The sequence below is a fragment of the Malus domestica genome, chromosome 15, assembly GCF_042453785.1.
Source record: "Malus domestica chromosome 15, GDT2T_hap1".
Classification (NCBI taxonomy): domain Eukaryota; kingdom Viridiplantae; phylum Streptophyta; class Magnoliopsida; order Rosales; family Rosaceae; genus Malus; species Malus domestica.
In genome coordinates this window covers 47,473,252-47,543,282 of record NC_091675.1, presented here as the reverse complement: position 1 = coordinate 47,543,282, position 70,031 = coordinate 47,473,252, and the positions used below count along the sequence as shown (strand labels likewise).

The following is a 70,031-nucleotide window of genomic DNA, read 5'->3' as shown; positions in this document are numbered from 1 at the left end:
CAACTTTTTGTCTAAAGCAAGCCCTACCCATCCAGAACCCTGCAAAACAGTGCCTTCTGTGTTGATTTCTCGCAACTTCACAGAATCACAGCAAAGCAAAACGTCGCAACCCGAGACCCTGGATCCGATTTGACCTTGATCTGATCCCGTCTATAGGGGATGTAAGCACCGGCGGTATGGTCACAGAGGCCATTGTTGTTCAGCAACTTGTGTGCTAAACCACTATGAAAAAGCTTCCTAGTTGCATGAAGCTTCCAAGGTATCATTCCACCAGTACCGATGCAAGGCTGTTTATCTGCCATGTCAATCCAAAACAAAGGACCATCCCTTAGCTTACTGACTAGCCCATCGTTCATGAGCGCATCCATACCAACTCCTGAAATGGAAGAATTCTCTTCATTTGCTATAAAGATTGCGACCACAGTTGATTTTTATTTTGGCTTTGTCTCAGCCAGCCTTCTCATGAGCTTAGTTAGAAGTGTAACATGACCCAAGCAATCAGTGGTTCCACAGCCACGAAGTATATCTCATTCGATGCTCAATGAGAATGGATCAAATTCCCAGTCTTTTGGGATTAGCAGTGACAAGCGTCCATGTGACAGCCAACAAAGGACAAGATCTTCCCTGGAACAGTTTCTAGGTACTCCACAATGACGTTGCCTCTGCTGGGGAAATAGGCTCGTGGTTGATCACCACGGGACCACCTCCTATGGTGGTGCTAAAGGGCAGCAGGGAATCGAGCACGTGCTTGACGGCTCGGTCCTCTTGAGGGATGATGTCAGGTGGGTCATTCTGGAGGTACTTGGACTCACTCCCATCAGAATTGTAAATCCTCATTGTATAATCAGTGTCGTTGATGCCCAATCCCAAAGTTACGGGTTGTTAAAGTTGCGGCTGAAGTTAGGGCGCCACTCGATGTCAAGGCCGACGATGCGGTGGTTGGGGTTGGCGAGGATGACGGTGGAGAGCCAGATCTGTAGTGAATAGGACCTCTATACCGCCTCTTTCCTCTCACAGCGCTCAAATCCTTCTCAAACACCACCACATCAAACCTTTTTTTCTTTGCCGCGAGAGTAAACACCAACGTGGTTCCTGTCAAGGAATGCTACAAGTATCTGCAGAACGTCCTGTTCGTTGGGTACAAATTTCCCATCATTATTCCCTTGTTGCTTATTGTTTTCGATCGACAAATCAAATCTAATAACGAGCAGAGCAACTTTAGAGGGTTGTGTGGGATCTGGGATTTGGTGTTGTTGCAAGTGATCATATCTTTCTCTCGTGTGGGATCTGGGAAAGCTTTGGTTTGCAGATTCACGGCGGAGGTGAAAAAAATGAAAGAGAACCGACATAGTTTTTCTTGTCGATTCCCACAGACGGCGTCAAATGTTGATGCACAAAATCAGTGAGGACTTTGGTACAACAGAAAATGTCAAGTTTGTGACCTTCGCTACATTGCTTCAGTCACTAGTGTGGATAAGTATATAAATGGATGGAGACAGGGAAGCAAACACAAGATGTACGTGGTTCACCCAGATTGGCTACGTCCACGGAGTAGAGGAGTTCTTATTAATTGTGAAGGGTTTACACAAGTACATAGGTTCAAGCTCTCCTTTAGTGAGTACAAGTGAATGATTTAGTACAAATGACATTCAGAAATATTGTAAGAGAATGATCTCTATTTATAGAAGAGAGTTTCTAGTTTCATTCTGACATTGACACGTGTCGTGTTGTGATTGGCTTTTGATGTTGACACGTGTCACGCTATGATTGGCTTCTGATGTCGACACGTGTCGCGCTGTGATTGGCCTCCTGGTTAGAGGGAAACTCTTCTGGGTCCTTGACAGTATAACGTTGACCAGTGCTCAGTAGTTTCGGGATTGGTCAAGTATGGTACAAACAGTGCTCCCCTAAGTTCCCAAGTGAGAGAAGCTCCTTAGTTGGAGACTTGCAAGATCCAAGCTATTGAGTAATCACGAAACTTCTAAGTACCGAAGTGTGGTATCATTTTCACTTGCCTTATCTGTCTCATACGTAGATGTGGCATCTTCTCTAGAAGTACTTTTCCTCCATCCAGGGGTGGTATTTTTAACCGATAAAGATGCACAAGGTAATGTTTCAATTTCACTTGAAGCTTACTTGGAGTTTCGGGCTTGGTCAAGTGCGATACAAAACCCTATAGTAGGAGTCCCCCAAGTCGTCGAGCTAGGAGATTTATCGAAAGAGGTAACAGACAAGGTAAGCAATCAGACTTCTAAGCAAGCAACCTGGATCGGAGGTTTGACTTCGGCTGCCGGTTGATTGTTCTCATTCTCCTTGTGTCATAAACAGCAACAAGGATAAGGAGAAGCAAATGGAGAATAGATGATATGAGATACTTTTTCTTTTGAATAAGTAACTTTCCATAGGCTTATTCTTGAACTGGGCTGGAGGGTTTTCTGGTTTCCTCCAGAGTATAAGGCTGACTCAAGAATTTGATGGTCAAAACAAGTCCATCAAATCTAGGGTACGTTCGACCCTGATGATATGGGATACTTTTGCTGTTGACAAAGTAGTGGATGTATCGGCACGTGTTCTATTACGCTTGTCTCCACATGCTTCCTTGTATCCTTCTCACTTGCCCTATCTGTTCCTTAGGCAGATGTAGTATCTTTTTTGGAAGGATAAGATGTTGAAGATGAGTACTCGAGAGCAATGTCAGGTAAGTAATCAGGCAAGGGGTTCTAAGCAGTCAGTTCCTGACTGGAAACTTGATTCCAAGTGATGACTGATTACTCTCTTTCTTCTTGTCTTGCAGGTAAGAACAATGCCAAAGGAAAATACAGGGAAAAAGCATGATATGGGATCCTTTTGCTTTTAACCCTGATGATATGAGATACTCTTGCTCTGGTGTGGCTTATTTGCAGAGGTATTATCGGGAGGAAAAGAAGATGAGTATTTCGAGAGACTCTGCTGAGAGTGCCCTCTCGGATGTGAACAAAAGTTAAGCATTTTTTTTATATTTGCAGGTCTGCCTGACTGTGAAGGATGGAGGTTGACATATATAGGAGCCTTCCTAACAACAAGTAGTAGTGTTATTCCTTTACCCTTCTTGGTCATAGTAATGTAGTAGGAGCTACAAGCTTCACATGTTTTAACTTTGTCAGAGAACTTTGAAAAAATGGTCTGTGGTATCTAGAAAGCTGATGTTGCATGTGAAGATTGCAGGCAAGCTTTATCCAAGGAAATCTTGCTCTTGAAGTTCGGAGAGCGGTGCCTCTTCGATTTTTGAACAAGCAATTATGTCGAGGATCTGGCTCTCGAGATTCAGAGAACGATGCCTCTTCGATTTTTTAGAAAGCAATCTTGTTGGGAGTCTGACTCTTGAGATTCGGAGACCAGTGCCTCTTCAATTTTTGAGAAAGTAATCTTGTTGGGAGTCTAACTCTCGAGATTCGGAGGGCGGTGCCTCTTCGATTTTTGAGCACGTAATCTTGTTGGGAGTCTGCCTCTCGAGATTCGGAGAGCGATGCCTCTTCGATTTTTGAGAAAGTAATCCTGTTGGGAGTCTGGCTCTCAAGATTCGGAGAGGGGTGCCTCTTCGATTTTTGAGAAAGCAATCTTGTTGGGAGTCTGACTCTTGAGATTCGGAGAGCAGTGTCTCTTCGATTTTTTAGAAAGTAATCTTGTTGGGAGTCTGGCTCTCGAGATTCGGAAGGCGATGCCTCTTCGATTTTTGAGAAAGCAATCATGTTTGGAGTCTGACTCTTGAAATTCGGAGAGCAATGTCTCTTCGATTTTTGAGAAAGTAATCCTATTGGGAGTTTGGCTCTCGAAATTCGGAGGGTGGTGCCTCTTCGATTTTTGAGCAAGCAATCTTGTTGGGAGTGTTTTCTCGAATGTGAGTAAAGGTTATGCATTTTTGCCAGTCTACCTTGCCACGGAGCATGGAGGTTGACACACATTAGGACTTTTTAGTTATCAAGCAGTGGTGATGTTCCTTTACCCTTGTGGGTAATAGTAGGGTAGCTGGACCTTCAAAATTTATGTGTCTAAACTTTGTCAGATATCTTTGGCAAAGTTATCTATGGTACCCGATGAGCTGATGTTGCATGTGGAAAGTGGTGCCTCTTCGGAATCCGGATAGTGGTGCCTCTTCGATTTTTGAACCAACGGCCCTGTTGCCCTTTCTTTTATAAGGGCAACAATTGTGTGCAAAAAGTACATTCAGAGAGTTATTGCTTGTAGGAATTTTCCCCTTACTTCAGAGATTTATTGCACCTCATTTCTCCTTCATCATTTCTGAAAATGTCTGGCCCATCCGACCGTCGTTTTGACTTGAACTTTGGTGAAGAGACAACCATGCCTTCTTAAGACAACATATGGCACTCATCCTTCTTATCCCCTACTGGTCCTGTTATCGTTGGGGACTCTGTAATGAAGAATGATATGACTGCTGCGATGGTGGCCAGGAACCTTCTCACTCCTAAAGATAACAGACTACTTTCCAAACGGTCTGATAAGTTGGCTGTTAAGGATTCTCTGGCTCTCAGTGTTCAGTGTGCAGGTTCTATGTCTAATATGGCCAAACGCCTATTTGCTCGAACCCGCCAAGTTGAATCATTGGCGGCTGAAGTGATAAGTCTCAAACAGGATATCAGAGGGCTCAAGCATGAGAATAAACAGTTGCACAAGCTCGCACATGACTATGCTACAAACATGAATAGGAAGCTTGACCAGCTGCAGGAATCTGATGGTCAGATTTTACTTGATCATCAGAGGTTTGTGGGTTTATTCCAAAGCCATTTATTGCCTTCGTCTTCTGGGGCTGTACCGCGTAATGAAGCTCCAAATGATCAACATTTGGTGCCTCCTCCTTCTGGGGTTCTGCCCAGTACTGAGGCTTCGAATGATCACCCTTCGATGCCTACTCTTTATGGGGCTCTGCCGACTGCTGAGACTTCTCATGAGCAACCTTTGTGAAGGCTCCCTCTTGTTTGTTTATTTTGATTCATGTATATGTACATATTTGTAACTTATCGGAGATATCAATAAACAAACTTTGCTTTATTTCAACGTATTGTGTTAAATACACCAAGGCCTTCTTCACTAAGTTCTTTGAATTTTTCCTTTTGTTGAAGCTTGTATGTTGAAGCTTTGTGAGTGAAGCATGTAGGTTGAGGTAGTGCTCCCTTAATTTTCCAAGTGAGGAAAACTTCTCGTTTGGAGACTTGAAAAATCCAAGTCACTGAGTGGTCGTGAGACTTCCGAGTATCAAGGTGTAGTATCATATGGTAGGAGTCCCCCAAATCTCCGGTCGAGGGAGTTGACGAATGAGGCATTTCCTTTCTAAGTGGTAGCCCAAAACTCCTTCTTCATATATATTTGTTATGAAAGTTGTTAGACCCAAAGAAGAGGAGGCCTAGGCAATTTTTTTTTTTTTCGAATTTTCTAATTTTTGAATTTCCGAATTTTTGAATTTTCAAATTTCTGAATTTTTGAATTTTTGAATTTCCGAAAAAAAAAAATATATATATATATATATATTTTAAAGCTTTGTAGGTGAAGCTTTGGTGTTGAAGCTTTGTAGGTGAAGCTTTGAGGTTGAAGCTTTGTTGGGCACCATGAATTGATTTTGCTTCACACTATCTTGATCAAGATAATGTGAAGCTTTTGTAGGTGAAACTTTGGTGTTGAAGCTTTGTAGGTGAAGCTTTTGTGGGTCAAGCTTTGGAGTTGAAGTTTTTTTGTTAAAGCTTTTGTGTTGAAGCTTTTGTAGGTGAAGCTTTGGAGTTGAAGCTTTGTAGGTGAAGCTTTGGAGTTAAAGCTTTTGTTGGGTACCATAAATTGATTTGCTTCACACTATCTTGATCAAGATAGTGTGAAGTTTTTAAGAATTTGTAGTTGTCCTCCATTGATGAAGCTTTTGTTGGTGAAGCTTTGGAGTTAAAGCTTTTGTTGGTGAAGCTTTTATGGGTGAGCTTTTGTAGGTGAAGTTTTGGAGTTGAAGCTTTGTAGGTGAAGCTTTGGAATTGAAGCTTTTGTTGGGTACCATGAATTGATTTTGCTTCACACTATCTTGATCAAGATAGTGTGAAACTTTTGAGAATTTGTAGTTGTCCTCCATTGATGAAGCTTTTGTTGGTGAAGCTTTGGAGTTGAAGCTTTTGTTGGTGAAGCTTTTGTTGGGTACCATGAATTGATTTTGCTTCACACTAGCTTTTCAGAATTTGTAGTTGTCCTCCATTGATGAAGCTTTGTTGAATTTCCCTTCTTTTTTTTTTTTTTGGAAACTAGAAATTTGAAAATGTGGGAGAGACAACATATACAAATTTTGCTTCCACACTGTTGACCAAGAGATTGTGATGCAAGCCACACCTTGTAGTAGTCGAAGGTTTGGATGAACGATATAAATTGAATTTGCTTCGAACAGTCTTGAATTTGCTTCGAAGGTTTGAGAATTGTAGTTGCCCTCCATTGATGAAGCTTTTGTTGGCACCATAAATTGGTTTTGCTTCACACTGTCTTGATCAAGTGTGTGTGAAGCTTTTGAGAATCCTCCATTGATAAAGCTTTTGTTGGCACCATAAATTGGTTTTGCTTCATACTGTCTTGATCAAGAGTGTGTGAAGCTTTTGAGAATTGTGGTTGCCCTCCATTGATGAAGCTCTTGTTGGCACCATAAATTGATTTTGCTTCACACTGTCTTGATCAAGAGTGTGCGAAGCTTTTGAGAATTGTGGTTGAACTCCTTTGATGAAGGTCTTGTTGGAACCATAAATTGGTTTTGCTTCACACTGTCTTGATCAAGAGTGTGAAGCTTTTGAGAATTATGGTTGTCCTTCATTGATGAAGCTCTTATTGGCACCATAAATTGGTTTTGCTTCACACTGTCTTGATCAAGAGTGTGTGAAGCTTTTGAGAATTGTGGTTGCCCTCCATTGATGAAGCTCTTATTGGCACTATAAATTGGTTTTGCTTCACACTGTCTTGATCAAGAATGTGTAAAGCTTTTGAGAATTGTGATTAAACTCCTTTGATGAAGCTCTTGTTGGCACCATAAATTGGTTTTGCTTCACTGTCTTGATCAAGAGTGTGAAGCTTTCTACGAGTTGTAGTGTTTGCATTGTTACAGAGGGGAAATGTCTGAAGCAGATGCAAGAGGACTGAATAGCTTGATCTTTGTATGCCATGCACTGAAGTTGTTGTTGGCTTGCAATAAGACTTTGTTGGTGACTGTAACTCTTGTTGGGCATAAGTGTTCCCCTAGATGAGTTGTCAAGCTTAAGGGTTTTTGATTATTTGTGAATGCTAGGAGTTCACATGTACAAGTTGTACCACTCGTCTTCTGGTAGGTGGAATGAATGGTGAGTTGCTTTCATCGCCTGGTTGGTGGCACGAAGGTGAGTTTCTTCATCACCTTTCATCACATTTCATTGCCTGGTTGGTGGCACGAAGATGAGTTCCTTCTTCACCTGGTTGGTGGCATGAATGGCAAGTTGCCAAATGATATTAGATTACGGGTTGTACATTTCATCACCTGGTTGGTGGCATGAAGGAGAGTACGGGTTGTACATTTCATCACCTAGTTGGTGGCATGGGTGGCAAGTTACCAAATGATATTAGAGTACTGGTTGTACATTTCATCACCTGGTTGGTGGCATGAAGGAGAGTACGGGTTGTACATTTCATCATCCGGTTGGTGGCATAAAGATGAGTTCCTTCTTCACATTTCATCACCTGGTTGGTGAGAATAAGGGCAAGGTGTCGAGCCACATTGTAGCAAGTGTCGAAGACACAAAGTATGTTGAACCCTTTCGAAGCACAGTTGGCTTATGTATGGATGTGTTGAAATGTATGATGTTTATGTATGAATGTGTTGGAATGTATGATGTTTATGTATGAATGTGTTGGAATGTATAATGTTTATGTTGATTGATATGAGTGATGCTTATGAATGTTTTGTTATGCATGAAGGGATCCATGCTTTTGATATGTGAGCCATGTTGGTTGTAACACTTAGTATCACATACTTTGTGTCAAAGTACGCATGTTGAAGCTCTGAGTTGGAGAATAAGGGTATGTCAACGTAGACCAAGTGTTCCAGTGCTAGGAACGCAAAAAACTCAGAAGAAGTTGTCTAAATTCTCTCTTCTTTAAATATTTACCGAATGGCTTGTGTGACAAAAGATCTCAAGCGGTTGAGAGTCAAAATATTTGTAATGTGTAATGCCTTCTTATAATAGCATTTCCTTCAGTACCTAGTCCTCCACTTTGAAAGAGTGAGGCTTGGCCCCATAGTCATAATAGTCGATGGTATGTTCACCCCTGATTGTCTTGATACGAACTTTTATCCCTCTTGTTGTAATGGGCTTGCTGAGAGTAAAAATCTTTCCTCTTACCAAGAGACAGATACGTTTGGTGACTTAGCGAGTAGCTAAATGAGGCAGAAGATGATGCAATGGGTGTGTGAATGGCCAAGATCTCCTCACTTGGTAGAACTTGACTTCCACTTCCCACTTGTTGATAGGGTTTAACCATATGGGGGTTCCCTTGGTATGTCCTTGCTTCGGCGGAGGCATGATTGTAAGCATGTGCCATCACCTCAGAGTAAGTCTTCCAAATGTTGGCATTGATCATGTACTTGAAGAAACAATCACGTAGGCCTGCCGTGAAGGCCTTGAAGGCGATCTTGTCACCTGCCTTAGCTTAGCGAGAATACTCATGGCTGAAGCGACCGACATACTCTCGTAGTGACTCATCCGGCTTTTGGCGAATAGTGTACAAGTCATCTATAGAATGCAAGCGATCGGTTTGGAAGATGTGTTGAAAAACAAACAGTTTCATCAGTTCCTCAAATGAGTCTACTGTCTCAGGTGGAAGACGGCAATACCAGTTCAGAGCTCCGCCAGAGAGGGTGGAGGGGAAGAGAAGACATCGCTCTTCGTCGGTGTGCATCCGATATGCCATGGTGGACTCAAAGAGGTTAAGGTGTTTGATTGGGTCCTCCCTTCCAATATATAGTTGTAAACCAAGCTTTTGTTTTGTCTTCGCTTGAAGGGGGTGTCGAGGATCCTCCTTGTGAAAAGGCCAGGCCTGGGTTGGTTCCAGTCAGGTATCTCGGCCTGACGTTCGGCCTTCAACTTGTTTACTTCTTCAAAAAGCTATAGGACAAGGGGGTCTTGAGTGGAGCCATGTACCACTGGAATTTTCTTTCGTAAGTCTCTATCGCCCCTTGGGTCATTGATCTTCGAGCATATATGGAGGGGATTCTCTCGACGTTGCTTTAGGAAGTCTCGGTAGTCATGATAAACGGCTTTTGATCCTTCTAACCCTTCTGCAAGATGGTGTCTTCCTCCACTTCTCCTGTTGATTGAGAGAAGTCTCATGTTGATTAATGTTTTAATGATTAGCTCGCTCTTCATCAGGGATACCCATGTCAAAAGGAGGTGACCCTCCGTGTTGAGGGGTACCCAGATGATGGTTGATGTCCACAGGGGCAACGAGCTCGCGTGTTTGAGTACGCCTAGTTTCGTGGAGCGTCTCAAAGAGCTTCTCATACTGCTCCTGGAGGACCTCATTCTTTATTGCTATCTTGTTGTTCTTAGCTTCTAGCTTATCGACTTTAGCTTGAAGAGCAACCCTTTTTCCTTCCTTCTTTCGTTGCTTCACACTAGGTGCAAGAGGGGTGTCATTCTGTGTGATGTGGCTTCCTTCGCTCCCCATGTTGGAGAGGGATGCCTGGTTAAAAGAGAGTGTACGAATGGTGGAAACCAGCTTAGCAAAGCTGAAGAGAGTAGGAATAAGTGTCGTTCCCACAGACGGTGCCAAATGTTGATGCACAAAACCAGAGGTCTTGGAACAACGTAAATCCGACCGTGAATCTACAAGAAATGTAAATAACACAAGATGTATCGTGGTTCACCCCAAGGTTTGAGCTACGTCCACACTGATTGTATTTATCTGAGAGTATTTATAAGGGAGAGAGTGTGAGAGCTTCTCAGGGTGAGAGAGCCTAGGAATTGGCCTTAGAAATGGCCTCCCCTAATTGTGAGGGTGAAGGGTCCTTTTATAGAATAAGGACTCCTCACTTATTACATATTTGCCCCTTTCTTTATTATATAATTACATTTAAATCCCCCGAGTATTTATACAAGGTCTAAATACGAGGCCCTAAATATGGTATAAACAGTGGAGAAGGCCTTCATTTTTACCGCCGAATTAGAAATGAAACGGCAGAGGAAATTGATTTTGCCGAGTAAGGATTGTAATTGCTTATTAGTTATCGGGGCTGGAGCATCAATGGTTACGCGAGCTTTATTCTCATCCACCTCGATGCCATGATGATGTACAAGAAACCCAAGAAGTTACCTGCCGACACGCCAAAGACGTATTTGGCAGGGTTCATTTTAAGGTTATGTTGGCGCATTCGAAGGAAAGCTTGCTGAATATCATCTAAATATGTTCGGCGGTGTTTCGATTTGACCACAACATCATCGATATATACTTCAATGATTGTGCCAATCAGGTCATGAAAAATAGTATTCATATATGTGGCACCAACGTTCTTAAGTCCAAAAGACAGGACGACCCATTCGTAGGTCCCGAGTGCCCCGGGGCAACGAAATGTAGTTTTATAGACATCAACATCAGCAATGAAAATCTGGTTGTAACCAGCATAGCCATCCATGAAAGATAACATCTCATGGTTTGCTGCAGCGTCGATTAACAAGTCTGAAATTGGCATTGTATATTCGTCTTTAGGGATTGCCAAGTTCAAATTCCAAAAATCAACGCACATCCGTAGAGCACCACTTTTCTTTAAAACTAGGACAATATTCGCCAACCATTCGACATATCAATCTGTACGAATAAAACTGACTTTTAAAAGTTGTCGAACGAGTTCATCTTTTATGCTGAGTTGAACTTTGGTCAAGAATCGTCGGGGGGGTTGGCGGAAAGGTTTACAACCAACCTTGATGCGTAATTCGTGCTCAACGAGCATTCGGTCTAAGCCAGGTATCTCATGGTAAATCCAAGCAAAACAATCTTCAAATTCTTTGAGTAATTTAGAAAGCTCGGGTTTCATAGGTTGGGGCAATAAAGAACCAATAAATAAAGGTTGAGGGTCATCGGCCGTTCCAACATTTATTTTATCTAATGGATCTTTGACTTGGGGCCGACTGTCTTCGAGCTTGGTTGGGGCAGCTTGGACTTTATCAAGTGACAGAACTGGACTGTTGTCTCATTCGGCGAAGAACTCTACTAAGTTCACACCAGAATTTGATTGTTTGGAAAGAGTATACCAATGGGCCAGCAAACATTTCATGATAGATGAAATCGCTTCCTGACGTCTATCTTGTTTGGTATCAGAACATCGGGATCATCAATTAGGTTAGCCAACCCAAGTCTCGCTGAATCCTGCTGCACAGTCTTAACGCCAACCTTGATGGCCTTCTGAACTAAAATCCGAGTCGGTCGTCCTTCTTCGTTAAAACCTTGCAGGGTGATGTAGCCGACGTGGTCATCGTAATAGCAAGCTTGAATCATATTAACTTCGAACGCCTGATTGTCGGCCATATGAACTACGACCAATTTACCATCCCAGAAGATGAGGACTTGATATAATGATGAAGGGATACAGCTAGTTTGGTGAATCTAGTCATAACCGAGCAATGCATTATAATCGGTCTTTGAATCAACTATAAAAAAACGTGATCATGTGATTTCGACTTGCTATATTCACCTCTAAAAGAATCACTCCCTTAGTCTGAGATTTGTCGCCAACAAAGCTACTTATGGTTACCCTTGATGGAATGAGTTCGTCGTTAGAGCGACATAGTGTTTTCATGATAAAAACAAGCATGATGTTAACTGTTGCTCCACAGTCGACAAAAATCTTGGAAATCGAGTATCCTTTAATATGGGTTGTGACATACAACTACTTCAAATGATGAAGATTAACGGATGAAGAATGGGTAAACAATTCGACGAAAGCTTCTCTAAGTTTATCCTCCTTGCTTACTTGTTCAATCTCTTCGGTGGCCACAAAATCAACTTGCGTGGCCTCCTCGACAACCACGTCGCCGTCTAGGAAATTTGGTTGGGATGTGGTTGGCCGGAACTCGTTAGGTAAGACATGGACCATGCTGATTTCCATGTTGACCGAATGGCCCATCGGGTCGTGATCTTCGTCCTCTGGATTTTCGGGCAAGGTATCTTGCTCATAGGCATTACTCGTTTGATCTTTTTGGCTATCGTGAGAATACGTTCTTGCGGCATGTTTGTTGAAGTCATTTCATTCTCAATGTCGATCTCAGGCTTGCTCAGCTTTAGGACTTGGTCTTGCTCTTGTGAAACCTTACGAGTCTGCTACTGATATGCGATGCGGACGTCTCTCATGTCCAGGTAAACGTCTAATCGTGCCACGCGTTCTTTTTCATCAGCCGTAAGAGAGAAAGGGAGATCGGCAGCATCAATATCAGTATATGGGTCTACCTCAAAGATGAGACCTCAGGCCTCGCGTATATGTTAGAACCTAGCCTTCATCCCTAGATCCGTGGTCTTTTAGATGATCTGCTTAGCATCAGGGCAAGCTAGCGCTAGATCAAGAGCCTTTTGTCATGCTTTTGGCGAGTTGTACAAGTCATTCACCGAATGCTTCTTGTGAAATTCCAGCATGTATTACAAAGCTTCACCAAGAAACAGCGAGTGGAGATTCCGTTGGACTTTAATTAATAGCTCTTATGGGGGTAATGAAGGGAGTTTGCTCTCGGTTTCCTTCCGGAAGTGCTCAAGGCGAGCTTATATCTCCCTAGGTCGAAGAATGAGTTTGATTCGCTTCTCGGATTCTTCAAGAGTTGCGCGTATAACACTCTTCATTGTAAAATGGCATGTCGAAATCAAGTCACAGTCTGGCCAAATACGGCTTACTATTCTATGTTTGAGGGCGAACCTGTCGAAAACTTTCTGGTGTTGGCCTGCACCTAGCACTTTTTGAGATGTTACAGTTGCAAACGTTGGTTGCGATGTTTGAACCAGACATGGCTTTTCTTTTGGCTCCGTTAAGATGACGTTTGATTTTCACCGACTACATAAAACCATCGGCCCGTTAGTTTCCTCTGCACTGGAGTCCGACATTGACTTGACATAAGCTAGGTTGGAAAAGTATTTAGGTGGCCCGTTGGCAGATAGATCAATTTTCAATCGTGGCCAAAAGTTTCGCTTAAGGACGAACTGCATTGGGATGAACTCGGCTTTTCCTTTTCCCTTGTCCCTGGGTAGTAGAGTATCTACCAAGCTTACCATCGCCGAAGGGAAATGATCGACTTCTACGATCATTTGTTTTTTGGGAAACTTAAGTTTACCATTGTTGATCCAGCTCTGGATGGCTTCACGAAATACGACACAATTGTTTATCGTATGTTTGTTTGAGTTATGGTACTACAATACATTTTTCCTTTCAAATATTCGGCCTTAGGAATATTATGCCTTAGCCAAAGCTTGACAATTTTTGCAAGTAACAACTGGTCGAAGATAGCGTTGGCCTTGGTGATGTCGAAAGTATAGACCTTTGATGTCTTGACAGCGGCTTCCACAAAGGTCGAGTGGGTTTTGACATCTTTAGAGCTAGCGTGAGCCAACGCTTTGCACACATACGGTTTGTCAATGACTATCTCGGCTGCATCTATACTGGCATATTGAGACTCCTCACCTTCGACCTATGCATAACTTACCGTTGGGTTCTTGTAGATTGTCCCTCGGGTTGGGGACTTTGAGATCTTCTCTGTAATCATATTGCTCAACATGTTAAGCCAATTTGTACATATCTCGGAAGTTTGCCCCCAAGAATTTCGTTTTGTACTCTACTGCCCTAACAAACTCAACTTTAGTTCGAGAAAAAAAATTAAAAAAAAACTCGACTTCAGGGAGGGGTACTCGGCACTAGTTTCGTGCCGACTTAAATCTCGTAAGATAGTCCGTTGGTGACTCGTCGGATGATTGAATTATCTTAGCCAAATAAGAGACTGACATTTCCATCCCTGGCCGATAAAATTGCTCATGAAATTTCTCGACTAATTCCTCCCAGCTTTGGATAGAGTTAGGTGGGAGGTTCATGTACCATGCGAATGTTGAGTCGGTCAACGAGAAATTGAATAGTCGTAGTTTATTAAAGTCATTGTTGACATCTCCACATTGAGCAGTGAATCGAGTCACGTGTTCTAATAAGGATAAGGATAATTCTCCAGTGAAAAGGTTGAAGTCTGGAATCTTGAACACCTTAGGATACTCAAACATTTCTATAAAGGCTAGGTATAGGTGAATGAACTTTGGAAACTTCGGCCCCTTTTTTAAGGTCGAATCAATCATCATCTGGGCTTCGACCATGTCAACATATGTTGTTTCTACTAATTGGTCAAATTTGTTCGATATGCTACTTGATTCACCATTTTTCTCTAAGGCAATCATTTTGAGCCGAGCAAATCCTGTCTCAGCCTGTTATCGCTGGCAGGGGGTTATTCTTTAGAAGAGGCTGCCTGGATCGATCAGTGGGTCCAATGTCATGGACTTTACTAACTAGAACTTCGAGCAATCTATTATGCACAACGTTATTATCACACATTTCTTCAAGTATGCTATTTACTTCTCGGCTGAAAATTTGCTCAAATTACCAGGATTGTTCTTCAAATCGTCGCTGGAGAAAAGATCTAGATTGTGGATCGGAGGCCTCATCACCGTCCTCGTCACAATCCTCCACTAATCCTTCGACAAAAATGCCTTTTATCATTTTGGTAGGGATTTCTACATCACGGGTCTGACCGCCGAGATTAACTTCTTTTTCTCAGCGTGTTGCACTTATGGCTTCAAGTGTCACAACAGCGGAAGGATTTTGTGCCTGTGGCAAACCATCATGTCCTGGGTTTTGGATTGTTAGTGGAAGATTAGTTGTTGACTTACCCATTACTGCTTTCTTTTTTACTGATCGTGTTTCAATGGTCATGAACTTCGTAGTTTTAGCAATGGGTCTCACTGGGCGTGCCAAAATGTTGATCTTAAAAACTACCAAGCCTACATGGTGTGCATGCCGAGTAACTAATAAGCTAACTATGTCATTTGATTGTGTGTGGGGCGTGCCAACTCATTGGCCGAGCTCGGTCGAGGGGTAAAATATGTTGATGTCACGTAGAGTGCTTTGCTAATTTCTCAATATTGCGACTACAGCCGAGGAAGGAATGGGTCTACAGCCTGACGACAAAGCTGCTAGTTCTGCGAAGTTCACAAATAGTTGGCACTGGGTTCGGTCTCGATCATTATATTCATGAGAGTATAAGTATGATGAATCAATATCGAACTATACAGACATAAATTCTTGAAAGAGATAAATGTCTTGAGAGTAAATGTGGTTCGACCGTCGGAATGCCGAACTTTAAAATGTACTTGTGAATATCCAATCATAAAATAAAACTAGGCATTTAATGTACCGAGCCTAGTAACTCGTAACACCTCACTTCACCGAGAAGGCTAATAAGATGACCTCCACCAACAAGGACTCAAAAACCTTTATTGGCCGAGACTTTGATAAATAACCAATCGGCCTCAAAGCAGTGTTGTCTATCCAAATTGAAAGTGCTCCTCGGTAGGCTGATTATGCGGCTCCAGTGCTGTCTATCTAAACTGAAGATGTTGTTGGTTGCCTTCACAGTGTTGTTTATCAAACTGAATATATGTTGGCGGGAAGAAAATGGAAGAAGAAAAATCTCAAGGTTGTTAAGAAGCTTTGCGCAAGGCAATTTGTGTGTTGATTTTAAAGGGGCCTTGAATGATGCTCTCCCTTATCTATTTATACCGAAATAGAGATGTACTTGAATTAGAACTCCTCATCACAATCTGATCAGGTTTCGACCAATCCTAACTCCTATAGGACTTTGAACCACGCTCTTTAACAAACCAGATTCATTCCTAATTCTAAGCACCTTTAGCTTTAAGACTCATTGTTGTACTAGGGTTCGACTACCTCTCCTTTATCTAAACCAATCCTTCTAGCAATAGGATTCGACCGACCTTGACTGGACAGCCCATGACAAAATTCTAGATGAATGTTAATGGGCCTAGAATGACTCTCAGCTCGGCCTAAAATATTACTTTGGGCCCAAACAGCTGAAAACTTGGAGGAAAAAAAATTAAAATAGTACACCCTTGGTGGGCTTGGAATATGAGCTAAAATGAAATGGACACAAAGATTTAGGGCATTCACCCTCAACATTAGGCTACATCCCTTTATGGTACTCTAATTATATTGATTGCAAGGTTAAGAAAATAGTGCTCGGCTAATGCATTAACTCTCTCTCTCTTCGATCCCCATTCCATAAGTCTTTAGCCCCTTTATATAGGTCCTCAATGAACCCCCAGCCTTGGATCTTCCCCATGTGGCATTTAATTAGCTAATGTAGACTAGCGTCCTGACACATTTTTACCTATCCATCCAATATTTGGTAGTGAAATGACATGTGTTCAGTCAAAGATGGCGCGCCTTTTCAAGGCCAAGAGGGTTAGATACTGCCACTAATAGAGGATCGCCACATGTTTTGATTGACGTTTGAGTAGACCTATCCTTGGAGACACACATCATAAAGTTGTCAGCGTGACCCACATGCCCTTGGCGCTCGCCAAGATCTTCGCACATTCTGGTTGGGCTGAGCTTATAGGATGTCGGATCTAGCTCTCGGAAGTATCTTCCTCTAAGCCCATCCCATGGTCTTTGAGCTTCTCAAACTCTTTTGGGCATTTCATGACCCCTTTATGGCATGCACCACTACTTGGGCCTAAAAGTGCCCAGCATTAACACCTATATGCTACAAACCCATAGAAATGACCATAGATAGAAGGTGAAATAATAACCTGCGCTCAAGGGATGCCACCGTGGCCTTCCGAACCAATAACATGCCGTGCATTTTAATTTTCATGCGTGGCATTTTAATAACAATAACACAAAATAATGGTGCAGGAATAAAAATGAGATCATTTACCTACACTGCTATACTAAGATCACAATGTGTGAACAACTCACAGGTGGAAGGCCTTCGCTCAAGAAAACACACCTTTTCAAACACCAAGAATAACTAGCATATTCTTACCTATTATACAAGTGATGAGAAAACATATCAAAATACAATGCAGCATCCTATTTACACATTCATTCTGTACATGGATTCTCTCACTTCATCAGGTTAGAATCATTATTAGGTTGAAGGAAAGAAATATGAAAGAGAAAGAAGAGTTGCGGAGAGATTTCACAGGCATATTGTAAACGACACCCAAACTACTACCTCGATCCAGTCGACATATGTCAAGTTGTTATCTTTGCTCACTGAAAATTACCCGGGAGGTTACTTTCAATTCCCCAGCTTAAAAACAGTGGAGATAATGATTGAAGGTGTCAGGTTGTCAGCAGGGTCAAAACGCTTTACAGAGGTTGTTAGCTTTCATGTTAGATGAACACTGCTGCTCGATTGGACGACCTGTCGGACCGCATACCCTGCTCCGTTTTGGCTCAGAAATTCTCACATGTGAAACTGCAGTGGCAAGTGCGTCCACCAAACCAGAATCGTCCTCATCTTCTGACTTGCAGCTATCAGAAGACGAAAGGAGACCTGAAGTTTCACTGAGAGAGCCATCTTCTGACTGGTTTAGACATGCCTTGAGTCTGGGTGGAATGACAAGCTGGCGAGAAGGTTCTCCTGCTTGGTTCTTCAATCTTGATTTAATGGGTAGTGCCTTTAGTGTTCGCTCAGTATAAAACAATATCCATGGATGCCCTGAGAAAACCCAAATATGTGTCATTCGTTTGGACCACTAAAACTTGCAAAAGAAATACATAACATAAAGATCAACAGAAAACACAATACACTTTGTTGCAATGTCAAGAGAGAGATGTAACAAGGACAAAGTATTATAAATGTTGAGTAATCAGGGTTGGCTTAACACTTGACTCAGTACTGATAATAATTTCTCTCCACGAGAAATTGAGCAAAAAGCTGCCAAATTGGCCAATTTCATGCGTGTACCAATTGAAGTATTTAAGAAAAATGAAGAATAAATACTCTGTAAGAGAAAAGAAAGATTTTGGTAAACCAAAATAAAAATAACAAGTAACATAATTTATTTCTAACTATATTTATAATAAAAAATTGTCATACAGTATTTCATTTCAGTCTGCTAGGTGGTCATTCCTTAAAAAGTCCCAAAAGTACTACCGTAACTAGTCAACCAGCATGTGCATAATTGTAAAGAATGGAGGAGGGAAAGAAAGGCATCTTAATATATTTCAAAAACACTATAGATGACACATATCTGAGAACAAGCATCATATAGAAGGCAATGGTTGACAAGTTATAGAAGTAAACGTCCATCGACATGCTAATTAGTTGTACTTTTCCTCCAACACAAAACAGATCGCATATAAGCACGTCCCAGATAATGAATATGAAACTTTTTACAAACATGTGTGAAAAGGGGTTGCATAAACCTAATCAAAGAGGTTGCACATAGTTAAAACTTCTCATATTAGGCATGACCACAAACTTACTTAGTACTTCATCTGCTGTTATCCGTACTGAAACATCCCTTGTCAGCATTCTCCCAATAAGATCCCGAGCAGGTTTCGAAATTGACTCCCATATCCCTGAATGGAAATCAAGTTTCACGTTCTTGATTGCCTCAAAAACTGCTTCTAAGGAGTCTCCTTGAAATGGAAGAATGCCAACCAAGAGTGCATGTAGGAGGACACCAGCACTCCAGACGTCCACCTTCTCAGAATACTTTCCTAGCAAAACTTCTGGTGCAACATAAGCTGGACTGCCAGCCAAACCAGTCAGATTTTGACCTGCAGAAGCATGAGAAAACATTGCAATCAGCTAATCAATATACAAAATAGAGGATACAAAGTACTATGAAGATTCCAAAGAAACATGCCGATATCTTACAAAATTACCAATAAAGACAACGCTCTTTAATGATATACTTGGACACAATATTCATAAATGAATGATCACAATAGGAACTCAGGCTCCCACTTATTACTATCACACTACATATTGGATCACGTCAAAAATTTGATATAGAAAGCTACAAGCCCCTGCCACTAGATCTAACAATTTTAAGTACCTAAAGTTGAGAGAGTGCAGCATCAACAGAAATTGGAATGAGACCAGGAACTGTAAATGACATATTAGCACATTTCTAGTAAAATAATTATAAAGAAATATAGAAAGGGCGTCCCAATAAAATGATAACAGATGATAGATGTATGTCACCTGGGTACAAGAACCAAGCACCGGAGTACATGTTAAGATCTCACAGTTGTAGTAGAGATACATAAGCTTAAAGGTTTAATATAAACTAAATACAGTAATTCAATCTAGAACAGGGCTCTGGAAGTTGTATCATTTCACAATGATGGACCCAGGCACGCAGCCAAAAGATAATACTAAAGCCTTGATATCCTTTGATTTTAGGTCTTTCCTGCATGGAACTGGCAGACAAACATGTATGATTATAAACATAAAGTTCAGTAAGAAAGTCTACCCGCAGAAGATAAGAACCTGTATAAGAGCACTAAAAGTCTGAAAAAATTTCTCTGTCTAACAAGATACAGTCATATGGCTTGCTCAAGCACAGTCACAGATCTTGCATAAATACTTCTTATATACAGGTTGAAGTTTAGCTTATCCTCCAGAAGGATACATTTCCTGATTTAATATTTCATTATTGTGTGAGGTTAAATGTAACTGAAAGGTACCATCTTACTAAGAATGCTACATTCTAAAAAAATAAAAAAATAAAAAAGTCTTCCTTGACTGACCCTATCCTCACACCCTTACAGTGTGCTCATGATAGTTGTTGATAATATGAACATGGATTTTAAAACATTTTATAGAGAATCAGGATGCTCTACGATCGGAAAACAGTTAAGAAAAACAAAAACATACAGTAAAAAAGTAGAAAATAATAATATCCTTGAAATAGGGGTAAGGTATTCACCATTTGATATTCTCATAGCCAGCCCAAAATCTGCTAGCTTTATTTTTCCTGCTTTTGTGAGAAGTATGTTCTCTGGCTTTATGTCTCTGTGCACTACCCCCATATCATGACAGTACTTGATAACTAGCATTACTTCCTTGAATATATTAGCAGCCCGTTGCTCTGAATACTGAACCTCCTGAATCATTTGATCAATTAGGCGCCCTCCAGAGCACAACTCCATCACAAGATGAAAACAATTCAACTCCTCATACACAGCCTGCAATGTCACAACCCCAGGATGACCAGACAAATGCTGCATTATCTCCACCTCCCTATGAACAGTCTCCTCCCCTTTCTTCAGAGTCTTACATGCATACTCTGCACCACTAACCCGGGACTGACACAACCAAACCGACCCAAACTTTCCATGCCCAAGTGTTTCACCCGAAACATAATCTTCTTCAATCTTATTCTTCCTACCCATCTGGGTAGCAACATCTATACACCCTATCTTCCTCTTGATACCTCTTCCAGGTGCAACCAAAGACGAAGTCCCACATGGCGGAGCAGTGGCAATGCCTGCAAGCCTACTTGTATGCGACACCACAGGTTCAGTGCTTGCATCATCTTCTTTGCACCGCTTCTTCAACCTTGTAAAATCCTCTAGAGAATAATGCGATGTAAGGGCCGATGATCTAGAATTGCATGACTTCGATGTCACATCTTCCGCCTGTGATGTCACATCTTCCAATGGATCTGGGTACGGGTCAGCCTCACCGCCTTTCCTCTTCTTCCTCATCAATTCAGAGTAACAAACTACTTTAATCCAGAAGCACAAAATCAGTACATTGTAATGGCAATTCACGCTTCTGGGTTTTGTTCCTACATAACCAAAATTTCTTTTTGTTTTTCGCATCAAAACAAAAAAAGCAATACAAAATTCAGTTCAATCAACTAAATTACACATTTTTTTGGCTACCCAGAATAGAAATCCAACATCTAGAGAATTCAACTGTCTTAGAATCAAATTTCGAGTAAAAAAAACAGACGAAAATCTCACTCAACTCCGCGACTACATTATACCCAGTAAATCCAACAAGTAAAATTTAAAACTCAATCACAAGGCAAAAAAAATAAAAAATAAAAAAATTCCGAGCAAATAAACCAAAACCCAAATCCACGATTTTCTTCTAATGACCAACAAATCGAAAAAAAAAAATTCTGAACAATTGGGAAAAAGAAAGAAGCTTTGAGTTAACTCACCCAATATCGGTCACATTTCAGAGTTGTACAGAGAGATCGGAAGGAAACCGACAAATCGGAAACAGCCAGCGGCGTTCGTGAGCGAGGAGCGGCGAACACCCGCGACTGAGAAATCGAGAAATCGATCGAACCAGAAACCCTAGAAATCCCGGGTTGCAAGATTTGATGAGGGAAATTCCCAATGTTTTATTTGGTAACAAAAATAATAAGAAGAAGAGAGAATATTAAATATTTTTATTTATTTATTTATTACGTCAAAAGGTTTGGTCGGGGTTTTAGTGTTCTGCGCCTTTTTACCTCTCCCGACGTGTCCTCTTTATACGACTGGATTCGGAATCCGAGGGGTAGAAATGGAGTGTGCATTGGGGCAGATCGGGTGCGGGCGGGAGTACGGCGGTGAAGGTGGGAAATGAGACGGTGGAATTGGTGTGACTTTGACGACACCTTTTGGGAAGCAGTGAACTTTTGACGCATGTGATGTGAAAAGTTGTTTGGAGTGGGTGCCACCTACACGTGGTAGTCATGTCCTAAATTGTATAGTATTACGTTAATTTATTTATTAAAGATAATGCTAGAGATATTAACGTTTAAAAAATTAAATTTGTAAATTAAATAATATATCATTAATAAAATATAAAGATGTTAATTAATGTTTAAGTAATAATCTACTATCAGCAAACACATCTTTTAGACACTATGTTGTTTGTTAAAATATAGCTATATGTTTTGATAAGTTAAGGGATCAATGGTCATGAATTTTTAGTAAAGGGATCATTACTCTAATTGGGTTAGAGGGTCTATTGCTACAATTTCCTCTTAAACATTTGTTTTGCACTGTTAAAGTTTTTTTTTTTTGTTGACAACAGGGCATAGACCCGAAAGAAAAGGAAGATTACAATAGAATATCACGAGACCACGAGACCCCAGCTATATATGCAACTAGCAATTGATGACAAAAATGATGAGCTTGCTAAAAAAACACTGAACCCAAATTGCATGACAAACTCAAACGAGTCAAATCATCAGCAACAAAATTCTTTTACGATAGATATGACGAATTTCACAAGACCAACTTTGGTGCATAAGGGCACGACAATTCAGTACTAAACTTCCAAGAGGGTCATTATCCAGTTTTGCATTTGAAATCAATTGAACCGCAAGAGTAGAATCTGATTCTACCATAATCTTCTTAATTCCATTATTCCATGCAAGTTGTAGCCCAATAAAAACACCTCAAACTTCAATACATAGAATCTCACCCCGACCAAGATTAGCACAAAAATCAGAAACCTATGCCCTTAATGAGTTTCTGAGGACATTGCCAACACGAATGAAGTTGACCTCTCCCTTGTAACATAGATAACAGCGGGGTTGATGAAGGTACAACAGAGGGAGGCCTGTGTGGAGTCAGTCTTGCCATCACCATCTCAGACAACCGAGTATTCATGGGAGTTCTCGAGATCCGTCGAAAATGACGCGATCTGGGTTTCCAAGCCTGATGAGATTCTTCTGGATCTCTGGAAACCAATTGTCAGGTACGAGTTTTCTTATCTCGTGACGACTACAGGTCGTTGTAAATTTCAATTCTCACCGAAATTCAATGGGGCGCTTCTGGCGCGGTGGGAGATACAGAAAATGGACATACATTTTATTATGTGAGATTTTTGGCTAGCAGAGGTGGGAGGTAGGTAATGTTTCACCGGATTTATGTCGTTGTGCTTTCCACTAACATGAGAGCTTTTCGTGCTGATAACGTGTTGTAAAATCGACAGTGGGTGCAGTGGAATAAATAAACAGGACACAAAATTTACGAGGTTCCTCTACAGTCAGTGTGACTGAAGTACATATTCGGGGCAGCAGTGATGCTTTCATTGTAATCTGCAATAATAAGAGTACAAAGATAACTCTCTCTATTATCTCCTATCCTCTTCTTTCCTCTCTCTCTCTACCGTGAGTCTCTCTGTATGTTTTTTTTTTATTGCATTCGAGTGCTCTATTTATAGAGCAACTCGTATTATTACAATTTGACATTTACAACACCCAATGTAGAAAAACGATCTCCTGCATCCAAAGTTAATTTCCATTTTCATGGGTATTGAAAACTTATGCCAAAGTTGAAAACCCATTCTGTGTGAGAATTGGAAAGTCTTCCAAGGTACTGTGGGCATTCACTACCCAGCAGTATTTTCAACAAAGCGAATCGAATTGAGATTTAGTGGAAAGATAATGAGGCTATTTAGACATTCTCAACAAAGAGAAGGACACTACGTAGTGCTTATTAAAATTAATTTGTGATACATGCAAAGACAAAGCCAAAGATTCAATGGATGGGGGCAATACTTAAACAATAAAATCACAAATTAAAAAAGCTAAAGAATTACTAAACCAAATACTTATATATTAATACATAAAAAATTTCATTACAATATCCCTCGACTCATTTTCATATTTTAAAAGCGTTGCATGACAACTTCATTACTAACACAATCAAATATCTCTCTATCTATAAAAAAAATAATCATGTTATCATTTATCCATTAGTCACCTATTTGATTTCTCAATCTATTCTTCCAAAATTCTTGGGTGAAAATGTGCAGTATCAATTAGAACGATTAATGCTAATATCACAAGCAAATAAACTAGTGATACACTTTGCTAATGTCAGAAGCATGTTCATTTTTTTTGCAACCAAATGAGTGGGGGCATCTGCCCCCTAACCCATGGTGGCTCTGTCCATGAACACATGTTTGATTACAAAAAAAAAAATGTCATATTGATAGATAAATACAATTAAGAAATAACATATATGAATAGGGCTATAAGAAGAAATAATTAAAGAGATAATTAGAAGGAGGTTTAATTCGTATGCTACATTTTAAAGCGATGATTATTAGTAATAAAATAGTCCTAAACTCAAAGAATCGAACATATTTTAATAAAACAACTATTTTTAATATGGGTCAAAATTTGAACCCATTTCGTAGCATAAATTACACGAAACTTTTTCTAGAACAAGAAAATGAGACATGGGTGCTTACCTCAGTTATTTAAATAGTTGACCTATGCATATACATCACTTGTTTTGGATATTTATCTACGCGATTTCATCTCCCATCAAAATTCGGGAAACAAAATCCCAAATCCGATTTGAAAACAAAAATTTTATTTTACTTAATTAATCCACGCGCGAAATCAGGTAACTGGTAATCCTATTCTCCCAAACCCAACTGTATCTGTATCGTTACGGATTCGAATCCTTTTAACTTTCCCCTTTCAGGCCAGCACAAATCTTCACCTTTTGTCCATACAAATCCCCTACGCCCCACCTCACTATCTCTTTCCACGTTTCCACATCTTATTCGCTGTTGACAGCCCACAGTTTCAAACAAATGGCTTGTAGATCCCAATTGTAATAGGTCGGCACGCACCCGATCCCCGCCGCCACAAGATGTACGCGTCAAATTTTCAAAAACGTGTGAAATCGCCTATATATATATATATTGTTCGCGTCAGGAATTTCCGTCGGGGATGTTTCCTGGCCGACGAGCACACAGCTCCCTGGGAGGTTGGCGCCGGTTGAGGGCTGCTGTCGGGCTTCTGCTTCACTGTCGGGCTTTGTCAGGCAAGTCTCGTCGGGCAAGTCTTGTCGGGCAAGACTCTTCGGGCAAGGCTCGTCAGGTAAGGCTGAAAAAGAAGGACAGAGTTAACTTTGAGAGGTGCCTTTGTGGGGCCTTAGGTGTAGGCCTTGAGGCTCACAATCAAGGTTAACTTTTAGGTGCTCAGGCATGCCACTGCCATCTTCAGTATGGCAGATGTGAAATGGATGTCGAGTCTTAGTTGTATATATGTATATACCCGAGAAACCGTGTTAGTTATGACAGGTGCCTTTGTGGGGCCTTAGGTGTAGGCCTTGAGGCTTTCTATCAATAACTAAACCAGTGCTCGAACACATCATATTTGTTCTCATGATTGCATGAGTCTTATAACTATTATACTTCTGATTACCCGAGTCTGAGAGGTAGAATGAACCCAAATAGGTGCCTTTGTAGGGCCTTAGATGTAGGCCTTGAGGCTTCCCATTAGAGTTCGTTCTTATGCTCAAACGTTCTAGACCGCAGAACGGAATGAATCCAAATAGGTGCCTTCGTGGGGCCTTAGGTGTAGGCTTTGAGGCTTCCTATCAATAACTAAACCAGTGCTCGAACACATCATATTTGTTCTCGTGATTGCATGAGTCTTATAACTATTATACTTCTGATTACCCGAGTCCGAGAGGTAGAATGAACCCAAATAGGTGCCTTTGTAGGGCCTTAGATGTAGGCCTTGAGGCTTCCCATTAGAGTTCGTTCTTATGCTCAAACGTTCTAGACCGCAGAACGGAATGAATCCAAATAGGTGCCTTCGTGAGGCCTTAGGTGTAGGCCTTGAGGCTTCCTATCAGAATCCATTCCATGCTTAAGCGTTATATGATAATCATAATGTAATAGAAATAAGACTAAGAGGTAGGTCGATTACTTGCGCCCCAAGTAATTTCGGACTTCTCGTTTCTCAAGGATTGTCGTGGATGGGTTAAGTTCACATAAGGTTCTTTTTTATGCCTTAAGGCCAAAGACTTTTAACTAATCAGATTTGCATGCCCGAGGGCTTAGGACTTGGATCTGGTTTGAACACTGAAGATATATTCAAATCGGATCCGAGTACTAAGAAAACCTTTTAATAGTCATCTTGCTAGAAATAACTTGAATATAACTGGAAGTATACAACATATTGCTAGGCTAATGAATGAAAAGACAAAAACAAAGAAGGTCGGGCAAGGTTTAACCTTGTCGGGTAAGGCTGATCGTCTTGCAGGTTCCTATCTTTATAGTTTATCAAGGGTCTGAAAGCTTTATAGAGAGAGAGATTACAAAAGGTGAATCGATACTACAGCAAGGTTGAACAAGGTAGCAGAGCTATAACAAAGGTTTGAGTGAAGGTTTATCCTGCGAGGGATGAAGGCTTGTCTCGAGAGGGATGAAGGCTTGGGCTGACTACAGCTTCGTTTTGAAGGCAAATCTGGTTTTGAAGGCTAATTGTTCGCGTTTTCAAATATCACGAGTCCTCAGCTATATATGCAACTAGCAATTGATGACAAAAAGGATGAGCTTGCTAAAAAAACACTGAACCCAAATTGCATGACAAACTCAAACGAGTCAAATCATCAGCAACAAAATTCTTTTACGATAGATATGACGAATTTCACAAGACCAACTTTGGTGCATAAGGGCACGATAATTCAGTACTAAACTTCCGAGAGGGTCATTATCCAGTTTTGCATTTGAAATCAATTGAACCGCAAGAGTAGAATATGATTCTATCATAATCTTCTTAATTCTATTATTCCATGCAAGTTGTAGCCCAATAAAAACACCTCAAACTTCAATACATAGAATCTCACCCCGACCAAGATTAGCACAAAAATCAGAAACCTATGCCCTTAATGAGTTTCTGAGGACATTGCCAACACTAATGAAGTTGACCTCTCCCTTGTAACACCCATCAACATTAAGCTTTACCCAACCCTCAGGCGGAGGTTCCCAATGAAGAAAAACATGTGTTCAAAGAGGTTCTACAAAAGAAACCATATTCGCCCGTAGCCAATCTTTCAAGTAGGTAATGATCACATATTTTGGGTCATTAGGGGAGCAAAATCCTATTCAAAAATACTTTCGTTTCACCAGTAGTATAAGAACCAGTAGGCAATGCAAAAAATAAGTCTTCATGCGAAATTATCCGAGACTAATATAGAAATTTTGGAGTAATAACATCAAAATTTTTTTATCGAATAGGCTACTAAAGATTCATTTCTCTATTAATTAAAAATGAATGTGCACAAAAGTTACAAAATTTATGAGAATTATGAGAGAACATTGGTTCAATATCCTAGTGGACATTGACTACCTGGAAAGGCCAATGTGTATTGCATTAATGTTAACATGGTATCATGTTACGTGTTGGACACATGATGAATGTACAAATGCTTGTCTGTTGAACAAGTTCATTAAACACTGATCGCTCAGACCTAATACATCATCGGTATCTTATGCTATTACCATATCATACCAGCCGATTTATTTGATATATCGAAAAATATACCAAAAGTTTGACATGACAATGGTAATTGATTTGAGATGCCAAAAAATTGGTATAGTAATTGATATAATGGTTTTGGTACGGTAATCGTACTAAACCCAGCCTTACTCAAAACCACTTGAAGATTCATCTCAGAAATCTTCAGCCGAAATACTTGTTGATAAAGCTCTGTTTGTAAGATTTGCTTCAACATGAGATACGTTGTAGCAATCATAGATGACAACATGTGTTTTGACATAAATTCCTATCACATAAATCTTGATTGCAATATGGATAAAAAAAATTGATTTGCATTGTAAACTACCATTAAGATTTGAAAGAGTATGATGATTAGTTCACATATACTTCTACTAATTAGAATAATGATGAAATGCGGTTTGTTTTGTTTTGTTTTGTTTTTATTTTGGTCAAACTAAAGATTTTATTCAATCAAGTCTAATTGATAAGTTCACATCCTCGGCAAGAATATTAAAAAAAAAAAATCGGGACCAATACAATTCCAAATAAAAGTTTCCACTACAGATTGCATGAAAGCTACAATAGCGTGCGATGCTCTGTTGGTTTCTTGATGAAAAAACACAAACTCCACAGATTCCATACCACTTGCAAGGTTCCATATATCGTGCAAAATATCTTCCAGTTTCGCATCAATAACCATTCTTCGATTAATCATACGAACCAGCTTCGATGAAATGCAGTTAGGTGTCACTTATAATTTGTAAAATTACATTAATTCATTGATTAATAAGTTGCTTTCTTTCCAAACCGAGCTTTTGTCTGATAGTTTGTTAATGCAGTCATCGTCATCGTGCCTTCCCCTTCTCCATCGCTTATCCCAATCTTGAACCCACACCCCAACCTCCACCTTTCTAGTCTTCTTCAGTCGCCCCCCATATTCGCAAACCACCCACAACCGCCCCAAATCTTCAAATTTTGAATTCCCAACCGCCCTCGATGCCGCAAGCTTTTTTCAATGGGTAAATCACCAAAATGGTCCCTGAGATTTGTATAACTCATCACTTTGGTCCATGAGATTCCAAATCGATAAAAGTGGTCCCTAAGATTGTCCACCATCCATCATTTTGGTCATTCCGTTAAAAACTCCGTTAAGTGTCCCGGAGCTCTTGGCCGGAAGTTTGGGCAATTTTCAAAGCTTCGTAAGTCAATCGTTTCTTAACCAAATTCAACCCATACTATATCAAAATGAAGATAGGAAAGTGTAGAATAATATCATACCTATTTCAAAGCTCAATGGGTGCCGGAGATGGCCGGAAAATAGCCTCAAAGTTGACTGGTCCAAGTGAAAACTTGAAAACTCACCGGAAATTGGGTAAACTTTAAACGTTTATAACTTCTTCAATACTCAACAAAATCAAGTGATTTAAAAACGAAAATCATACTTCTCGACGAGACGAAGGGAATGGTACCTTTTTCGACAGCTAACTCGCCCTTTTTTGGTCAGAAAATGGCTCGAAAGTGACTATCTCGAGACCAAGATAGCCACTTTCAAACAGTTTTTGGCCAAATCACGGCGAGTTAGCTGTAAAAAAAAGGCACCATTCTCTTTGTTTTTGAATCACTTGATTTCTTTGAGTATTGAAGAAGTTTTGAACGTTTAAAGTTTACCTAGTTTCCGGCGAGTTTTCAAGTTTTCACTCGGACCTGTCAACTTTGAGACTATTTTCCGGCAATCTCCGGCAACCATTGGGCTTCGAAATAGGTATAATCTTATTCTACACTTTCCTATCTTCATTTTGATTTATTATGGGTCGAATTTGGTTAAGAAACGATTGAGTTACGAAGCTTTGAAAATTGCCCAAATTTCCGACCAAGAGTTCCAGGACACTTAACAGAGTTTTTAACGGAAGGACTAAAATGATGGATGATAGACAAATTGAGGGACCACTTTTATTGATTTGGAATCTCAGGGACCAAAGTGATGTGTTATGTAAATCTCATGGATCATTTTGACGATTTACTTTTTTTCAATTGATTTTTATTCGTTTTTCTTCTTCCAAGTTTTCTGATCCTTTAGATCAGAGCATACAAATCTAACCGTTGAAAACCAACGGCTGATGTCTCACGCAATTAAAAAGTAAAAACCAACGACAGTACATAAAAGCGCAACGGCCGAATCTGCGGCCACCGCGAGACTCCAATTTCAACCGCCGCAAATGGCCCAGTATACTCCAACCTTAAACCCTCCCAAAGCCCTAATCCTCAAGCGCTCAAATCCCGATCCCTCTTTCTCTTCCTTCTCAACATTCACAACCCCAAAACCCAAATCCATTAACTTCCCAAAATTCTCCATGTCAGTCACGGCGGCCCAAAACCAGCAGCACTACCAGGAACCGCCGTCCTTGGAAGCTCTAATCAACGGTGCTCGCAAAGAAGAGGTGCTTGGCGTTATCAAGAGTTCGTCGTTTCACTGCCTCTCCGAAACCAACCTCCACCTCACAGTTCCTGGCCTCAAATCCAAAATTAGAGGCAAGGTATGAAAAACCCAAATAAAAAAAGATGACTTTTTTTTATTTTTGCTTCATTTATTTTTCATATATTTGTTCAATGTCTGTAGTGGATTTTGCTTCACATATAACTTGGGATTTTGTTTCTCAAGAAACCAACTTTTGGGTTTTTTTTTTTAATTTAAATGGGAATAGGGGTAATTCTCTGTTTTACAGGTTAGAGATGTTTATGACAATGGGGATTATCTAGTTATGGTTACGACGGATAGGCAGAGTGCATTTGACAGAATTCTTGCTTCCATTCCCTTCAAAGGACAGGTGTGTTCCCAGTTCATACCCCAAAGGAAGTAAATTTCTTATATGTGAGTTTTCTGTATTGCGTTTAGTTGAATTTGTTACGGAAAAAGAGTCATCACACAATGTGTTATCGAAAATACAGTAGTCAATACATGGTTGATGGATAACTAGTAGTAGTATCTGAAATTTCATTGTTTCTATGATATTTAGGTCCTTAATGAGACAAGTTTATGGTGGTTTGACAAAACTCAACACATAACTTCGAACGCAGTTGTTTCGGCTCCAGATGAAAATGTAACAATTGCAAAGAAATGTTCTGTTTTTCCCGTTGAGTTTGTGGGTAAGATATTATATTCATTGTGTTTAGCACTTTTTAAATTAGCTATTTATGCATCTGCCTAGTCTTTCATCTTCATAATTATGGAGGAAAAGTATGATAGCTTAAACCTTTTTCTTTACTTCTTCTCATAATTATGAAGGAAAGTATTTTAATTAATACTGCAGATAAAATTTTGGTGATGAATTGGCTTGCTTTTTTTCTTTCCTTGTCACGTAAAGTTAGTAGTTGTTGAGTCAAAAATTTCATACGTTCATTAAGTTATAAAGTCGTTGCACTACTTTTGCTGCTAATTTTGTAGTCAGAGGTTTTGTGACGGGAAGTACTGATACGTCATTATGGACGGTCTACAAAAATGGTGCTCGAAATTACTGTGGCAATGTACTCCCAGATGGTGCGCTCTCTGATTATTAATTATTATTATTTTTTTTAAAATTTAAAACAAAATTTTGTCTCATTGTTTATTCATGTTCTAGGCTTGGTAAAAAGCCAAAAGCTTCCTGCAAATATACTCACACCGACAACTAAGGCTGCAGATCATGATGTTCCCGTTACCCCAGATGAGGTTTGCTCTCTTTGATATCATTTGTTATCTAACTCGGACAAAAAGGGAAGGAGAAAAGAGTATCGTAATACTAATATCGGATAATCAATTTGTGTTGTAGATGGAACTAGGTCATTATGTTGTGCTGGTTTTTCTAGTGGGTTTGAATGTATTAATATAGCTTCATGCAATTTTCTCGCAGATAATTGAACGCGGACTAATGACTCAAGCTGAGTATGATGAAGTAAGCAGGAAAGCACTAAGCCTGTTTGAGTACGGACAGGTAAATCGCCTTTCTTCTTATCGTCTTACTGGAATGAACCTCTTAAAATGTAATATCTGAAAACATATTGAGACAAGAGCCAGCCTTAAAAAAATTCTTTTGATCAGTTTGAAAAGTTTTTAATTTATTTCCCCTCTTGTTTCAGTTTTTTTTTTTTTTTTTTTTTTCTGGTTCCTTATTGATCATGTAGGGTCACAACTCTTTGTTGTATGCTTTGATCTTGGTCTTTAATTTTGTATTTGGTGTACTGCTTCCTTTACCAAGGATTTTGTGTGTGTGTGAGTGTAAGTTTATCGAGCATAAACATTGAGCAATCCAAATAAAATTGGCCAAGGTAACCAGCTGTATGTTTTTGTGGGGAATTATCATAATTGAGTTCAGATACTGACCGAATCAAGTTCTTGACTATCAGCCAGTCTTACCAGTTATACCATTTACTTCATGCTGCAGCATGTGGCATTGGAACATGGCTTGATATTGGTAGACACAAAATATGAATTCGGAAAGGGCCAGGATGGTTCCATTCTTTTGATTGATGAGGTTTAGCTTTCTCTTCTGTAAAGTTTAATAGTTCTCTCGGACTCATACTACACTTTTTCAAAGAATGTAATGAGAGTTGATTTCCACTCCTTTCCATTGTAGGTGCATACACCTGATTCAAGTAGATATTGGATTGCACATACTTATGAGGAGCGATTTCAGAATGGTCTTGAACCTGAAAATGTTGATAAAGTATGCAATGCATTGATACTGTTATGTTCTATTCGCACTTTTAATCTTATGATCTTATAGACAAATTACATTTTGTCTGATGTTTATATCTTTAATTTTTAGGAGTTCTTGAGGTTGTGGTTCAAAGATCACTGCAATCCTTACGAAGATGAGGTAGGCACATGAAGTTCAATTATATTTCTTTTTTGCGTTTGCATGTGAAAATTTCAAATCTCACTGTGATGATTCAAAAATTTAGGTCCTCCCTGATGCTCCTGAGGAACTTGTTTGTGAACTAGCTTGGCGGTATGTCACTTCTTTACTGTGCCTTATCATAATTTATCATATACTCTATTATAATGCCTTCTACATGCTTCATGGATGTAAACAAGGAGTGTTAATCCGGCCAGCCGATCCAGCAGGTCAGGAGCACCTGTAGGCTTGATTCGAGCCACTTAAATCCCAAAATACTTGATAAAAACTACTAATTGACTTGTTAGAAATTTGTACTTGGTAATGCATTTTATGATGGAATATCATCTTAATTGAAAGACATCTGATTTTCCTACCTTGTTGATGAGGGGTTTGTTAGGGTATTCTGTCTAAGCAAAACATGGACGGGTATCTGACAGTAGTACTAGTATGTATTGTCTTTTAATCCTTCGTCCCTCTGCTCATATTGTGATTAGGAATGTTTCGCTGATGTCAATTCATCCTTCGTTCCCTCCTCCCTCGCTTTCCTGGGTTTCTCTTCCTCCTCCCCTATCTGTCTTCCCCTTGTATCTAAATAGAATTACCCTTGCCCTTATTGTGTTATTGTTTGATAAGCTCCGTACAGAAGTGTCGAAGTTTCAAGATTTTTGTACCTACTACTACTACTACTACTACTACTACTACTAAAACTGATATTATTCTTTGATGACAGATACATTTTCCTGTACGAGACAATAACAAAATCAAAATTCAAGTTGCCCTCCACAGAGGTAAAAAATAAACATACTTAATTTAACATGTTACGTGTATTTTGTAGAGATTATTGTAACATAATTTTTGACTTTTTCATTCAGGAACCAATACATGATCGGATATCACGAAATGTTGCGCGGGCGTTGTCATCTCTGGCTCGATAACTTGGTAGTGTGAAGAAGAACAAATTTTGTACTGGAATTGAGTTAACCCTTCCTTTCCACCCGAAAGAGGAAAGTATCCGAAATGATTGGATGCAGTTTGTTGTGCTGTTTCATGGATATTGTCTCTAGGGTTAGGGGTTTAACCAGTGGCTTGTATCCATCAATAGGCTAGGTACTACTGGGTATAATTAAGCCAAAAGCATTTTAGGCTGCCATAAGCTTTGCTTCGAGTGTGCTTGCGTACTTACATGTCATGAGTCCTTATATTATTGGTTCCTCCGTTACAATAACTACCAAATTAACCTTTGTTTTTTCTGACCTAGTACAAAATCGACATTATGCGTAAGTAGCCTTTTACCACAATGGTGGAAAGGCGTTGAGCCCCGTTAAGCATGTTCATATCTAACTTGAGAGACTTAAATAGACTTAACGGAGACTTATCCAAATTTTTTCACCACAAGCTTATCTTCCGATTACCCTATTATCATGGAGATCATTAATCTAATTTAGCCTTTTATATTTGTTTTTGAACGATTATCTCTCAAATTAGATATGAACATGGTTATTTCTTTCCCAAACTTGATATGAACACAAGTTTTAGAGGTAATTAAGTTTCTAATTCCATCTATTTAAAGCATTCATTATGGTTGAGGAACAAAGATTAATTTTGGGCATGAATTCTAACAGACTTCACCATGATGGTTTTAAATCCGATTTTTTCACCAAAAATGCTATCTTTCGATTATCCTATTAGCATCGGGACCATTAATCCAATTTAGCCAATATAAAAAGTAAAGTACCTATTTTAATTCACATATAATTAAATTCACACACAAAGGGCACGTGAACGCTTCTGGGCCAAATTTGCAGATGAATAGGTAACCGAATGAGCAATAATGTTTCATTCATACAATTCACAAGCACCAATTGGCTTAACTAGCATTCAAATGCAGGACTACTAGGAAATTTCTTGCACGACAGAAAAGCTCACGACGACTTTGTAATTTCCACAAAAACACAAGCATTCAAAATTTGGTCATCCTCTTGACGAACTAAGGACCATTTATTGTTCTTTGTTTCAGTGTGTGACGGCAATTATGAGTGCATTCACCAAGAAAGGGGAGGACAAAGAGAATGTTGCTGAAGAAGCTTGACAGAACCTAAGATCTTGGAAAGTGCACTTGCAGGAAAGAACTTATTCGGAGGAGAAACAATTGGCTTTGTGTACATAGCTGCCGGCAATCATTGTTCTTCGTTACTGAAACCTAATTGATACTGAGACCCTGCCACTGCTCAACGCTTGGTTTGGAAGAGTTCGCGAGGCTCCTGTTCTCAAACAATGCCTGGCCCCTCAAGAAATATTGCTGGAGCACAACAGAGGCTTTCAGCCTTTCACAAGATCTTGACAGCACCATCAAGTTGAAGAGTTCGATGGCATCTCTCACTGGTCCCTGCATATTTTTATCACCAATTCATTCACAAAACTGGTTATGTACGAGGAATAACATGGGCATCAGCTCAGTTCAGGATAGCATAAACAAATAAATACGTAAAATATGAGTAAAATGTTTGCATTTCAGCAGCGTTTTAAAGAGATAATAGCAGGGATAATTAACCTTAAAGTTCATGAACAATGAGAAAACTGGAGAGACTAGGATCAATGTTTCTCTCCCACTTTAAGTAACGAAGAACAATCGCTACTTTGAGTTTGATTCACCCACAAACAGTCAAAGAAGCATTATACTGTCCCTTGAGCCTTCACAGGAAGCCTAAGTTACCATGCAGAAATGTTTACCATAGTTAGTAAATTCGCATATAATACGCATATTATAAACATATTTGTATAATTAGGTTTGAATGAATAAATAAATATTAAAATTAAAAAATACTCGCCGAATTTTTCAAGGTATTATTTTAGCAAAGTTGCCGAATAATACAGGTATTCACGCACTATACCTGTTTCGTATTTTACTAACTATGCTGTTTACAATTATAGTCACACCCTGAAGGCTTGAACAAGGGCAGAAGTCTCTTCATCCATCTCGACTTTGTCCTCCTCCATCATCTTCAGGATGTCAGAGGCTGATCTCTGAGCAGAAAGGTGCATTCTAAGCAGTGATTTGTATAATGTCGAACTTGCAAAACCGAATGAACGTATAACTCTGATATACCAATTTGCATACTCAATGTTCCCATGCTTTTCGAAATAATCGGCAAAGGCCATTACAGTTTCCTCCGATGGCCTCCAATGACAATCTTGCAACATACAAAACCCTTTTTTCATCGCTTCAACGGCTTTGTCCATGTTCTGGCTTTTCAACCGTCCTTCCATAAGGATCTCCCATGTCTTATAATTTGGTTGACCGCCTCTCTCCAATGTGTGTAGATGCAATGCCTCAGCTTTCTCAGTCATTCCATTCCGCATATATGCACCAAGAAGGACGTTGGAGACTCGAATATCATAACTAAAGCAATTGGACTCCCACTCCATAAAAATCCTCTCGGCTTCCACAGTATCACCTAACTTCACCAAGCACAACAGTATCTGCATGTAATTGGTACATGGAATTCTCCCAGCTACCGCTTTACTAGCTTTCCAAAGTCGCAGAACGTCCTCTTTACTATTTAAAGACGCATATTGTGTAATGAGGAAAGAATAACCAAGGCGATTGCAATTAGACAGCTTCTTTTCAGCACTTCTCAGGGCGAAACTGGCTTTCTCAACAAGCCCTGCCTTCATATAGATACCGGCTAAAGTAGACAGAGTGCTCCATCCAACCTCGACGTTGTTATCATTCAACATTTCTTTATAAACCATCTCCACCGAACCAAAACCGGATAGCTTTGCATTCGCATTCATCCAAAGGTTATAGGATAAAACAGTTAAGGGTATCTTGTTTTTCTTCATCTGCTGTACAACAAGGGGCACTTTCCCATATTCAGATGTGGACATATACAGCTTCATCATCTCGTTATACGGGTTAGGGTTCACAATGAGCCCCAACCCGCCAAGCTTCAGCATGAGCGCCTCGGCTTTCTCTGTGTCCCTCTCCACAACATAACCATGAAGAAGGGGGAGACAAGCAGTTTTTTTTGAAGCAGTGCTAAGTTGCTCAAAATACTCTTCAGCTTCCAACATACCATTCACATTTATGATTGACTGCAACCTCATTGCATGATCACCCGGCGACATTCGAAAATCGCTTCGGGTTTCCATCCATGTTAGCACCTGATATCATCATAAACACAATCTACAAATTCAAAACTTACCCCATTCAACCATGGATTATGCAACTCTTCTCCTTCTAAATTGACAAAGTTTCCAAATTTTCATGTAAAGATGTAGGACTTTAACTTTAAAATATCTGCAGAGAGTCCTGATTTACAAACTTCAAGAACATTTTGGGCCAACATGATAAAAATTGATACCTGGAGAGCGTGGTTGAAGCGCTTAGACTTCAGGAGCTGAACGGAGACGCAGCGGAGTTCGAGAACGGAGACCCTGTGGCCTCCGTCGACCCAATTCTGAATCACTGTGGTTGCGCTCCGGTCCGGTTTTCTCAGCCCCATAATCTTGCTCTGAAGCTCGTCGTCTCTGCGCCTATCCGCCGACGATAACGAAGACGAAGACGAAGAGCAGACAGATGACAGCGGCCTCCGCCTTGCCGAGCTTGCAAAATGCGGGACCCATCGTCTCATGCCGGCGAAGATTTCACGGCCAGCCATGGAAGTCCAAGACGGCGGAATTCGCAGCAAGTCCTCCAAGTCTCCGCTGGGGTTTAAGGAAGGGCAAGGACTGTACTTGGTGGGTCCCAGTCCCAGAATATGTTACCCCAAACGGCACCGTTTTCGTGGTTTTAAAGACATAAACCCCCCCGGGCACGCAAAGTGTTGAAACAAAACCCCGTCGGTGGCGGGTGAAATTACCCGAATTGGACCGTCGCTCTCGCTTTCCGATTCTTCTTCTTCTAGCAAATTGCAAACAAAAATCCCAAAATTAAAGTATTTGGAGCTTCATCGATCACAGTAGTCGATCCAAACGCCTCTCGAAAATGCGAAGCTCAAGCTTCCTCGGCCTGGTGAGCGACGCGAACTCGACCACTGATTCTGTTATTCTTCATGAATTTTGCTTTATTCGTAGAGTTTATATATGTATTGGAAATGCAGCTTCGGAGGCGGCTGGTGTCGTCGGTGGCGGCAGAATCGCCCATTGATGAAGCAGATTGGACCCGGAGCCTCTCCTCGCTCAGTGAGGCATTTTATCGAACACCTGGTGAGCTTCATCAACTTCCTGTTCTTACCCCATTGTTTTGTGGTTAGGAGAACTCCCAATCGGTCTTAATTTCTATGATCTTTGAACTTAGGTTCGAGCTCCGGCGGGTCGGTGGTTGGCTTGGCTAGCACATTGGGAATTCGTTATTTCCATGCCTCAGGTTTTCGCACATTCTCTCTCTGTCTCTCTCTCTCTAGCAGGGAGTAGGAAACAGAATCTTTTGGGTTTATGGCTTAAAGTTGATATCTTTGCAGGGTTTTGCCGAGCAGCTGAACGAGATTATTATGAGACTCTTGGTGTTTCGAAAAATGCAAGCCGAGATGAGATTAAAAAAGCATTTCGCATGGTCAGTTTTATTTTCAGTTGCATGTATGTAGTTCTATAAAGGATTTTGGGTGTAATTTTGAGGTCTGGATTGAATAGAAGGAATGCCGTGGCTAAAGCTATTGCATTTCATATAGTATTCACCATATACATTGTAGGAACAATGTTGATAATTTAATATGTTAATTCAGCATCTGGTTCAGTTTAAAATGCATTTGCTTGTTCGAAAGAAAAATGTTCTGGTTGGATGTGGAGTCGGAGCAGCTTTTTCGACACAAATGAATATTGTACGAAGTATTAAGTTGGAATGTAAAATGTGCAATAATGCTGGTCATGTCATTTCCCATTTCGTGTTTCTTTCCACTCTTTTTATCTGATTATATAGTAACTTGTTGCGTAATTCTCCATGATAAAAGTATCTTAATTTTTTACACTATTATGAATGCAGCTTGCCAAGAAATACCATCCAGATGCAAATAGGGACAATCCTTCTTCTAAAAGAAAATTTCAAGAGATAAGAGATGCCTATGAGGTTTGACTTGTGGCCGGGTTGCATTTTACCCAAATTCTGTTTCTGAATGAATTTTTCAAACTGGTCACCCTGCTTAGTAATCCCATAATTACCAAAACTTGTAATATTTTTTAAGCAATCATAAATTTTGATGTGTAGGATTTCCTTTAATCTTATTTTTTCATTGTTAAATCCAGACTTTGCAAGATCCTGAAAAGAGGGCGCAATATGACAGGGTAATAACTCTGTCTCTCTGTCTCTCTGTCTCTCTGTCTCTCTGTCTCTCTGTCTCTCTGTCTCTGTCTCTCTCTCTCTCTCTCTCACACACACACATACCCACACAAACACTACACATTGTTTTAGCTAGTTTTTGTAGTAAAAAAAGTTGAATCTGTTTAGTGAGTACTCATCTTCGATTATTCTCCCTTTTTTCAGTTTTTATTTTTCTTGTACATGGAAGAAAGTGGTGTGCATGTTGTGCTTTTTCCATCAAAAGTTTTATAGCTTCTTTGCAATAAAAATCCTTAATCCCATATAGTGTTTTTAGATCTAACTCAGTTGTTCTTTCTGTCCAATGGAGAAGCGTTCAAGTGGGTCAGAAAACGTAGGATATACAGCTGGACGTGCAGACGGGTTTAGGTATGAGAATCAGAGTCACGGTACTGCTGGTGCAGAGGGGTTTAGATATGGTTTTGAAACTAATTTTTCCAGTTCATTCCATAAAATATTCCAAGAGGTATGTCAGTGCCTGTTCTATCATCAAACTTAATTGCAGCTTGTTGAAACCGTTAATCTTCGTTACTCTGATAGACACTTGATACTGCAGATCTTTGAACATGAGTTTGATCAAGTTGGATCAAATATCCAGGTAAGCTTGGTTCGCTTATGGTCACACTTCTCATGTGGTTCACCTTCTGTATTTCCAAGATGAAATGATTAATGTTTTTAATGTGTTTCATAGGTGGAGTTGTCACTTTCTTTCTCTGAAGCTGTTAAAGGATGCACAAAGCATCTCTCTGTCAATTCACATGTTCCCTGTGATTCTTGCCGTGAGTAGATTAAATATTTTAAGATCCGATTGTGGGTTTTAATTGCAAATCTCTAAATATAATATAGATCTAAAAAATTATCATTGTGTCTTTTGAAAACTTTTGACCATAAAGATGACCACTATTTATTTACTCTTTTATATGGAAGGTTGGTAATGGATTTCTTTTATACTCTTTTTCTTTAATTTAATTTTATATTATTTGGTTGTATAGAAATTAAGAATCATGGCTAGTGTTTAGCATAAATTCTGTTGCTTGGTCGTAGAAGGAACCACTTTTTTGGACTCTGATATTTCCCATTATGTGTTACTATGATATTTCACGATGGGAAGTGTGTTGGAATTTCTCTTTCTTGTTTGGTCTGGGCTCAGATTCCAGGTTACAGGGTCTAGAATATGTGTCCCAGTTCAGGGGTCTGGCTGGACATCGGGGTTTGTGTCTGAAATCCAGGGTTTATGTTTGGGATGTTGTGTTCAGTTTATGAGGTTTAGGTTTGAGTTTATCGTGTGGGATTTGTGCATAAGGTCTGATTTTTGCGCTCTAGGGTCCACGGCTTGGGCATCTATGGACTTGGGAGTCAACTGTTAGGGTTTCGAGGTTTGGGTGTGATCAGAGTCCAACGTTCTGGCTATTAAAGTCCCATTATCTTTGAATTCTGGATTAACAGCTATCTTGGTCTACTTTAAGATAAGATTTTGAACTTCTACAATCCATTTTAAAGTTCCCTCCCCAAATCACAAATCTGATCTTAAGTTCCCAAACAAAGTACACTAGCGACATGCTATCATCACCTAGGATAGAAAAGAACATGTGTGAAAGAAGAAATGACTGTAAACTAGAATCATTATGGCAGAAAGATTGTATTCGGATGGTATTAAGCAAAACCCTGCTATCAGGAGAGTGACGAATAACTCCGCTCTTTAATCGGAATGACAAACAATAATTCAAACAAGATTATTGTCGAAAAGTTTGCACACATCTTTGGATTCATAGTTTTGCATTGTTTGTTTTCATGATCAATTAGTCCCTTGTTATAAGTAATTTCTCTAGTACCTTATATTTCATAATGCAGATGGGCATGGCTATCCACTAAATGCCAAGACCAAAGTTTGTCCTACTTGTAGAGGTATTGGGAGAGTAAGTCTTAAAGATCTACGCTGATTATGATTATGGGAATATTTCTTCTAAAAGGAGTCAGTTTGAGCAGATGATTATTTTATATGTTTCATTCTACTAGTGCGACAAATTATTAACTACAATAGTCTGTTCTGACGTTTAATCTCCTACCAGGTTACAATTCCTCCATTCACATCAACATGCAGTACGTGTAAAGGATCCGGCCAAATAATCAAGGTTTAACTTGATTCCCAATGAGGAGTATTTTGGTAAATTGATTGATGCAAATAATATTGTTGGTGTTTAATTTATCTACCTGTCGCAGGAATATTGCTTGTCATGCAGAGGAGTAGGGATTGTTGAAGGTGTTAGACAGGTTGAAGTTTCAATACCAGCAGGTTGGTAATAGATCGTTTGATTTGATTAACGGGGTTGAACAATGGGATTTCTGATCAGTATACTCTCCCATAATCCATTTGTGTTACATAAATATCATTTGGCTATAGAGAACTGGTATTGTATATTTATATGGGGAGACAGAATTAAAAGGTCAATTGAATATAAGTTCAGAAAACATGGACAATCTTGTCAAGCATTTATACAAAAGAAGCTGCTTTGCTATGCTTGTTTGCCATTATGTATGATAATATTTGGTTTACTCTTATTTTTAATTCTATCTCCAGCGTAAAAAAATGATATAACTGTAGACAAACATACTGAGTGCAGTCAATGTAAAACTGAGTGCCCTGGATTAAGAGAGGGTAGATTCGAGTCATCATGATGTAGCAATGTCCAGATTTTATCATATGTTGTGATTTCAAAATTGAACTTTCATAATTTCTCTCTCTCTCTCTCTCTCTCTCAAATAGGTGTGGAGTCTGGAGACACAATCAGCATTCCAGAGGCTGGGAATAGTGGGGCACGAGGAAGTGAGGCAGGCTGGCTATACATTAAAATAAAGGCACAACTTACTCTATTTCTTTTATAGCATGTTCTAATAAAGTGTTGTGGAGGACTTAATCCTGTGCTTGCCCTTAATAAGAGGACAAGCTGGAATTGTGTCAAGCTTCTGGAATTTTATCACAGCATATGATTATTTGAACTTGATCCAATGAAGGCTTGCATTCAAGTGACTAATTGTATAGAAGCTAGTATGGTTGCGAATGTGTATCCTGATATGCCTTGTCAAATTCCCTTTCTCTTTGGTGTAGGTTGATGAAGATCCTATCTTTTCTAGAGATGGTGCAGATCTTTATGTGGACTCTAGTATTAGCTTTACACAAGTGAGAATGATTCCTTGGTTTGATATGCCTAACAGCCACCTTATTGATATACTTTCTTTTGGCAACTTCTGGTGCTTTCCTCTTAGTATCATATGATGTTATATTTTTGTCTTTTTTCTTTTCCAAATTTACTTTTATCATCCTCATTATTGTTTTCTTTTCTCTTTCTAAAAACTTAATACTATTTCTTTTGTCAACTTCCATGTTTGCTCTAACTATTTATTCGTGCCCAAAAAAAAAGGATAAGTATCTAATGCAGGTTATTTTCCAGTAGGCATTGAAGGCAATTTCGTTGTCCTATTGTCCCATTTAGATATAGTGTTTCTACAAGCGTTAAATATTACTTTTGACGCTGAAGTTTGAATATTTCAGGCTATTCTTGGTGGTACGGTTGAAGTACCAACTTTGTCTGGGAAGATAGAAGTAAAAGTAAGAGTTTTCTCTTTATTCTAACCTCCAGTATCTAAATAACTTGAAACTTTGTTGGCAATACTTTTCTGTGTAGCCACCAAATAAGTGAGCTTTGTTAGTTCTGTTAGGCAACTTGATACTTTATGAAGTACGTCCAACTACATGGCATGAGTTTGGGGTTTAGGGATCTTGAATTGGATACATTGGATGTGTACGATATGGTATAAAGCTGAGTATAAGATGCAGAGTAGCTCTGGAGTCTTCCCATCCTGCTGATATTTGAAAATAAAATTAAAAAATTATTAAGGTCAGGAATCTAATGTGTTGTATGTCAGTCTCAGCATGATTTTTAAGTTCTTTGTTTCTTCCGTGTGGGCATTATTGAATTTTAAATGAGGATTTATGTACTAAAACAAATACTAAAGAATGAGAGGTAAACCCAATATGCTATATGTTAAAAGAAACATATGTAGTTAAATTGGAAAACTGATCATTTATCCTTTGGCTAATCTTACAACCGCCCTGTTCCCACTATGATGGCGGTCATTGCGGCAACGTTCTTATTTGTTTAGGGGCAGATTATAGTGTGAATTAGGCTGAATATTTATTTTATGGATTCAAATATTGGTGTTTCCTAATGAGACTGTATAGCTGACTTACCATATAGATTGGCTTCTTCTTGTGATTGGATTTCAGTTTTGCCGATTGATTACTTTTCTCTTTCAATTCTGCTTGTCTTCATATTTCTATCTGTTCCACTTTCTTCTTGATCCTACGAACTGACTCTTCCTTGTAATCATGGACCTGTTAGATACCAAAGGGGGTTCAGCCTGGCCAACATCTGGTACTAAGAGGCAAAGGTAACTAAATCATTCTTTTCAACTGCTGAAAATTTAGTACCTTTTTCTTCCTTGAAATTTGCTTAGCCAGTATATTGTTGCAGGACTGCCAAAACATGGTTTCCTAGTTAAGCATGGAGATCAATATGTGCGATTCCGTGTTAAATTTCCCACGTAAGCTGTCTTTATGATTTTGTATAACATATGTTTACGACTCAATATGACGACTTTTCCTTTTTTTGTTGTCTGCACATTGGTTTTTGGCACTGTTTGCAAACGTAATACATTTGTAATATGATTATTACTTGAGTCCTTTAGATCATACTTTGTTTTAATTGGTGTTTGTTTATACTTTTTTTTTCCCCTAAATAACTGTTTAGATTTATGAAAATACGCGTTTGCACTGATCAAGTAAAAACTGAGCTACTTGCTGATTTACCCCTGTGCTCAAGTACCTAAGTTGAATTAAAATCAGCACCCACCTCTGCTTTGCTCTGTGAATGATTTGTGGTATTATCTGGCAGAGACTACTGACTAGCATACTCTTGGTTAAACTTGTAACTGGGCCACAGGCTTAAGGCATCACTGGAGCTCATACACAGTTCTTCTGTCAATTTCTTTTCCTGGTGTTGGCTGTTGTACGGCTTCTGGATTAATTTCTACTCAACTACATATATAATCTTTATAGACATTTAGAGGAAGTCCTTTTGTTGCATGATGAGTACAATGTAAGACTGATATGATGTTCTATATTACTGTAGTTTAACGAATTGTAGATCTGGGTTCAATGGTTTTTTGACGTTGCAGTTAGTTCTACGCTACTGAGCTATGAGAATGCTTTTATCTCATTCATCTTTTTTCTATAATAAGTGAACTCAACGAAAGGCAACGTGCTATATTAGAAGAATTTGCGAAGGAGGAAATTATTCATGGAGACAGTACTTCCAGTTCCAATGAAAGAGATTGGTAGGCCATTTACTCATAAAATGCTAGTTATATGATTCTTCCCCCCCCCAAGAAACATATATATTTTAAACAGTACTTAGTTGCTTTTGTAATGTGATAGTGTTTAAGCCATGGATTAGATTCTAGGGTAAGATACACGTATCACCCCTTTAGTTTCTTAACTGTTTTAAAGTTCCTGCTTTTCTAATATGAAGAAAATGTTAACCTCATGTCCTTAATTTGTGTCAGCCGAACCCTTTATTCATGTTTGTTAAATGTAACTGATGGAAGGCATTGTAAAATGCTCATCCTGTGAATTTTATGTTCAAAACAGCTTGGTGGAAGTCAAATGAGCATAAGATCAATTAGCTGAATTACCGATTATCGGTGAATCTTTGTCATTTTCTGATAGTGATGATTATCTTTAACTGGATAACAGGCTTTATCAGCAGCTATCTACTGGTTGAACTTACAGGTTTCAGAGAATCCTTGAACGTGTTTCGAAGCCTAGGTTTATGCTTGAACTCTCGATATTCATATTGATTCTTTTGTTGCTGAACAAATCCATGGGCTGAATGCTGGCCCCAGGCAATTTTGATCGAGATACATAGACTTTTCCATTCTTCCGAGTTCTGTTAATTAAAGGTACCAATCTTCTCATGACTAGTCAGCAAATTCCCCACCCTTTTATTACCGTCCATTTTAATCTGCTCAATTTGGTTGTATAGAAGTGAAACTTTTAAATGTCCAAGTTTGAAAATAATGATTGTCCAATTATTGGCTCAATGATTCTTTTCAAATCTTCACTCTGAAAATTTTCCTCTTAGTGATCAATTTTATTGTATACATAACATTTTTGTCATTGGTTAGTGGCTACATATAATGTAATTATGAAGCAAGATAAGGAGCTGTCGGGATTGGTAATAAGCATTTAAGATACTTTGGTTTTGAGATTGGTAGTAAGGTTTAGGCCATTTTGATAACCATTTTGTTTTTGGTTTTTGGTTTTCACTTTTCGTTTTAGTGATAGAGGGGAAATACACGGGGGAAAGGAGGGATGAAGAGGAGTGGATAAAGGATGGTGGTAGAGATGTCAAAGAAATGTACAAGGAAAGACACACAGAATGAAAACTAAAAAGTATTTTGAGTAGTTTTGACTTCAATACTATGTTTTCACTCACTCTTCCCCTCTCTTCCATTACCCTTCTTTCCCCCATATACTTTCCTTATGTCTCAAGCAGAAAAAGTGAACCAAAAACTGCAAGCGAAATGGTTATCAAACGGGCACTTGGCTTAAAATTGGGTTTTGGAACCAGTCTCTCCTAAGCCAATGAGACTGAAAACATTTACTTAGATGGTATCATCAAGATGATTTATGCTTCTTGTTACAGCAATTCTATGCCTGTTATATGGTGTCATCATCTGTTGAAAGGCTTAGTATTTGTAGTCATTATTATCACTACTCGTGAAGCAGCATCCTCTGGCTGAAATGTCAGCCGCTTTCGCAGTGGTGTATTGGTTAATTGTTCTGTCAACGACTTGAAAATGTTATAAAAATGCTAGCTTCGACTTATTGTCATGTTCGTAGTGAAAGCTCACGGCCTGGTCGGTCTGGGCGAATATGAAAGAAATTAAGTTGATCGTTAACTTCCTTTTTTTTCTTTTTTGGCAGGATGAAAGTTCGTGCAGGTTAATTGGAGTTGGTGAGGATTTACATGAAGGAAATGCACATTGCAAATATTTTGGTGACCTATAATTTAAAAATAAGATGCTCTGTTTAAATGCTAACATTCGTTTGAGCAAGTTCGGACTGGTATATATGAGCCCTTGATGAAAAAGAGACATATGCCCATTGTATTATCTATTATATCCCTTTTTTCTTTTGATAAACCATCATATCTCATCTTTGACGGTTAATACTTGAACAATAGCAACAAACACTAATCTGAAAAATGAACGGTTTAAATCAAGAGATTGAATATTTCTTAACGCCGTATTGGTACATACTTATATATTATCAAGTGGAGGGGTTAATTTATGCTTCTTGTTATGCATGCTTGTTAGATATATTGAAATCTAGAAGTAATCCTTCAACTACTGCAGCTGGCTATTGATTGGAAAATAAAAAAATAAAAAAATAAAAAAATTGTCATCACTAATATTAATTAAGCAACTTAAATAAATCGAAGAATTTGGTAATGCCTAAAACAATTTGATAATTTGACCTTAGTCACACTAAGATTTGTTTTTCATAATTAATCAAGACATGTACACAAAACTAGAGCTTAGAAATTCTTTAACGCATAAAACGTTGCCTGATAATTTACAATTTATTTTCAACCAAAATATAAATACCAAGGGGAAATGATAATATGGGTGCTGCCGCCCAAACGGCAGTGGCGGCCTTCCCCCTCGTTCTTAAACTCCAACTAGGGTTTGTGACTGCTGAGTAGCTAGGGTTCCCTGTTGAGGAACTTGTATTGTTTCTGGTGTGTCTTTCTTTTTCTCTGCAATTTCGATTTCGATTTTCTTTTCCTTTTCCTTGTTGTGTTTTCTCTCACCATAGAAGTAAAAGATAAATCCCCAGAGAGAGAGTGCAAGAGAGACTCCCTTTTCTGCTTGGAATTTTTCATGGTAAAAAATAACTGCTAGGATCTGAGTTACGGGGATTAAAGAAGCAATCACAATTCCAGAAAGCAAAGATGAGGCGCAGAAGATGATTCCTATGGCTCCCAGAAAAAAACCTTGCCATAATATAGCACTAAATACCAGCACCACATAGTATCTGGTTTCCCCAAGATCGAATTTTCTTGCTTCTTTTGGAATAACCTGAAAAAGTTGTAAATAAATTACACTATTTACCAAAGAATATCCTTTTTATATACCAATGATTTCTACACAAATCATCTAAATCACGAGAAGTAAATTACTAGAAATAAATTCTGATTTCTAACTTAAATGAGAAGCATGCGATTCTAACCAGCTTATCCAAGAAAGATTAATCTACCATAACGGAGAACAATAAATTACGTATATACAACAGTTAAAATTTTATCAAATGACTTAAACTGCGCTCATTTATCATTTTATTTATTTATTTTTGAAACACATCATGAGATTAAAATGTACAAAAACGGAAGTAAGATCTCATGTCCAACAAAAATCTTTTATATAATAATGATGAAATAATTAAAACTAACTTCTCAATTTTATGACATGGCTGATCCAGTTTATTGAAAATACATGGTATCTAGTGTACCAATACATATGAACAAAAAAAGTAGAATAAAGTCACTCATTAATTGATATTTGGTACAATAACTTTAGATTAATTCAAAGCATGAAGTAATCGAATTTTAGTAAACCTAGCTGAGGTATTTGTGGATTGGTAATTCCTCTTCAACTTTATTTTAGTCGATTACTCCAGAACATTTATATTTAACCAATTTCCCCACTTACGTTAAATTTTAGAATTTTACATCTGATTCTCTATCAATTTTGGTTACATGACAAATGTTTGAGAGACATAAAGTAATTTTATCCCTAATACGGACAACATATTGCTTTCTTCTTTTCCGCTAGCTGACTCCGTACATCTTTTGTTTGATTTAGGGGTGGTTTGGGAGTGAGGTGCTTAAAAAAAAAGCACCCATGAAAAAAAGCTGTGAGGGTTTTAGGTGTTTGGTAAACTAAAAAAAAAGGGCTTATTTTGGAAGCTGCTGTGAGAATAAGCTGAAATCAAAGGAAAATGCTGAAGCAGCTATTTGCAGCTTTGGAAAACTGGTTTTTTTTTCAAAGCACACGGAGCTACAGTGCTCCTTTAATGAAAAGATCCACTATCAGACTGTTTTTTTTCCAAAAGTACTTTTACAAAAAAGTTTACCAAACACTCTGCTGATTTATTTCACAGCCGCTTATTCTCACAGCAGTTTTTTTTTCAAAGCATAGCAATACCAAACCAGCCCTTTGTCATTGGGCTCCAATTAGCAGTTGCAAAGTATTGGCTTTATGCCCAATTTACCAAAACAAAATGGCTTTATAGCCAAAATGGTCCATGAGATTTGCATAACACATTACTTTGGTCCCTGAGATTGAAAATCAATAGAAATGGTCATTGAGATTGTCCACCATCCATTATTTTAGTCATTCTGTTAAAAACTCCGTTAAGTGTCCCGGAGATGGTCCCTGAGATTATCCACCATCGAGAAAGGTACCATTCTCTTTGTCTCGTTGAGAAGTATGATTTTTGTTTTTGAATCACTCAATTTTGTTGATTATTGAAGAAGTTATGAACGTTTAAAGTTTACCCAGTTTCCGATGAGTTTTCCAGTTTTTCCGCGGACCAGTCACCTTTCAGACTATTTTCCAGCCATCTACGGCAACCATTGGGCTTACAAATATGTATAATCCTGTTATACACTTTCCTATATTCATTTTGATATATTATGGGTCGAATTTGGTTAAGAAACGATTGAGTTATGAAATTTTGAAAATTATCCAAACTTTCGGCTAAGAGCTCCGGGACACTTAACAGAGTTTTTAACGAAAGGACCAAAATAATGGGTGGTGGACAAACTCAAGGACCATTTCAATGGATTTTCAATCTCAAGAACCAAAGCGATGTGTTATGCAAATCTCAGGGACCATTTTGGTTAAAAAGCCAAACAAAATTACCTTTTGCCCTAATACAATTGCCATGTGTTGTATGCTTGACAAAGATGGATGAAAAATTTCAAAATCTAACGTCAATGGGGAAATTGACCATTTATACAGAGAGGTAATCAGCTAAAACTAAAGTTTCAAGATTGACAATTATGTACAAGTTTGAGAGTCAAATCAACGAATTGGTCAATCTAGCTCAGCACTCCACTATAACATTCTGGCTCTTTAGTCCTTTTGTGAGGACTGACGACTGAGGATATACTCCAAAGGAAAAGGAAAAGGAAAACTTGTAGATTTTCTGAACTTATAAACTTGAAAGTTGGCTAGCAAAAGCTTCATTATCTCCTCACAATTCTAATGGCACCTTATAAATTTTTCGTACTTGTTCCACTTAATTAAGTAAAAAAATATACATGTAGGTCCTATTAACTCTTTTTGGCTATACCATTAAGTAAAAAATATCCTTTTTATTTATTATTAACGTTGTCATGATTTCATTGCTACGGTAAAGAACCTAGTTCGTTTATTATTGAATAACAAGTTATATGATTAGTCACTTAGGACTACAGTCTAGTGGTATTCCTATTCACTTGTAAGTGAAAAATCTTAGGTCCGATTCTCATCAAAAACGAATTTGAACCACATTATTGCTAGACCTCTCACCCACCCCGTTAGTGTAGATAATATCGTTTGTTGAAAAAAAAAAAACAAGTTATATGACTAAATTGATTTAGATTTAGCTAAGTTTTTGTAAAGATAACATTTAAAATGTGACTTAAAAATTAGATGGTTCTGTAATATTAACAAGCAAGAAAACACATTAACAATGAATTGAAATAGAATTTCCTATAAGGCTATAACTATGATTGGATGAAGATAACTAAGAAGAGGCCAAATACAGCTAACCTTGAAGTCGTTGTCGATAAGCATTCCCACAGTGCAAAAAAGAGTAGCAAACAAACACATAACCAATTGAACCTCTAGAACCAAAGCATATGTAATGGTCTGCTTGGCCTTCTTGTATGTCAACTCTATCAACGGCAACACAAATCCATACAAAGCAGCCGCCGCCACCGTCATAAAAAATCCGGCAATATACTCCTTATTCGATTCCCCCTCTGGACGATCAGAGCTGGTGTTCAACCCCAAAACAACCGCGCCAATAGTCAACAACACGATGGCGTTTATGGAGAATGAGGTGAACTTCTGCTTCACAAGAATAAAGGCAAAAAGGGCAGTGAAGGCTAAATGGCTAGCGAGGATTAGGGCTGACGTGGAGATCGGAAGTCGAGCAACGCCATAGGCGTAAAGGTAGTCGTCCAGACCGGTGAGGACGCCGATGACAGCGGAGGCTGTAAAGAGTGGGAGCTTCATGAAGAAGAGTTTTGTTGATGGGCCTTCAGTCTTGCGGCGGTAGCAATAAGCCATGGCTATGGGGATGAAGATGATTGGCCAGCCGCCGGTTTCGAGCCAGCTCGAAAGCCAGACACGCTTGCCTCCATGGATGAAGTAGAGGCGCATTACCAATGGACCTCCACATGTGCCTATGGATAGAAGTGCGCAGCTTATAATGAGGAGGACGTTTTTCATGGCAGCGTTACGTTTTTCAACATGATCGGTTTCCATTTGCATCTACGTGAGGACCTAGCACAGATGCTGAAATCTCAGTACCAGCCCGGTAATGAATATGTGTTTCTCTGTGATGTTAAGTGTTTTAGATAGGAGAGAGAAAGAAATGATCCGTCTGTGTGGTAGTGAAATAATGGAGCAATGGATAGTGACATACGAGAGTGTGAAGAAAGAAAGGGAGTCGAGCGATGCTTATGTCAAGGTATATAGCCCAATACGAGTCTATCAAGTCGGGTGAGAATATTGAATAGTCAATGACATACATATAACTTTAAGTTGTCTCATTGAAAATTGGTTTTCATGAGTGTAATTTTCTACTTACATCTAACTGTCAAAGTTAGAGACAGACTTTGTATTTGACTTGTTAATTTGTGATCATGGAAATTTGGACGTTTCTAATGCACACAACCCTCATTTTAAAATCTAGTGTTTCTATGGCTTATTTTTCTTTTTGTTTTAAGGTTGAGATAACCTCCTCTTCTTCTTCATCTTTTTTTTTTTTTTTATGGATGCTAACTACCTTTTCTTCTTATCTTTCCCTACTTGCCCTTCTCATTCATTTCTTGCCATATGGACTCCATTGTTATCACTTTAAACTCTATTATTAACGTGTTAAAATTTTAAATATTTAACTTCCAAGTATACCCCTAAAATCTAACAGCTCTCTTTCGCAACCCTAATTAATTTAGCCGATCCGCTTCTTCCCATCTCTTTTTTCTTCTTCTCTCCATGGCCCTTCCACTGATGGATTGCCAAAAAAATTGCAGAAAGTGAAACCAGTCTTGAAAAACTCATATTTTCCTTCTCAAAATCAAACAATCTACCCACTCGAATCACACTAATCAAACTACACTACTAAATTAAATAGTTTGCGCAACGAGGGAGATTTTGTTGCGCAAATCAATATTAGGTCGCATAAAAACTACGGCGACGGGAAAATTGTCACGCAAAGGTATTGAAAAAAGACATTGCGCAACGAACAATTTCAAACTCGTCGCGAAAAAAAAAATTTGCGCGACGCTTTACTATTCGTCGCGCTAAAGTTATATGAAGGTTTTCGTCGTATGAAATAAAAGGGTACAAGTGCGCTTTGTGACTAGTTCGTCTTGAAAAGTATGCGCGACGAAAAATGTAAGAGGCATGTGGTAATGCGCGACGAAGTTATAAGACACGCTTTATTTTGAGCGACAACTGGTCGACGTCGGGCAAGTGTAATTTTAATTAAAAAAAAAGAATAAAAGGAAAATTAAAAAAAAAAACATTTCATACTACTGACAAAAAAAAATAAAAAATTAATGAATAAAAAAACAATATTTATTTATAACATAAATAAAAATGTACGTACAAATATAAAGTTATAAAAGAAAGCGGGAACAAAACTATGAAAAAAAAGTGGAAAAATCTATAGTCATTTGAAGGATCTTGCTGTTGGTTGGGGATGAGGTCGAAGGTTGACGGGCCTGATTGCTGTGCTTGCTCGGTGTGGAAGGGTTGTGAGGGCGATGGTGCAGAAAAACTGGGGAAATGTATTTCGGAGGAACTAAGGGCTTGTACAAGCATTACATTTGAGACTTGTACGATGCCAGCTCACTCCTCAGGCCAACGATTTCTTGCGTCAAAGCCGTAACCTGGCCCTTTGACTGCGAGGATGACGAGGCTTTACTCTCCCGCCGCTTGGCATTTCCCATCCACCAACAATAAGTCCTTGGCTTCCGACCGAAAGTTTGGTCCAACGTCTCTATGAAGATGTGAAACCTTGCATCCTTAGGGGGATCCACAGACTCAATTGGAGTGTCCGAAGGAAGCTGGGAGGCAGACTCTTGAAGCACCGATTGACTCTTCTCCACCATAGTGGCCTGTGAAAAAAAAAAGGATTATTAATAGAAAACAATTTGAAATAATTAGTATAAATGTTGAATGCTTAAGAAATTACTTACATGAAGGGATTCGGTCAACTCATTCCCAAGTCATACATAAATGTCAGCAAAGATGTTGATCTCCAGAAATTTTGAACCTTCCTAAAATCGAAAAAGATAAGGAAAATGTTAGTAAGAAAAAAAAAATTATTAGCGACATTTAAAAATTAGAAATGAAAGATGTAATATATACCTTCCGTCGCGCCTCCATCCTATAGGAGAAAGGCCTCGAACTCAAATGGTGGAGAAGAGTCTTCTTCTCTAGATTTATCTTGTTCGCCTTCGCCTTCTTCTGTTATACAAAAAATAAACGTATTAGTTGTAATACTTAAAGAAAATTAAAAAATAATAATAAATATTTGTAAAAATTAAAAAAAGTAAAATGAAAGAAGTCGTAATTAAAAACGCACCACATAGCTCAGCTCCTGAAAATGACCGCAAAGCCAAAACCAACTATCTTGTCAGTCCTCCAACTCCTTTGGACAACCCTCCTCGAGAGCGACCTGCGGATCATCAAATTGTTGGAAACATTGGTGCATGTCACTCTTCCACTGCTTGTAGCGTTCGGAGAAGAGGCGATTGAGGTACGCAAACATGTCCTCGTCCATGTCCTCCAAATTGTAGTTTGTCTGCAATGTAACAAATATTTTGAAAGTATTAGTAATAAAAGACAACAATAAATATAAATATATAAATTTTACATGAAAAGCATTAAAAAGGCGACGCTTCTTATGGATAATTGGTTGCACACCGTGTTCTTCGTCTCATCTGGAATCGCCTTCCAAGACTTCCACTGCATAGGGCAAAAGGTCCGCACGACATGCCCAATGTTGTGGGCCAATGCACTATGCTGCTTCGCCGTTGGTGCTGCCCGATGTCGCTCATTGTATCCTATTGGGATACGACCGTTGGTCACCCGAGTGACCTTCGCCGTCTTCAATTGAAGACAAGGTCCCCGGGTGTTTTTCTTCGTTGCAAAGAGATGATAAAAAAATCATTAACCCAAAACTAATAACAAATCCTACCAAAATTTTGGCATAACCTCCCCTATAATTAAAACATTTCCCAAAACCCTGAACATAACATAAACAATATACGTATCCAACACAATGATCACAACAGTTTAATAAAAGCTTCGGAACGATGACAACTTTTTTTATCCTTACATGACATAACTTAACAAATTGAACCTAAAATAACAAAACTGATCAGTTAACATTCGCATACATTTTCTTTCTCTATTTCTCTTGAAAGTTACTTATTGAGCATCACAACTACTTCTGTGGTTGAGGCCACTATTTCCTTTCTCCTAATTGGAACATACTAGGTGTAAAACCCTCCTCAAGTCAGATAGCAGAAATAAGATAGCTTAAAAGATGAAAATCAGGAAGTTCCCCGCCCCCCCCCCCCAATATTTGCCAAGGCAATCAACACAATATTTAAGAACAGCAAACAATTGGAGATGAGCAGTGAGAATAAAGCAGGGATGAGAGAAAGAGAGAGAGCAGCAGAAGCAGAGGGTTAAACCGAAAAGAAACTTCACAAACGAATGGAACAAATCAAGGATGATAGGCGCGTGGAGCGAATGGGTAAAATCGACTTTTCACTACAACAAACAGAAAACAACAAGGCATACAAAGCAAAAACAGAAGGGCAAAAACGTAAGACCACTGGTCATCCACAGTGCTCCAAAACTAAGTTTTTGTATATATGATTTCCAATTCGAGCGTTTTGAAATACCACAACAAACTTCTAAAAATGGCGACAACTGCCATCCAAGAAGGCCAATTTTCGAGCTTGTATACACAGGCTCGAAAACATTGGTGGCAACAGGCTTGGCAAAGAATTCTAAGCTGTCGTAGCAAACAATTCCATATAACCTCTTCCACATTGACATTTGTAAGACTCTGACAGTCACAACCGAAACTTCTACGACTCTAAAAAAATTGCTTCATGATAATTACCAAGGTTTTCATTTCCCAGTTAAACATTTTCGCCATTTCCTCAGCATCAAATCTCTTCCACAGCACTACCATTTCAATTCCGTGAGAAACCCATTTGAGTAACTAAGAAATGACACATAAATTAACAAAAAAATTGCAAAAACATAAAAATTAACAGACATGAATTACGAAATACACACAATTTTGATTTCTTGACAAAACCCATTTCTAAAAGCGAAGAAATTGCGAACAAAAAAAAAAAGAGAAAACAATGGAAACTTTTTAATCCTTACATGACATGACATAACAAATTGAACCTAAAATAACAAAACTGAGTTAACATGGGAATGAGGGAGTGAATTAGGATTGTATATCTGGCTGTGTACCCAAGGCATCGGTTGTGGATCCCGATGGTGACATCTGGTCCGTATTGCGAGGCCGCCGGTGAGTACATCGGGTGCTAATAGGCAACACCACAGAAGAAGTCGACGATGCCTGTGCCTATGGGACTGGAAGACCAACTGGGTCATCCGGATTGACCGGCCTATGGTCCATCTCTGCCGGAGCAGTGGCATCAGTAGTAGGTGTAGTCGACAAACTAGGTATAGCCGTTGGACTAGGTGTAGAAGTCATCGCCCTCCGGGTTCTAATGAGGTGTGACATCTACAAAATTGGAAATCAATTTGTTTCGTACACAAAGATTTAACTTACCGTACACATGCTAATAATTTGAACTTAAATTTAAAACGAAATTTAAAAACCCTAATTCTAAACCCAATTCAAGTTTGCCAGAAACAAAACTTAAAATTGATATACTATACACAAACTAATCAATTCAGATAGGATATAGACCCAACAATTATAACTTATAAGAAGAAACTAGCATAAAGGGCATCCTTACAAGTTTACTACCTAAAACCAAACAAATGTGAGGTGCCTTGGATATCCTTACTACCTTATGTTTAAATAAAGACCTCACAACAAACTAATAATGTGAGAGAGAGCATATCATTATTTACTAGTAAAATCCAGATTTGCTTATATCAAGTGGGTTCCCATATCTTTGAATAATAATAATAATGGAGTTCACAAACAGATTTCATTTGATTTAATGTGTTCCTATTGGTTTGTTATACCTAATCACCATGACATTGCCCTATTTGGCTGAAAACATATTTTACATATAAATTTCCCATTTTTTGTCCTTCTTGGTGAATTAAGTATAGCCAGACCCAGGAGAGAATCAATTAATGACATTCCTAAAAATGTAACTTCAAAATTGGGAGGCCAAATTCAACAAGCAACGCAACCGTCTATCATATTAATAAGGCAACAACAAAGGCTAATACCCCATTATATATCAAGAAATTGTGGCATTCTACAATGCAAATCTCTAAAAAAGTATTCCACAAATGTACAGTGCAATTCAATTTTTTTTCTTTCAAACCTACAATAGAGAACACATCCTACAATACCTTAAATTCCAACATAAAAACCACAAACATAAATATATTTCATCTAATCGTAATAAAAGAGAATTAAAAAGGTGAATTATACGATATAAAGATAAATAAATAAAAGGATTGTTGCATATGGAAAAGTGTAAGTGCAATGTTGTGGATGAATAGAACACAAGAAATCATTAACAAATCCCTAATTTAAGAACCCTGTACTTAAATTAAAAAAACCCCTAATTTGAACCCTGTACTTGAAATTAAAAAACCCCTAATTTAATAACCCTAATCTAACCCCCAGTGAAGCAGCCTAAATCTAACCCCCAAATTAAGAAAACCTAATCTAACCTCACTGCCCAAAATCGTTCCCCTAATTTAAGACCTAAATCTAACCTCAATTAAGAACCCTAAAAACTCTAATTTAAGAACCTAAATGTAACCCGCAATTTACGAACCCTAAATCTAACTCGACTGCCCTAATTCTAACCCCCAATTTGAAAAAGAAAAAAAACCAAAAAAAACCTAATTTGAACCCCTTGGAGACGAAGTCGCGACGACCGGAGAGAGGGACAGAGAGACAAATGGAGATATAGAGGAAGGAGAGAAAGGGTATCGTGCAGGGAAAAAGGAAGAAGAGGGAAGTGAGGGAAAGAAGGAGAGTTGGGGTTAAAATATAGATCCTTGCGCGACAGAGCCTTTGTCTCGTAAGGTTAAAAATCGTTGCGCAAGTTTTTTAAAATGTATGCGAAAAAAGCGCCTTAATTGAAATTTTAGACACTTGCGCGACGAATACAATATTTCGTCGCGCAAATATACTTTGTGCGACAAAATATATGTATTTGTCGTGCAATATTCTCGCATAAATTTAAAATAACTGTTAAATCGTGATTTTTCGTTTCTAACCGTTGAAAAGTTTTGTCCCATTACTTAATCCCTAAATGTTTATTTTTTGCGATTTTTGGCGTATGTGATCTCGAACCATATACAAACAAGTTTGACAATTGAATCGTTTAAATTAGTTTCGTAGAATGCGTATCTCATCAAAAAGATAGATTCACTAACACTTAGAGTTTATTTATACTTTCATTAAGTATAACAAAAGATTTGTGGTATCCAGTAGTGTAAATAGTTTAAATTGAAGATCGAATTCATTCATTGTATTCATATAGGGTCAAGGAGTGTAGCTGTAAAAAATCATCAAAATCGGAGTTAAAATAACCGTTAAATCATGATTTTTCGTTTCTAACTATCAAAAAGTTTTGTCCTGTTACTTCATCTCTGAATGTTTGTTTTTTGTGATTTTTGGTTTATGCGATCTCAAACCATATACAAACAAGTTTGACGGTTGGATCTTTCAAATTAGTTTCGTAGAATGCGTATCCCATAAAAAAGATAGATTCACTAACACTTAGAGTTTATTTATACTTTCATTAAGTATAACAAAAGATTTTGTAGTATCCACTAGTATAAATAGTTTAAATTGAAGATCGAATTCATTCATGGTATTCATATAGGGTCAAGGAGTGTAGATGTAAAAAATCATCAAAATCAGAGTTAAAATAACCGTTAAATTGTGATTTTTCGTTCCTAACCGTTGAAAAGTTTTGTCCCGTTACTTCATCTCTGAATGTTCTTTTTTTTGCGATTTTTGGTTTATGTGATCTCGAACCATATACAATACATACATATATATATATATATATTTAATAAGTAGAGTTAAATTTATTTATTTTGTATGTATAAGTATAACACTTAAGAAGTTGAATGGTATGTATATTTAAGCTGATCCAATGGTCACCAATTTTTTAAATTAAATTTAATATATATATATATATAATTATTATAGTTTTTAGGGGTATAAAATTTTTAAATTAATATATATATTTATTATAGTAATTTTTTTAGGGTTATAAAATTATAAAATTAATATTTTTCTTGTTGTGTTGGGTTATCGAGTAGTGTCAGGAATTGCCAGACCTAGCTTGGGCGACCAAAAATTGTTATGTGTCACGCAATTATGTTTTAAAATGGTTTTTAAATATTTTTTTATTTTGTTTACAATTTATTATAAAATACAAACATACCAAATATATTTACAAAGTAATTCACATATAAAATGGGAATCATTCATACCATTTTTTCCATCATGCATTAACCATTTCATGTGTTTTACAAAAAAAGTTACAAATAAATTGCCTTAATCTTCATTCGAACTATAATAACTTTCACTTTCGTCGCTATCATCATTTTCAGTGTCCCATTCCTCATCATTGATATGTATGTCACCATCATCGTTTGTGCGCACTGGACCATCATATCGTGGAATATTATCGAGGTCAATTGTAATCGACTGAATCGGTATTTCGATTGAAGATACTCCTTCTATCTAAAATGGTTATTTGATAAGATTTGTATCTCGGAATGTTTCCGCACCACTTTCCATCAAAGATTCAAGACGTTGGTCAGCAACATTGTTGATGTCGTCGTCAGTACGTTCTTGTTCTAGTATAGCATACACGTTCCTATGATCCATCGTCTGAATATCTTTCCAACCCTTCCTGGCTTTATTGTCATCTAGATACACACTTTGTTTTGCCATGCTTGCTAAGATGTAAGGGTCGTCATCGTACCAAGTTTTGGTAGTGTTCACTGATAGTAATCCATGATATTTTTTCACACTTCCATGACTATTTGGGTTTGTATCAAACCATTGACACTTAAATAGGATCACTTGGCACCGGTCTTTGTAAAGCAATTGCACGACACTTGTTAGTTTACCATAGAATTCAATGTCAGTACTTTCACCTCCCCCGGGGACATGAACACCGCTGTTTTGCGTACACAACTTGTCATCTCGTGCACCCGCTAAGAACTTGACGCCGTTCACATGGCAACCCGAGTACAATTCAACGCGAATTGGTCTGAACGCCAAGTTATATAACTCTTCACTGTACGCGGGGGAATTCGATACTTTCAGTTGATTCACCTAATATTAGACAAACATTTAAATTTTTTAGTTCGAGCAACTTAATTGGTACAGTATATATGTCCTATACAAAACACTTCAAACTTACATATTCGAGAAACCACTGAGGAAACAATTCACGGTGTTTCTTGGCATACAAATGTGAAAGATGTACTTGCTTCATCATGTTTTCATGCTCGTCAAGGTATGACAGTGTCTCGTCGCAATTGTTGAGTACGAACCAATGTGCTACCTCCACCTCCTTCTTGGAAAACGACTCGCCATAAATCGGATCTCCGAATGGTCGAGCGATTTGGGCAAAAATTGAAAGTTTCTCCTTTCTCACACCCTCGTCATTATTGCGAGGAGGATGATTGAAAGTTGTCTCAACATCCTTTAAATACATTCCACAAAATGTAAGTGCCTCATATGCCACCCAAGCTTGTATAATGGATCCTTTGGGCTTCGCTTTGTTTCGTACACTTTTCTTCAAGTCTCCGAGAAGCCTGCCAAAAGAAAACGATATGATACACATATTACTAATCGTAATATATTTAATATTGATTAATAAAAAAGACGAGCAATGCCTTATCTGGTAATTGAACCATCACGTGTATCATACTTGTGAAAAAAGATGGAGGAAGTATCATCTCAAGCTTGCATAGAACTTGCACAATGTCATGGCGCAACTGATTAACGTCCGTTTTTCGCAACGTTCTTGACGTCAATTGCGAAAAAAAACTAGACAACAACATGATTGGTTTCACTACATCGACTGGCAAAAGATGTCGAATACCCACAGGAAGTAGGCATTGCAGAACCACATGGCAGTCATGACTCTTTAGGCCAACTAATTTACCCCCGTCAACGTTCATGCAACGCACGATAGTTGAAGCATACCCATTGGGAAACTTTACAGACGATAAAAACTTTAAAAATTCTTTCTTGTCATTCTATTTCATTGAAAAAAAAATGCAAAACCCCTTCTCGCTTTATCATTGTCCCTATTCATCCATAAACCCCGACGTATTCCCATTCGTTCCAAATTAAGACGAGCTTTGATCATGTCCTTTATCTTGTGCTCAATATCTAGAATTGTGCTGACCAATGTGTCAAATATATTTTTCTCAACATGCATAACATCGAGGTTGTGTCTCAATTTTAGTTTGGACCAATACGGGAGCTAAAAAAAAAATAGACTTGTGCGTCCAGTTCATATGTGTATAAGGTCTTGTCTTACTGACATTGGTCCCAAAAGGAGCAAAATCCAAACAGTTAAGCTGTTCCAAAATCTGAGCATCGAACCATTTTCTGGGTCTAAGGCGATGCTCTTTCTCCTCGTCAAACTCTTTATCCTTCTCTCGCCACTCGTGGTCCCAAGGCAACCATCTTCGATGAACAAGGTAGCAAACTTTTCCGGCGTGCCAACTAAATGTTACGTCTTCCTTGCATATAGGGCATGCCATATAACCCCTAGTTCTCTATCAGAAAACCATTGCATATGCGAGGAAATCGTTCACAGTCCACATCACTACATCACACATAGTGAACATCATGTTAGTACATTTATCGTACGTGCTTACACCGTGTGTCCATAAATGTTTTAGCTCATCCACCAACGACCATAAGTATACATCGATTGACTTACCAGGATCCTCAATTATCAATAGAGTCATAATCATGTATTCTTTTTTCATACATTTCCATGGTGGAAAATTATACGGAAATATGAAAATCAGCCAAGTACAGTGGTGTTGGTTTAAAACTCCAAACGGATTAAATCCGTTAGTGGCAAGTCCCAATCTAACATTACGAGAATCAGCAGCAAACTTGGGGAACGTTCGATTAAACTCTTTCCATGCCTTTCCATTTTGGAGGATGCTGCATCACATCGTCGTCTACCCGTTTTTCCTTATGCCATCTCATGTCTGTGGCAGTATGCGTCGACATATACAATCACTACAACCTAGGTTTCAGGGGCAGATAACGCATAACTTTTTGTGGGATCTTAGTCGTTCTATTATGAGATGTCATTTTGAGTCTCGACTCATTGCATACAGGGTATTTATCCAATGCTTTATTCTCTTTGTAGAATAAAATACAATTATTTTTGCAAGCGTGAATTTTTTCATAACCCAATCCAAGACCATTTAACACCTTTTGCGCGTGTCTATGGTCTTTCAGCAAACAATTGTCCTTTGGAAGCTTTCTCTTGAAAACCCCCAAAAAGTAATCGAAACACTGGTTCAACATACGATACTTTATTTTTCCATGCATTAGTTCCACAATGGCCGTGAGAACGGAAAGCTCTCGCACCCCGGGTATAACTCTTGGTTGGCATTTTTAATAGTTTTTCATATTGCTGCACTGTCCATTGGTGTAGGCAAGGTCTAAAATATCAATATTATCGGCGATATTTCGCCGATAATATCGTTTTTTTAGAGGACGATATTTTCACACTTATCCACTTAATTATCGTCAATATATCGATATTTTTGTCGATATTATTGCGATAATATCGGAGACGATATTTTTAGCATTTTAATGCATTATTTGGGCAATATATCGCTATATTATCGATAATATCGCGAGATGAAACCCAAAAATACTTGAAAAATGCTGAAAAGTCTCAATCTTGCGCATAGAGGGATTCGAACCCCTCCCTTTGTCAACCACGCACCTGGGGTAGGAAAACTAAAATCAAATAAGTTACTCAATGCATCAACAAATATAGTAAATCTAATTATCCATGAGTTCCAAAAAAACTGAAGCCTGTAATTATGTTGAAAAGCATACTATCTATTTAATCAGATCACAAACAATCCCATGATATCTCACAATACCATGAGGGCATAAACACATAAAATTATCAAGAAGAACACATAACTATTAACCCACTCCTCCACTGCTTGACCCCTTTGATCTGCAAAACCAAACAAAAATTTTCAACCAAAAAGAACTAATTTAACAAAGCAAATACATTATACAAAAACAGATATTCAATTTAGCTTCATTTAGATTACAGGAAGTCCATTCAAACAACCAAAAGGATATAAATAAAAATATTCAAGAACCAACCTTCTTCAAAGATCACTGGTTCTAGCGTTCAAACCCAAAAACTGAAGACGGTTACCTGAATTAAATGAAAATGAAAATATAATGAATTTACTCTAAACCATGGTTTTTTTCAAGAATCAGAAAAATCTAAAAATATCCCAAACAATCCCAAATTTTGGAACTGCTTTAAGCCAACGTACCATGAAATTACAGTCGCTTGAGAAATCTTCTTTAATTTAGGCCGGATCAGGCATCGTAGACTGCGTTTCTTGGAAATCACTAAAAAATTGGAATCAGCGCAAAAGCTTCAGGGATTACGGTGGTGGTTCTCGGTTTTACTGAGAGGGAGAAGGAGAGTTGCAGAGGGGGTACAGATGGGAGAGGTAGAGAGTAGTGAGGGATGAGAGAGAGTGACAGTGTTGGGAGTTGGGGGAGTCTGAGTAGGGTAGAGAGAACTGAAGAAAAGGTTGAGTGAATTAGTGGGGGTGTACTGGTGGGAGGAGTCAGATGGATTGGATGTGTGATAGAAACCAAAGGAAAATTCTAGAGATCCAGCTGGAGGGCATGCAAGACTGAAGCAAAAGGAAAGCCGGATAGAGGGTGGGTCAATGTTTGACACGTGGAAAGTCAAGTAAAAATGATGCGGTCGAAGCAGAGAAAGAAACGATGAAAGGCCCATGTTTGGGAAGGGCAAAATAGACTTTTAATTATAGAAAATGTAAAACAATATCTTATCCAAAGAAGAAACTGAGGGCATTTTGGTTAAACCACTGTTAATGAACAATGTTTTTATGTTGGGTTTTAGTATATGTATAATTTCTATATTTAAAAAAACACCAGGAATTGGTGCAATAGGGAAGGACTATACTCGTAGAGAAAGAGGCAAGGGGACTTTGTCAAGTCAAGAAGATGACTCGTTATCTATAACTTCGGACTCTGTTGGAGTGGGAAGTAGTAACTATGGTTATACTCATAACCAACCATTTCCCTAACCTTTATTTCCCATTCCTGTTGGGATGGAATCGAGCGACTCATGGAAAGAATCCAAGACTCAATCTTCAAATGATTTTTCTTATGGACAACGTCAACCAATCTCAGATCCATATGGGTGGCATGTTAACAATTACATGCAAAACTATTTTGGGGATTTATCATTTGATGACTACTCTTCACAATACACTTACTCTACACATAGAGATGATGAAGATAGTGAAAATTTTGAACCTCATAGGAACTCTATGTGGTACTAAGTCACTCATGTATCTTATCATGCAATGTATAAAGTGTAAAATATTGTACTAGTTCATTATATATAAATGATTATGGTGTGTTTAAACTTCTTTGATTAATTACTACATATTTTCTACACTCATAATGTTTGCCAGTGTGGATGCAAATTTCCGCCTTCTTCTTCTTGGACAAAATTGCACCTACAAAACAATTAACACCTTAGGTCAAGGCCAAGAGCCTCACGCGCCCACGATGAATGGGGGGCTTTGGCCGAAGAACCTCCGATGCCAAAGTTAGAATTTAGAGAGAAAAGTATTTGGAGAGTTTTTGGGAGTTTTGCAAGAGTATGAACCTCCCCCTTTTGTGAAAATGGGAGCCTCTTTATAGGGTTTGGCTAGTCCACTTTTAGAGAAAGTGGCCGGCCATTAAGTGGGTTTTGTGGTTGAATTTTAGGTTTAATTAGCCAATTTATTATGATTAATTGGCTAATTAAACATAAAGGGAATAAATGGATGGTTACAGAATCAATTAGCTAGCTTAATTGGGGTAGTAAAGTGGGAAAAGATAGGAAAGGTAGAAAGCTAAGGGGATGGCCGGTTTTGACTAGTTTTATGGGGTTAATTTTGGGAGTTATGTGACTAATTGGCTAATTAATTTAGCAAAATAGAATTATTGCTAAATTAATTAGCTAATTAGTGTGATGAAATGGGTAAATATGAGGAGACAAACTGGTTCCTCTTTTAGCAATAGATGGCCGGCCCTTTAGCACATATTTGGAGATATTTTGTGGTCAATTGAGTGACTTAATTGGTATTTGAATTGTTACCTTTTTTGGAGCATTTTTTACTTGGTTGAGGATGATTGCCCGCTACTTGCGCGTAGGAATCCCGGTATGCCCCAAGGGTAGTTTTGTCATCTTTTATCAAAGATCTACGTGTCGCCTTGTGATTATTTTTGGCTCCACAGCCAGCTTGCTATATAATCAACTTAAATCAGTTAAATCCATCATGCAATGCATTTCCTTCCAATTTTTTTGTGATAAACTAATAGACAATTGACTAAATAAACATCTTGCAAAGTTTCAATAAAAATTTCCAAGTTTTTCTTACAATTTCCGTGGTTTTTATTCAATTTTTATCGATATCGATAATATCCCGATATTTCCATCGAAATTTCCGTGTTTTTGGACTACCGATATTTCCGATATCATCGATATTTTAAACCTTGGGTGTAGGCACGTCTTCTTCCCCTTCCTGATTGGTGTTTGTCGATGCAAATGGAAAAGCATAATTTATAATATCCATGACTTGTTCATTAGGATCCACAATAGGTTCAACATTATCCACTATTGTGGCGTTTGAAGACGAAACATTGTCTAATTGTTCCCCATGATGGTTCCAAGTATTATATGTCTCAATCATTCCATTCCTTACTAAATGAAATCGAACATTTTCAATTGTCTTCCTTAACGTGTTGTTACATCTCCTACAAGGACACCGGGTTCTAGTTGCACCCGGGTTGTGTGTACGTGCAAAGTCAATAAAATCCTCGATTCCATCCAAGTATTCATCCGCGCATCTATTCAGGTTCTGTATCCTTGTCCTGTCCATAATTCTTGGAACCACAATAACAATACAACAATCACAACAACTTCATACAAAATGATAATGTCACCTTATGCCTTCGGTAAAGGCCCTATCCTATTCGGGAATGCATAGTCATGTCACGTAATTTACGGCTACATCAGATTAGATTTCGTTGTGGATGAATTTCGGTAGCATCTCAATACAGTTCTTCGGGTGTACGACCCAAAGAACGTACAGAGATGACACCGAAATCTCCACAACCGAAACCTAATCATTCAACCATAAATTACGCGTCATAACTGTGCATTCCCAAACTGTCCAAATAATGGGACAATTCAAGAATTAATTGGACTGCAGTCATGCTTTTGCATCCATGCACGAAATCCAACTAATCCTCGAACGAGAAACTAAGTTTTTCTAAAAATAAAAAACAAGTAGGAAGTTAATTTCAATGAACTTCGTACATCACAACACATATTTGTACGTCACGTACAAATTTAACAACATAATATAAATATAATTTCAGAACATAATATAAACATAACAAACTAAGTTCAACATAATTTAATTAATTTTATATGTTTAAAAAAATAAAATGAACAAAATACCTTCTCAATCGTTCTCCACCAATCGCTAATCACACACAATATCCCTATAGACAATGAAATTAATGGTGTTAGTATGAATTTACATTAATACTTTTACTGTAACGACAAAAAACGCTTACCAGACACACCGAGATAGCTCGATTAACCTAGAGAAGAAGATGAAGGGAGTATTAGATGATGAAATTGAGAAAAAATGGAAATGACGGATGCAGGATTGAGCAAAATCGAAGGGATGAGTGCAGAGGCACAATCTACAATTTTTTTTCAGTTTGCCTCTGCACATGGCTGAATCTACATTAAAAAGGACGAACGATTTTGCGTGACAAATTACGTATTTCGTCGCATAAAGGAAATTTGTGCCACGAAAAAGGAACATTCGTCGTGTAATCCATTTGTTTTTTATTTTTTATTTTTATGTTTTTCTTTTTTATTTGTATGTATTGTAAATTTTTATTTTATTATAAATAAAAAACTCAAACCTAATTAAACATTAAATTAATTAACAAAACTAATTTACTATCCCAAATAGAAATTATAATTAATGCAAATATTAATACTCATCCACATAACATATATTTATTCATTAAATTAAATATAAAGTCCACAAAATCTTATTTAAAAAAAAATAAAAAACAACTCTCATCAACTTCACTCATCCCTCGCCCGCAACACATCAAACTTCAATTGCTGGAAACTTTGCTTGAAAAGCCCATCCACATAAATCCGTTGCTTTTCATCGGTTTCATCAACATCCCAATGAACCTACATTAATGCCAATAACAATAAATTAGTAATTTAAAAAATATTACGTTTTAACAAAAATAATTGTTAATTATTTACCACAAACTTACAGATAACTCTCCCAGCATAGACTTCTTCAACTCCTCAAGAACCTTTTTCCAAGACTCAAACTCAGCAGAACAATCCCTTCGCACCAAATTTCCAATGTCTCAGCCATATTTTTGCCTTCAAAGTATGGCACTTACTTCTGTCTATACCTCTCTAATCGCACAACAACTTTCTTTTTGCCAGAACCTTCTCCAGAATCGGCCATTCTTTTTGAAACAATTTTTTTTTGAAAACTACGCCTCTGAAACTGTGATTATATAGCAGTAGTACACCTTTGCGTGATGAACTATTTGTCGCGCAAACCTCTAAGTCCGTATTGTAAAATGCGTCATAAATACGCAATAAATTGGTTGGTTTGAACGCAATCTGACCGTGCTTTGTGCGACGAACACATGTTTTTGTTGCGCAAAAATATCTTACGTGACGAAGTATCGTCGCGCAACATATTGAGCGACGAAGGTATATTGCGCGACGATGCTTATAACTGTAATTACAAAATTTACGTAAACATAGATATCTAAATTTACGTAAACTTTATAATTACAAACAAATATTCACAAATGATTTAATACCTGAAATATCTATTCTAAAATTAATTAGTAGTTTAAATATTTATTCTATAAATAATTTATACCTAAAATATTATTCTATAAATAGTTAATACCTTAAATATGTATTCTACAAATAATTAATGGCTTAATCCATACAATTATTTTCAACATAAGTACGATATTCAATAAAGATTAAAAGCACATATAAACCGAGGATAGCTAGGGTGCTTACATTAGGTCTCAATAAAAAAACCCAATAGGAATTGAAACCTAATTAAGTCCAAATGCAAAAATTATATAAAAAAAACCTGAAATTTAAATATTGTCATACAAAACATAAATTTTAAACTACTATTTCGATGATCCTGCTCCATTCCGTAAGACTTCATAACGCCACCGATTGTAACCTCCCTCCAACGCATCCTCCACCAACTTCATCAATTGTTCTTTCGGTTCATCATAAAAAAACATACATTGTTACACAAATATGCAAATAATTAATTCCAACATATAACTAAAAATTTCACAAACTTCATTATTGATCCATCAATAATATACTTACTAATAGTTCATCCATCACAGCCTTCTTCAAATTCCCGGGCACATCTTTCCAAGAACGCAATTCAGCAGTGGGGCAATTATTCCCCATAGCTATAGCAATAGCATGAGCAAACTCAACATGCTCTCTTAAATCATGCGGGTTGCCGTCGCGCACACTCTTATCGTTCTTTCTATCCGCCATCTCAGGACGAACAAAATTATGAAGAATAAGGATAATAGAATGTGAAGAATAAGGACAATAGAAGCGCCTATTTATAGCAAAGTTAAGATATTTTCGCGACAAAGGCTTTGTCGTGCAAACATCTGTATTAAATGTCATCTGATTCACCTGCATTAAATGGTTAAAGCTGACTGGAACTTGTGCAATGAAAAATTGGTTGCGCAAAAGCACTTTTCGTTTCACAAGTTTTTGGTGCCAAAAAAATTACCCCGTGTTTTCTTGTTGACTTTACGTGACGACAACAATTATTCGTCTCACTAAGTATTCTTGCGCGACGATTTCTTTCGTTGCGCAATTTTTTTTTTTGTTTTTTCAAGATGTTTTATGTTTTACGCGACGAATACGCTTTTACGGCCCGCAAGTGCCTCTTGTGCGACTCGCAAAATGTCGCCGTGCAAGCTGTTTTTTCTACTAGTGCTAAAAGCTCATGCTTGTTATAAAAAAGTCTGAGTGGTAGGGATTGGGAGGTTGGAGGCGTCGTATATCCCATGGGCTGGGGTCTTTGTGATACACCCCTACCCGGAATGTCCACCTAGATTCCAAATCAAGCTATGTTAGCCGACACCTGGAAGAGTGACGAAGCCATAAAGTGTAGTGAGGTGGAAAATGTGAGTAAATTTAAACCTAAAAGTGCCTAAACATAAGAGTGCGCTTGTGAGCGGGAATGAACCAATTTCACATGTGATGTCAGAGTATAAGTAAAGTACAGTAAAAGTAGAATGAGAATTATATCATCGAAGGTAATCTTCAATATCAAGATTTTCCAAGAATCCTCATCGACATGAATGCTCAGCCATTAAAACCTGGAGGGACGAAAAACAAGGGTGAGTGAGTCTGAAAATAAAGTTTTGTAAAAACTTTTCGAAAAAGTATAACCCCTCGCTGTAAAATAAGTATAGTTTCCAAATATATATACTACGTATAGTATGAAAATACTTACCGTAGCCTGCAATATCTCAAGAATTCAATACGTCACAATATTTCATAAATAAAAATCTAACGTCCGTAATCCCATAATCTCGCATAAACAAACATATCATAATGGGTGCTCATTTACATATGTTGACACATGAGTTCATGTAGAGATATTCTGATATGAATAAGACTGGTGTAATAATGATATACGCTCTAGTACTACAATCATGGGAAGACTGGCGCTAAACGCATCACATACGAGTCCTAATTGCCTATAGCAATCTAGGACATGACTGGCACCTACAATGGATCCAAAGTGAGTGTACGATGCGATGTGAACGTACAGTGAAAGATTGGCCCTAGCTCGAGTGAGTACTAACAACGGTGCAGCAACGATGAGCAAATAACGTAAATGAGATCTTACAGCAGTAAATCAATAATTTACGTCGACATAATACTATTCACTATTGTCAATATATATAAGGCATCCGACAATAATATGCATACCTGTGCATCTCGTGGGATTTGTAATAATCTCACAATTTTTATCATCGCAACAATTCTTGTAACGTCAATTTAATTATGGCATCACTTAGAAAACGTCAATTTAATCTATATGGAAACTCAAATAATATACATACTATATGAAAGAAAAGACCCAGTCACAAATACTTGAGAAGTCGCAGCCATATGAACTAGGAAAGCCAGAGTCTCCGATAGTAATCGCACATAAGCATAATATTGAATTCCGCCAGTAAAACTCAACTAAAACGATTAAATTTGGGAAAATAGAGTACCGATTTGGAATCAGCACATCGAAATACGCTAAGAAGGGTCCTCGACAATTTTCGTAAAAAGTCAACGGTCAACCCTAAAAAGTCAACTGAGTTGCCCTGACCGTCAACTACATTAAAACTTTGGACTTTCACTAAATGGATTTCAAAAATAGACTCGGGGCATCAAAATTAGCCTAGGAGAGTTTTTGAAAAATTTCGAAAAAGTAAACAGAAGGAATATTCCAGAGAATATGCCAAGGAATATTCTAAAGAATATTCCATAAATATTCCTGGCATATTCCATTTGGTAAGTGGGCCGGGCTGGATCCTAGGTTAATGGGTCATGGGTCAAGGGCCAAAGGTTTGGGCTGGTTTCTAGGCTTGGGTCCCCTCTTTTTTTTTCCTTGAGCGGTTGCCACTGCAACTGCCGGAATTTGCAAAAGAGAAGGCCAAGATAAATCCCGGCTCTGATCAGCCATGAAACTTAACTAAACCTAGTCATGTAATATACCAAATCGAAGATCAAGGATTTGGATTATACCATTGGTTTCCTCAGCCATGGCCGGATTTTGCAGGAAAAGGGCTCGAAAGCCGCCAATTTCCTCATAGGAAAACTAGGGAAGTTCCCCCGAGGTATTTCTGTATCAATTCAGCATCAAATCACACGGGGAACTCAGAAGTCATACCAAAAAGTCATTAAAAGGGACTTTTAAGCGTTCTCGAACCTTAACCAAATCGGATTAACAACGTGAATTTGTTGAACATCCCATTTAATGTCGGAGCTCCTCGATTCAAAGGTATCCACGATTCTGTCCTTAATTATAATTTCAAGGATAAAGATAGGACAAGGTGGTGAGATGGGTGTGGTAGCAATGCTCGCTGAAGTGGTGAGGCAGGGCGGTTTTTGGGTATCGACATCGATGGTTGTAGAGATGAGAGAGAAGTGAGAGTTTTGAGAGATGAGAGTGAGGTGAGGTGGTAGAAGGTGATAGGTCTAAGAGATTGAAAGGGGACACAGAAGAAAGGAAAGAGGAGAATGTAGGCCCCACGTGGCTCACAAAACAAGACACAAAATATCTTTAAACGTGAAATTACCAAATCACCCTTCACGTTCGTAAGTCCATAAAATCTCTATTGTAGCTCCAAATTCGATTTTGCTTGCGTCTACACGTTTGTACCATCGAGTACTTAGAGAATA

General features: G+C 38.3%; 5 protein-coding genes and 2 long non-coding RNA genes across 17 annotated transcripts; 2 read left to right on the top strand and 5 right to left on the bottom strand.

The window, feature by feature from the left end:
- Positions 1–17,061: 17,061 nt before the first annotated feature.
- LOC103401955 (serine/threonine-protein kinase PEPKR2) lies at positions 17,062–21,717 on the bottom strand. Of its 4 annotated transcripts, none has more exons than XM_008340681.4 (4): positions 21,262–21,717; positions 20,017–20,817; positions 18,563–18,859; positions 17,062–17,792 (listed from the first exon to the last, which is right to left on the bottom strand). In XM_008340681.4, the coding sequence occupies exons 2-4, from the start codon at positions 20,795–20,797 to the stop codon at positions 17,431–17,433; spliced, it is 1,440 nt and encodes a 479-aa protein (XP_008338903.1). In that variant the 5' UTR covers positions 20,798–20,817; positions 21,262–21,717; the 3' UTR covers positions 17,062–17,430. The 4 variants fall into 4 exon arrangements, with proteins under 4 accessions (XP_008338903.1, XP_008338905.1, XP_017178727.1 ...); XM_008340683.4 differs by having other exon boundaries at positions 20,017–20,814; positions 21,262–21,591; XM_017323238.3 differs by having other exon boundaries at positions 20,017–20,897; positions 21,262–21,583.
- Positions 21,718–29,418: 7,701 nt separating this feature from the next.
- LOC103401954 (phosphoribosylaminoimidazole-succinocarboxamide synthase, chloroplastic) lies at positions 29,419–33,458 on the top strand. Its single transcript, XM_008340680.4, has 12 exons — positions 29,419–29,885; positions 30,075–30,176; positions 30,366–30,495; positions 30,794–30,886; positions 30,969–31,057; positions 31,239–31,319; positions 31,770–31,859; positions 31,962–32,051; positions 32,154–32,204; positions 32,290–32,336; positions 32,956–33,013; positions 33,098–33,458. Exons 1-12 carry the CDS (start codon positions 29,568–29,570, stop codon positions 33,158–33,160), a joined length of 1,212 nt encoding a protein of 403 aa, XP_008338902.1. The 5' UTR covers positions 29,419–29,567; the 3' UTR covers positions 33,161–33,458.
- A 553-nt stretch (positions 33,459–34,011) lies between these two features.
- On the bottom strand, positions 34,012–36,985 carry LOC103401953 (pentatricopeptide repeat-containing protein At5g27460). Of its 2 annotated transcripts, XM_070813142.1 has the most exons (4): positions 36,590–36,985; positions 35,117–36,389; positions 34,777–34,929; positions 34,012–34,611 (listed from the first exon to the last, which is right to left on the bottom strand). In XM_070813142.1, exons 1-2 carry the CDS (start codon positions 36,884–36,886, stop codon positions 35,157–35,159), a joined length of 1,530 nt encoding a protein of 509 aa, XP_070669243.1. In that variant the 5' UTR covers positions 36,887–36,985; the 3' UTR covers positions 34,012–34,611; positions 34,777–34,929; positions 35,117–35,156. The 2 variants fall into 2 exon arrangements, with proteins under 2 accessions (XP_070669243.1, XP_028950241.1); XM_029094408.2 differs by lacking the exons at positions 34,012–34,611; positions 34,777–34,929 and having other exon boundaries at positions 34,986–36,389; positions 36,590–36,977.
- A 63-nt stretch (positions 36,986–37,048) lies between these two features.
- On the top strand, positions 37,049–45,801 carry LOC103401952 (chaperone protein dnaJ 1, mitochondrial). Of its 7 annotated transcripts, none has more exons than XM_008340675.4 (20): positions 37,049–37,239; positions 37,328–37,433; positions 37,525–37,593; positions 37,688–37,779; positions 38,206–38,289; positions 38,466–38,504; positions 38,852–39,004; positions 39,095–39,136; positions 39,230–39,317; positions 40,390–40,454; positions 40,608–40,670; positions 40,759–40,831; positions 41,303–41,394; positions 41,645–41,716; positions 42,089–42,145; positions 42,939–42,987; positions 43,071–43,140; positions 43,837–43,932; positions 44,387–44,556; positions 45,584–45,801. In XM_008340675.4, the coding sequence occupies exons 1-19, from the start codon at positions 37,213–37,215 to the stop codon at positions 44,484–44,486; spliced, it is 1,437 nt and encodes a 478-aa protein (XP_008338897.1). In that variant the 5' UTR covers positions 37,049–37,212; the 3' UTR covers positions 44,487–44,556; positions 45,584–45,801. The 7 variants fall into 7 exon arrangements, with proteins under 7 accessions (XP_008338897.1, XP_070669245.1, XP_017178659.1 ...); XM_070813144.1 differs by having other exon boundaries at positions 44,351–44,556; XM_017323170.3 differs by having other exon boundaries at positions 38,849–39,004.
- Positions 45,802–46,102: 301 nt separating this feature from the next.
- On the bottom strand, positions 46,103–50,618 carry LOC103401951 (purine permease 3-like). The gene is made up of 2 exons (XM_008340674.4): positions 49,480–50,618; positions 46,103–46,740 (listed from the first exon to the last, which is right to left on the bottom strand). The coding sequence occupies exons 1-2, from the start codon at positions 50,203–50,205 to the stop codon at positions 46,330–46,332; spliced, it is 1,137 nt and encodes a 378-aa protein (XP_008338896.1). The 5' UTR covers positions 50,206–50,618; the 3' UTR covers positions 46,103–46,329.
- Positions 50,619–51,550: 932 nt separating this feature from the next.
- Positions 51,551–53,514, bottom strand: LOC114821777 (uncharacterized). The gene is made up of 5 exons (XR_011575816.1): positions 52,870–53,514; positions 52,529–52,747; positions 52,312–52,410; positions 52,140–52,220; positions 51,551–52,058 (listed from the first exon to the last, which is right to left on the bottom strand). It is a non-coding gene; the product is annotated as an uncharacterized lncRNA (long non-coding RNA).
- A 7,683-nt stretch (positions 53,515–61,197) lies between these two features.
- Positions 61,198–61,783, bottom strand: LOC139192448 (uncharacterized). Its single transcript, XR_011576615.1, has 2 exons — positions 61,559–61,783; positions 61,198–61,403 (listed from the first exon to the last, which is right to left on the bottom strand). It is a non-coding gene; the product is annotated as an uncharacterized lncRNA (long non-coding RNA).
- Between the last annotated feature and the right edge of the window lie 8,248 nt (positions 61,784–70,031).

What these genes read in the sequence shown, in the direction of transcription:
- LOC103401955 (XM_008340681.4), bottom strand. Translation starts at nt 20,797, where the DNA reads ATGAGGAAGAAGAGGAAAGGCGGTGAGGCTGACCCGTACCCAGATCCA. An exon ending in GGCTATGAGAATATCAAATG is followed by an intron (nt 18,860 to 20,016) that starts GTGAATACCTTA and finishes ATGCTTCTGCAG; the next exon opens with GTCAAAATCTGACTGGTTTG. An exon ending in AACAGCAGATGAAGTACTAA is followed by an intron (nt 17,793 to 18,562) that starts GTAAGTTTGTGG and finishes GGGTTTTCTCAG; the next exon opens with GGCATCCATGGATATTGTTT.
- LOC103401954 (XM_008340680.4), top strand. Translation starts at nt 29,568, where the DNA reads ATGGCCCAGTATACTCCAACCTTAAACCCTCCCAAAGCCCTAATCCTC. An exon ending in CCATTCTTTTGATTGATGAG is followed by an intron (nt 31,860 to 31,961) that starts GTTTAGCTTTCT and finishes TTTCCATTGTAG; the next exon opens with GTGCATACACCTGATTCAAG. An exon ending in GTTTGTGAACTAGCTTGGCG is followed by an intron (nt 32,337 to 32,955) that starts GTATGTCACTTC and finishes CTTTGATGACAG; the next exon opens with ATACATTTTCCTGTACGAGA.
- LOC103401951 (XM_008340674.4), bottom strand. Translation starts at nt 50,205, where the DNA reads ATGCAAATGGAAACCGATCATGTTGAAAAACGTAACGCTGCCATGAAA. An exon ending in TTATCGACAACGACTTCAAG is followed by an intron (nt 46,741 to 49,479) that starts GTTAGCTGTATT and finishes CAACTTTTTCAG; the next exon opens with GTTATTCCAAAAGAAGCAAG.
- LOC103401952 (XM_017323170.3), top strand. Translation starts at nt 37,213, where the DNA reads ATGCGAAGCTCAAGCTTCCTCGGCCTG. An exon ending in AGATAAGAGATGCCTATGAG is followed by an intron (nt 38,290 to 38,465) that starts GTTTGACTTGTG and finishes TGTTAAATCCAG; the next exon opens with ACTTTGCAAGATCCTGAAAA. An exon ending in CTTGTAGAGGTATTGGGAGA is followed by an intron (nt 40,455 to 40,607) that starts GTAAGTCTTAAA and finishes ATCTCCTACCAG; the next exon opens with GTTACAATTCCTCCATTCAC.
- LOC103401953 (XM_070813142.1), bottom strand. Translation starts at nt 36,886, where the DNA reads ATGGCTGGCCGTGAAATCTTCGCCGGCATGAGACGATGGGTCCCGCAT. An exon ending in GCTTCAACCACGCTCTCCAG is followed by an intron (nt 36,390 to 36,589) that starts GTATCAATTTTT and finishes TGATGATATCAG; the next exon opens with GTGCTAACATGGATGGAAAC.